Source organism: Paramormyrops kingsleyae, chromosome 4 (assembly GCF_048594095.1).
Source record: "Paramormyrops kingsleyae isolate MSU_618 chromosome 4, PKINGS_0.4, whole genome shotgun sequence".
NCBI classification, from domain to species: domain Eukaryota; kingdom Metazoa; phylum Chordata; class Actinopteri; order Osteoglossiformes; family Mormyridae; genus Paramormyrops; species Paramormyrops kingsleyae.
In genome coordinates, this window is record NC_132800.1 from 7,990,180 (window position 1) to 8,062,268 (window position 72,089).

At 44.5% G+C, this 72,089-nt stretch overlaps 3 long non-coding RNA genes across 5 annotated transcripts; 2 read left to right on the plus strand and 1 right to left on the minus strand.

Moving 5' to 3' along the window:
• The first annotated feature begins 17,050 nt into the window (after positions 1–17,050).
• On the plus strand, positions 17,051–19,187 carry LOC111840404 (uncharacterized). 2 transcript variants are annotated; one of them, XR_011990191.1, is made up of 4 exons: positions 17,051–17,097; positions 17,671–17,730; positions 18,006–18,092; positions 18,419–19,187. It is a non-coding gene; the product is annotated as an uncharacterized lncRNA (long non-coding RNA). The 2 variants fall into 2 exon arrangements; XR_011990192.1 differs by lacking the exon at positions 17,051–17,097 and adding an exon at positions 17,219–17,351.
• Positions 19,188–26,131: 6,944 nt separating this feature from the next.
• LOC140589015 (uncharacterized) lies at positions 26,132–27,158 on the minus strand. Its single transcript, XR_011990193.1, has 2 exons — positions 26,801–27,158; positions 26,132–26,312 (listed from the first exon to the last, which is right to left on the minus strand). It is a non-coding gene; the product is annotated as an uncharacterized lncRNA (long non-coding RNA).
• A 26,580-nt stretch (positions 27,159–53,738) lies between these two features.
• LOC140589016 (uncharacterized) lies at positions 53,739–56,230 on the plus strand. 2 transcript variants are annotated; one of them, XR_011990194.1, is made up of 3 exons: positions 53,739–54,041; positions 55,184–55,217; positions 55,791–56,230. It is a non-coding gene; the product is annotated as an uncharacterized lncRNA (long non-coding RNA). The 2 variants fall into 2 exon arrangements; XR_011990195.1 differs by lacking the exon at positions 53,739–54,041 and having other exon boundaries at positions 55,147–55,217.
• Positions 56,231–72,089: the final 15,859 nt, after the last annotated feature.

The following is a 72,089-nucleotide window of genomic DNA, read 5'->3' on the forward strand; positions in this document are numbered from 1 at the left end:
CAATTTGCAGTCTGGACGCGAAAAGGTGAACGTCTCCTGCTCTGACTGCAGCTGGGCGGGGCTGCTGCGTGAGGACTGGCCGCCTGTGAATGCTTTGGGACGTAAGGGGAGCCCACGGCAGCACCCGCTGCTCGGTGAGGAGATTAATGGTGCGTTCGATTATTTCTCTCCAAGTCGGAACTCGGATGAAAACGTCACGATACGTCACGAAAAACATCACTTCCCGTCGGAAACACGCCCCTTTTATGACGTTGAAGTTGGATAAGATTTTGTCGTAATTTCAACATGGCGACTTGGTTTGTTTGTAGTTTATTTACTGTTCGAAAAAAGAATATCGCTATGAATGTACTAAAATATTTTATAAAGCTTTTAATGTGGTTTGACTAGTTCGTGTTTCTTGTTTGTCTCTCGGAAAAATCTAAATTTCTCCATTTTCTTCATTTGGAAAACTCCAAATCTGCTAAAATATAAAGCAACAACACACAGCAACGTGTTCATGGAGGCAGCCATGTTTGTTCCGAGATGTGGGTAGCTCGAACGGGAGATTGTCGGACGTGATGTCACTCAACTCGGAATTTCCGAGTTCCGAGAGAAAAACGAACGCACCATAAGAACGGTACGTGCTTCCACGTCAGAGTCTCCAAAAGTCTCCAATAACACTAGAAAAAGTCGCTAGATTTGTCGCTAGTTGCTTTTTTGAAAACGAGTCGCCAGAGAGGTCTAAAAACTCGCTAAATATAGCGACCAAGTCGCTAAGTTGGCAACACTGGCCTCAACTGTTAGTTTTAATTTTGGGCTGTCAGTCAGGGGCGGTCACTGATGATGTAATTTGGCGCCGGTACCATTTTTTTACGCCAGTGGAAAACCGACATGAAAGAAGTACCAAACTTTCGGCACTTTATAGAAGTACCGAAAGTACGGTACCTGGTGCGGTGGAAAAACGCCCTAAATATTCACTGTAATAATGTGATTATAAGCAGGACAAAGACTGTTAGTGCAGATAAAATGCCCTTGTCTTTTTCATTTGATTTTCTGTGAGTCCTGCAATTGATCTTATTGGGGTCATTTCAGCAGCACAGGTGGTTATGTGAGCAGACAGCCGGGATGCCATCAGTCATTTCTGTGTGTACAGACAGAGGGGTCTAAACACCCAGCTTCATGTGCTACTGGGGCAGGTCTCTGTTTATCAGGGGTCAAGATTAGCCTCAAGCCCAGTTCATACTTCACTTTTCCTTTTAGGCTCAGCAGTTTGTGTTCATGCTATATTGGTGGATGCATGCAGCAGTGATATTCCACCAGACCCAGAAAGAGCAGATATGTTGCAACAAACACAAAAGCAGTATAGTGAAATGGGTAAACTTTTTACGAATAGTTTTAAAGTTTTTAGTAGAGACTTGGGCAGAATAGAATGCTTTTGAAAAGACCATATATAATGTCTGGACAGTATAAATTATCTGCACAGTGAAAATGTAAAAATAGATACGCGGATACCTCCTCACCTCTTACAACAATTCTTCTTCCTCTGCTATTTTTTGTTTGCCCTGTGAAAGTCAGTGCTGCCACTTACTGGAGAGACCTAGTCAGTTATCTTGCACAAGCGCAGTCGACGTGCACCAATGTGCATGATCTCCACCGAACAAAAAATCTGGGATAAACATGCATCATCCACAGCCATCTGGCGTAAACCCTTGATGACGAAATTTATGTCACCTCACCCTGTTTGTTACTGATAGTATGAATTGGCCTTCAGGGGTCGAGATTAGACCTGGTTGTCTTTCACTCTGCAGCAGGTTTGGAGAGCTAGTTAACCTCTAGCTGGTAGAGACCGGGGGCAGCGTGGGGGCCTCACACCTCCAGGCTTGTGGTTTTGCTATCTGGCCTAGCTCTCTGTGTAGAGTTTGCATGTTCTTCCTGTATCTTTACTGGTTTCCTTTGAACTCGGGTTTCACATCTAAAGATACATGGTCCAGTTGAATTGGTGCCTCTAAAAGTGCCCATAGTGACTGCGTGTAATCGCTATGCTAATATGTTTTGATGATCAATGTACCTTGTACCAGGTTATTCATAATACAGATTAAATATCTAAATATTCACTGTAATACTGTGATGTCTTTCTTTAGTAATCAAGCAGGACAAAGACTGTTAGTGCAGATAAAATATCCTTGTCTTTTTCATTTGATTTTCTGTGAGTCCTACCATTGATCTTACTGAGGTCATTTCAGCAGCACAGGTGGTTCTGTGAGCAGACAGCCGGGATGCCATCAGTCATTTCTGTGTGTACAGACAGAGGGGTCTAAACACCCAGCTTCATGTGCTACTGGGGCAGGTCTCTGTTTATCTGCGTCAAGATCAGCCTCAAGCCCAGTTCATACTTCACTTTTCCATGTGGACTTTCAGGGTCAGCAGTGTGTGTTCATGCTATATTGGTGGATGCATACAGCAGTGATATTCCACCAGACCAGGAGAGGGCAGATGTGATGCAACAAACACAAAAGCAGTGTAATGAAATGGGTAAACTTTTTACGAATAGTTTTAAAGTTTTTAGTAGAGGCTTGGGCAGAATAGTGTAAGTTTTGAAAATACCATATACCACATATGTCTGGACAGTTTGAATTATCTGGACGGTAAAAATGCAAAAAAAAAAGAATATATATGCGTATACATCCCCTACATCAATGCTTCTTCCTCTGTTCTGTCTTGGTTTACCTCATTTCTGTGAAGTTCAGTACTGCCACCTATTGGAAACACCTAGTCACGTACAGTATCTTGCACAAGTGCAGACGACGTGCACCTATGTGCAAGATCTCCGATAGACAAAAAAAAATCTGGGCTACACATGCATTTTCCGCAGCCATGTGACATACACCCCTGATGACAAAATTGATATTACCTCACCCTGTGCATAACCAGAAGTGCATGGAGAAAAGTGATGTTTCAATTGGCCTTCAGGGGTGGAGATTAGACCTGGTTGTCTTTCATTCTGCAGCAGGTTTGGAGAGCTACTGTAGTTAACCTCTAGCTGGTAGAGACTGGGGGCAGCGTGGGGGCCTCACACCTCCTGGCTTGTGGTTTTGGTATCTGGTGCAGCTCTCTGTGGGCAGTTTGCATGTTATTCCTGTATCTGCACTGGTTTCCTCTGAGTTCTCTGGTTTCCTCCCACAGTCCAAAGACATGTGGTTCAGGTGAATTAGTGACTCTATAAATGCCCATAATGACTGTGTGTGTTTGCCCTGTGACAGACTGGCATCCTGTCCTGGCTGTTCCCCTGCCTTGTGCCCTGTGACAGACTGGCATCCTGTCTTGGCTGTTCCCCTGCCTTGTGCCCTGTGACAGACTGGCATCCTGTCCTGGCTGTTCCCCTGCCTTGTGCCCTGTGACAGACTGGCATCCTGTCCTGGCTGTTCCCCTGCCTTGTGCCCTGTGACAGACTGGCATCCTGTCCTGGCTGTTCCCCTGCCTTGTGCCCTGTGACAGACTGGCATCCTGTCCTGGCTGTTCCCCTGCCTTGTGCCCTGTGCTGCCTCAGACCAGCTCCATGCTCCCTGTACTGTACTGACCCTATACTGAATAAACATGTGGAAGAAAGGACCTGGTTTCCTCTCTGACCCTAAAACAGTGCTGCCCAAATGGCAAACTCTAGACTGAAACGCAATTCAATCCAGCCCCCCCCCCCCATCCCTGGTCAGTAAATGATGTGGACCTTGGCTCTGTGCCCCTGATGGGAATGATAGCTGAGTGCCCCTCCCCTACAACACACCTGCTTTGTTTTCCTGTGTCTTTCCCTTGTTCTTATGGCAAAATGACAGTCTTGCTGTTTTACCTCCTCACTGTCCTCTTAAACCCATCTCTCTGTGCCATGACTCCTGGTACAAGTGTTACACAAACTGATAATATATAATATTAACCAGAGATACTGTGATGCTGAAAATGTGAATTCAGTTGGTTGTTTTCCCCACAGGTGCTGACAGTGTGTCCTCAGTGGGATCGGTGTCTGTACAGAGTGGAGGATCTGTCACCATCCCATGTTCCTATGAAGACAGTTATAAAACACATGTGAAATACTGGTGCAGAGAGGGTTCAGGTTCAGTATGCCCTAATTCCTCAAGGAGAAGTGATAAAGTGTCAATCAGAGATGATCCTGATCAGCGAGTCTTCACTGCGACCATGAACAATCTGACAACACGGGACTCTGGTTACTACCAATGTCGTGTGGAGACCAGCATTCCAGCTACAGGAACATGGGTTTACCTGTTAGTCACTGAGGGTAAGATGTCTGTACTGCAGACTGTAGCCAATGAGATGCACAGTATGTAACATGTCATTCAGTCAGAAAGGACATTAACACAAACACAGGAGAAAATATTTTAATATATAAGATGGACCAAATTTTACTTTTGATCAACAGCATAAATGAGACCTGGGAGAAATAACAGTGTCAGTTTAAATGGGCTTTCAGGGGGTTAAATATGATATGTTAAGAAATGTTCTTTAGTGTAAGAGAATTTTAATTAAATTCATAAATTTCATAGAAAACATAAATATATAAATTAGTGTACCATAAAAGAGCATCAGTTTGGCTGTCAGTTCCTGTTGTTTGGCATATATATGTACATTTAAATAACTGCAGGTTTTTGCAGGTTAATTTTATACTAAAGAATCAGTTAATTATTCATTCAACTGTTTTATTTTTGCAAATACAGTGATAGTAAATAAAACATCTAATGAAAACAAATTGTTGCACTGGGGGGCCCATCGGACAGCGAGGCAGCATGTTGGGCTGGTGCCAGCAGTGTAAATAGTGTAAATAGCTCTGTGTATTTACCATGTATTGTGTTGTGTGTCTGTTGTGAGTATGACTGGCATACTTCAGGAAACCCCATCTTTCTTCCCTTCCTGCGCTTATCTGTGACTCTGGTACCTGTGCCACACTGGTGTCAGACCTGAGGATAAAGGTGACAGAGCTCAGCAGGGAGCGGCATGACGTGGGGACACGGCCGACCGCGGTGAAGACCCCCCTATAGCTGCCCCAGTACAATGGGAAATGGCCCCTGGAACCCTCCCTCATACAGGTCCGGCTGGTGGTGCGGCTCAATCACTGGTCCCCAAGACGGGGGGGCACCTGGTGATGTTGCTGGAAGGGGGGGTACTGCCAGCTCTCTGAAGCAGAGCCCTAATCACCGCGCTGGAGCGGCGCTTCGGCCTGGAACAGTCTGAGGGGAAGATGAGGGAGCAGCTTGGGGACCGACAGCAGCACACTGCCGAAAATCTGGGGGATTCGCAGCCGACCTGGAAGACTGTGCACTGGGGCTACCCTCACTTCCCCAGGGTGGTGCAGGACGAGCTGGTCCTCCATGCTTTCCTGTAGGTGCTCTCCCCAGAGTGGCTGCACCAGTGTGTGCCTGCTGAAGCCAGCCGTACTGGGAACAGGCAGAGGAGGCTGAGGAAGTCCTGGGCATGGTGTCTTGTCCAACTCGGAGCTGGGCCTGTACCGTGGAGAGCGTCAATCGTGCCTCGCCAGCAATCTTGCCCCCAGTACCACACTGTCTCTCTGCTGCAGGAAGCCCGAGCAAATCGCCTGTAACTGCCCCACTCCAATGCCGCACCCTCACCCTGGACAACAACCAGGACACGCCGGATGTGTGGTGCCACTCGCAACATATGCCAGTCCAACCTCTATAGCTGCACCCTTTGGGTGCACAGCCATGGGGGAGAGGGGGGGCAGCTGGAAACCATGCTGACAGGACACATGGTGGTGCAATGGTCTGGATGGCCAACATTGCTCATCCCTGCACCATTGGATATTACTTACTGGTAGAGCTAGGGGCCGCCGTCGATCTGCTGGGGGCAGCCCTCTGCTTTGGGCATCCATGTGGTGGTCCTCCAGCATGAGAGCGGTGGTCAGTGGTGGCCAGGGGCAGCTAGCACCAGCAATGGGGGAAGAAAGGAGGAGAGACGTCCTCACGATGCGGGAAAAGAGCTGCCCACAGCTCCTGAGGGAAAGTCTCCACCAGCGATATGACGATAACTCCAGCTGGACTCCGCTGAACGGCAGCACTGCAGCAGGACCGTCTCCCTAGACAGTGCAGGCTGTCCAGCAACAGTGACTGTACAGCAATCTGCCCTGTCCATCCATCTGCATCTGCTCCAACTGCTTCTGGTGAAGCAACAAGTGGCAGAGCAGGAGATCCAAGAAGAGGCAGAGACAGGAGTCATCAAGCCTTCCCACAGTCTGTAGGCGGCACAGACAGACCTTGTCACCAAAAAGGATGAGTCATGTTGCTTTTGCTTCAACTAGCAACCATTGAATGCAGTGACAAGGAAGGACTCCTGTTTGCTTCCATGTATCACTTGGTCAACATGGTTCAGCTCCTTAGACCTCTGGAGTGGCTACTGGCAGGTCGAACTGTCCCCAGAGACCCACCCCAAGACCACCATCGGTCACAGGCTATGACACTTCTGGTCAATTTCATTCAGCCTGTGTAACAGCCTGGCCGCCTTCGAGAGGCTAAGGGAGCATGTCCCAGCTCACCTGGACCTAGTGCGGCATCAGTATGGATGATCTGCTGCTCTACACCGCTGATTATCCCGGGACATTGTGGAACTTAAAGACAGTGTTTGCAGGGATCCTCTGGGAGGGATGTGGCTGAACCCCTGGAAGTCCTCCCTCCTCCAATGCATGATGCACTTCCAGGGCCACGTCATCAGGGGGAGGGTGTGGCCACTGACCCGCAGAAGACGGCAGCTGTGTGAGACTGGCCCCCTGCACAGACTGTAGCAGAGCTGTACAGCTTCCTGGGGATAGTGTCATATTACCAACACTCTGTTAAGGACTTCACCAGCATGACAAACACAATGCACCATCTTACAGAGAAGGGAAGTGGTTTTGCGTGGATGGATGCCTGAGCCATGGCTTTTAACCAGCTCCGCGTGGCCCTCACCGATGTTCCCATGCTAGAGTACCTGGACCCTCATCTCCTTTTCATTCTGGACATGGACGCTAGCAATGAGGGGCTGGGTGCTGTTCTATCACAGGCAGGTCCTGAAGGGGAGCACGTAGTTTCATATTTCAGCTAAATGCTAAATAGGCAGGAGTACAAGTATCACGTAACCTGAAAAACCTCACATTCACTAAAATCATGTACTAAAATAGACATATCCAATGGGAAAAACAGGGTTATGGGAATGCGACTCCAAAGCTTGGTAACTTATGCTAAACAAAATTAATTAAATAATAAAAGCAGTGATACCAGTGGCCAATAATGTAATTATATGCATTTAAAAAAAGAAATAATAACAATATATTAATAAATTTTATATCTGAAACATTTCCTATTGGTCTTATGAGTATCATGAGAATTGCCTAGTAACTGCTTCACCTGAACGTGCTGAACTCGCTAACTTGTAGATTGCCGAAGGTCAGGAGTAGTGAGTCACAGCTCCCATGTGCACACAGCACTAATGATGGGCAGATGACAACTTTGTTTTAAATATAACCCAATCTGCCATCATTGCATTCACGTCGCTTTTGGCCTGTAGGAGAATCTGGCTGCCCTGGGAATCTCCCACTCCTCCATCTGCTGCTGCTTGGCTGGAAGACATAACTCACTTCCTAAAGCTAGAAAAGATTAAATGTAGGCTGAGGGGTCTGTGAAAAAGCTCTACTCCAGATGGGAACCTTTCTTGTCGTACTTTGAGATTCTTAGGGAACAACCCACTGGGTGAGGGTCTCTGACTGTAACTGGAGGACCCCCCCCCCCCCTTTTTTGGACATTAATATGATTACCTCACAGCAGTGAGTGTTTTCTGAACCATCTGACGTGTGTCTGTGCCTTGGAAGAGTGTTGGGTGTGACTGGGACAGTGTGTGTTTGTATTTGTGAAATGTTGCATTGTGACACATCAACTGCCAAGGTCCTTTCGGGTCGGGTGAGAGGAAGGGAAACCCTTCAATTAAAACAACAAATACATCTTCATTAATATACAACAATGGCAGAAATTGGGCACTCTAAAAAAGAATGTATTGGGTCTACTCAAAAAGGTGTGTTAACTATTTGCATTGATCTTTTTAAGTTGTCCCAACTTAACTGTCCCAATTCAGTATTATTAAGTAATTGTTACTAAACTATCATCATTACACCAACAGAAATCATTAAATACACTAAAAGCTATATTAAGTCGAATCTACTCGATATTCAGTGGGCACTATTTGAATTTTCATATTGGTTGTACTTAATGCATGTGTTAGTTACACCATTAAATCAAGTACAATAAACATGTTTTTCCTTCTATATCCAAAAGCTAAATTGAGTAATACCTACTTAATATTAATTCAATATTCATTGAAATATTAAGTTACCTCATCATTCAAATAAAGTTGCTCTACCTTATTTTTTTTTGTTGTTTTCTACTCAGAAATGTCCATGCAAATAGTTAACACACTTGCTTTAGTATTAGTACCTTGTTTTACTTAAGTAAGCGGAAATAAAAAACAAGAACCGCATTTCACAATTCAACATTTTAATAAATGTTAAATAATAATAATCACTTCATTAATCCCCATGGGGCCTGGAAGAACTAAGAATTGGATCGCTGAACAAATTTTAATAATTTGCAGAGTGAAGTAATGTAACCTACAGTAGACTGGTACTGTCTCTGTGTTAATATGTGTATAAATGTTGTAAGAGGGAATGAGAATTAATCAGCTTGGTGATTTTCATACTGTCCCTGCAGGTGTGTCCGCAGTGAGCAGGGTGACTGTACAGAGTGGAGGATCTGTCACCACGCCATGTTTCTATGAGAGAGTATATCAACAACATGTGAAATACTGGTGCAAAGGGAATGACTTGAGTTCATGTAATCTCATAGTACGTACTAATTCTAGAAAGATAAGCAGTGAAATGTCAATCAGTGATGATCCCACAAAGCAAGTCTTCACTGTGACCGTCAACAATCTGACAGCTGGGGACTCTGGTTACTACTGGTGTGGTGTGGAGATCAGTGGAGGTTCAGCTGTGGGAACACGGATTTACCTGTCAGTCACTGAGGGTAAGATGTCTGTACTGCAGACTGTAGCCAATGAGCTGCACAGTATGTAACATGTCATTCAGTCAGAAATGAAGGGCATCAATACAAACACAGGAGAAAAAAATTCACAAAATATACTGTTTTATTATTTTAAAACTTCATTGCGGACTTCTTGGTTGAGCATGGAGTGAGCAGGTATACAGGTAATTACTTTTTAATGCCGCCCTCAGTTTGATTTGTTTTAAAGTTTTGATTGTATGAGGAATGCTTTGGAAGTTTTTCGCTTTATAATGCCTGTGATCTACCTCATCTGGGGAAGAAGATCTATGTTTTGGGGGTTAAATGTTTTTTCTTGTTCTTATAAGGGGATGGTTATTACCATGACAGTGTCTCCTTTTCAGTGTTATGAAAGGAACAAACTTATTTTCATTGCATGTGCTCACATGCAGCTTGTACCCTCACATTGTATTGAGTCACATGCTATGAATGTCTTTTATTATTGCTAATGTAGGTGTTTCTGTAGGAGGCCATCATGTGAGGTTTATATCTTGAAATGTAAATCCATGGGCGTAATGCTTAATGGACTTGCTACAATAAATAACATTTTCTCTCATTTAAAATGATTAGAAGCAGACATACTATTTTTACAAGAAACACATTTATGATTGGAAGATCATGACAGACTCCGTAAAATATGGGTTAGTCAAATTTTTCATTCTAGATTTAATAGCAGATACAGGGGTGAGGAAATACTAATTGGCAAAAGAATTCAGCTTACACTGTCTGATGTAATCAGTGACCCGATTGGCTGTTTTACTATAGTTTCTGGATCTCATTTTCATTAGCTTGTGGTCTTGCCCCTAATGGGAGGAGGTACACTTGCCAAATAATGTTTTGTCATTTATAGCTAATGTGAATACACATCAGCTCATCTTTTCAGGAGATCTGAATTGTGTCATTGACCCTCTGCTTGATAGGTCTAGTTTTACTGGAGCCCTGCTCTGTTATGGCAAAGACCTTCTCAATGTTCATGCAGCAAAATGGTTATGTGGACCCACGGAGATTTTTGACCCCATCGACTGGGCAGTTCTCTTCTTTTTCTTTATTTTCTTTTCTTCTCCCTTATTACAATGGTTAGACAGAATTAATATACTGCTGTAGTTATATCAGATCACTCACCTGTGATACTAGACCTTTGTTTTCCATTAAACATTTTAGAATGACCTCTGAGGAGACTTAACCCCCTTCTGCTTTCTAATGAGAAATTCTGCAGTTTCGTATCAATTAACATAATGTAAACAAGGTTGGTATAGTGTCGTGTCCTTTGGGAGTTGAACTCACCCAGAAGATGAGGGTCGTTGGCTCATGAGAGGTGAATTGAAGAAACTGGACTCACTTATCCACTCTGGTGGTATTTTTAATAACGCTGTTTTCTGGAGGTTACAACCAGGCTACCAAAGGTACTCATATTGACTACGTTCTCAATCAAAAACCCTCTGAGTAACAACAATTAGCTCAGTTAAACAATTAACTTTTATTCCTCTCTTTACACCTCAGAATTTCCCTCAGATACAATGAATGTGGAACATTTTTAGATAATTTGGAAATGCCAACTCTTTAAGCTAATGATGCGGAAGAGTTAGATCAAGCTCTTGGTCCGGAAGAAATGAATAGTGCTACTACGGCAGTGCAGAGTGATACAAGCCCAGGTCCTCGTGGCCGTCCAGTAGAATTAGAAAATTTAAAGATAAGCTCACACCAGTTCTTCTAGAACAGGGGTGCCCAGACAGAGTAATTCTCAATCGATCTCGAAGTGCGTCGCAAGTGGCAATTTGGAGAGGCATTTCAAAACGATGCACAAAAGCTACGAGACCGAGTTCCCTGTTAAAACAGCCATACGCAGCCGAAAAGTGCAAGAACTGAAAAGCAGTTAGCAGCACAGCAGTCAATTTTTACCAAGCCGATCACCAAAAGTCAGGCTGCAACGACAGCTTCCCAGTGCCAGCGGTCCCAGTCAGGTAGAGATATACATTTTTTTACACTTTTTCAATTTGGAGAATTACCTGGATGTGCTGTGTGCATGTTAACTATGTAGAAAGGAAATAACTTGAGTAATAATAGAGTAATAGCTATGGCTCCCTAATTGAACTGATAAATCTTGGTACACTGGCCAATTGAAAAGTAGATCTTGAAAAGGTTGGACACCCCTGTTCTAGAAGTATTTTGGAAAATGGTTCCTTACCCCCAACCCTTTCATAAGCGTCTATTTCACTTCTTCTTAAAAAGGACAAGGACCCAACTCAATGTGGTTCATACTGCACCATTTGACTACTGAATATGGGTGTAACACTTCTGGCAAAAGTACTGGCATGCCATTTAGAGTGCCCCCTCCGCAAGATAATCTCAGAGGGCCAAACGGGTTTTATTAAAAAACATCATTCCTTTTCAGGTCAAGTCAAGTCAAGTAGGTTTATTTGTCATTTCAACTATATACACAGTATGCAGTGAAACTAAATATTGTTCCTCCAGGACCAAGGTGCACAAAAATGGACCATAACAAGACAGGACTACACAAGAGCAATATACAGGACAAGATAACATACAGTGCAGTCGACAGTAGTAACCATGCTGGTCTGAAATACATATTTGAATAAATAGTGTTATTGCAGATACAGAATTTATGACTTATACTGTATTTTAGCAGCAAGACGGCAATAAATAGGGAATAAAAGTGCAAACAGTAGTAGCAGCAGGACAGAGAGTGTCCAGTATATAACAAATAAAATTGCATATGAAATAGTTTGTAATTCAGTTTTGATTTGAGTCTGACAGCTTGAGGGAAGAAACTGTTTCCCATCCTGGCAGTGAAGGCCTGTATGCTATGGAACCTTTTGCCAGAGGGAAGGAAGGAGATGAGGGTCTGGGATGGGTGTTTGGGGTCATTCACAATGGTGATGGCTGGGGGAGGGGTGCACTCTCCTTAGTCTCTGCAGGATGTTGAGATGCGTTGATGGAGCTGGTGTTGAGGGTCCATGTGAGGTTCTCCTCAATGCCAAGGAACTTGGTGCTCTGGACGATCTCCTCTGAGGATCCATTGATATTCAGTGGAGGGTGGTCACGGCGTGCCCTTCTGAAGTGAACAACCATTTCCTTTGTCTTCTCCACATCCAAAGAGAGGTTGTTGGTTCCACACCAGTCCATTGGCCGTTACACCTCTTCCCTTTATGCGACCTCCTTGTTGTCACTGATCAAATCCACCAAGGTTGTGTCATCAGCGAAATTGATGATGTGGTTTGCGCTGTGCATTGCTGCACAGTCATGGCTAAGCAGAAGGCCCAGAGGGGGCCCCTGTGCTCAGCTTGGTGATACTGGAGATGTTCCTGCTGATCCAGACTGACTCAGGTCTCTCAGGAAGTACAGGATCCAGTTGCAGAGGGAGGTGTTCAGGCCCAGTAGTTTCAGCTTTCCTGTCAGCTGCTGAGGAATGATTGTGTTGAATGCTGAACAGCAAACTCACATAAGTGTCCTTTTTGTCCAGGTGGGTGAGGGCCAGGTGGAGGGGGGTGGTGATGACATCATCTGATGAGCGGTTGAGAAGATATACAAACTGCCAGGGTTCCAGTAAAGGGAGCATCTGTGATTTTATGTAGCTCATGACGAGCCTCTCGAAGCACCTCATGATGATGGGTGTAACGGAACGGTAGTTATTGAGGCAGGACACAAGACTTCTTTGGCACGGAGATGATGGTGGTGGGTTTGAAGCATGTTGGAACGACAGTGGGGCTCAGAGAGATATTGAAGATGTCTGTAAGGACATCTGCCAGCTGGTCTACACATCCCCTGATCACACAACCCTTTTTTTTCATAATTGCAGTTGAGTCTCTTTCATGCTATTCCAAGGCATTAGGAGAGGGGGAATGGAAAACCATAAATCTCTACATGCCGAAGACCTCCTGCATTGTTAGCAACCCTATAGCTAATTCTCCTTCACTTGTGTCATTGTTAGTTTGGAACTTTCTCTGGATATAATCTAAACTTCCAAAAAAGGTGAATGCTTCCCCATTACTAATCTGCCCCTATAGATACGTCAGGAATCATTGTTTCCAGATGGTTTTAGATACTTAGGGATACACATTACCTGCTCTTTCACATCTCTGTTTGAAGCTAAATATATGTCCTAAGTTAGCCAAATGAAGGCTGATTCTGAGAGATGGCAGAGTCTACCCCTTACATTAGCTGGGAGAATACAATAAGTGAAGATGACTGTGCTTCCCGGATTCCTTTATTTATTCCAGTGTTTGCCAGTTTTATTATGTTATTCATTTTTTAATTCAGGAAAACAATCAACCAACCTTCTCCATTTAGGAAAACAAGATCCTTTTCCCAGTCCATGTTATGAAATGTGCCATATACGACCCGCTGGACTGTTCATGCCATTCCAACTTGTTAATTTCTCCTATGAAATAAGGACAGAAAAGAAGGAAAAACCAAATCTTTGCAACATTCTCATTTTCAAAATGCATTTATTGAGTTTTCCTTTTCATCATTCACCATGTGCTGGTAATAAAACACATGCCTCAAACATGCCAACCCATCAAGAAACAGGCCAAGTGAACAGACCTGCAAAAAGGTGTACTACACACAGAACGTTTACTTGTGGTGGGTTGTAAGGTCTGGTGCACCACCTGCATTCCCTCTGTTTTTGTCTGAGGCTGGTGTTGAACACATGGAACATGATCATCACACTTGCCAGAAAAGTTTCAAAACATCCAAAACCTAGTTGTACATGTTCTATAACATCTGAACATTATAACTGATGATGCAAAATTTCTGCCACTAACCAATTCACAGCTTGACAGGTGAATCTTTGCAGCATGTACAGCAACAACCTCAAAACGCGTTGGGGGTCATATTTATTGTGGAAAAAAATCTGGTTAATTCAGTCAGTAATCACTAAATGTCACTGTTACTGGGTCGTATATGGTACAATGGGCTGTAAAGCAAAAAAAAAAATTCTTAACTTTGATGAGTGGGTTGAATGTAAGGCAGAAATAAGAGGAAGGGTCGTATATGACCCTGTGGGTTCCCCAGGGATAAATAAACATGCTGTAAAAGAGCATCAGTTTGGCTGTCAATTACTGATTTTTGACTTATGTAAATTTGAATGAGTGAAAACCAGCAAAGGAGATCTTTGCAGACTAATTTTATACTAATTAATAACTTCATTATCATTTTTTACACTTTTATTTTTGCAAATACAGTGGCAGCTGTGGCTGTTGACTTAAAGTAATAAGTACAAGCCAACAAAGGAGGTTTTTTGTAGACTAATTTTATTTGAATTGATCAGCTTTCATATTTTTGCAAATACGATGGTAGTAAATACAACATTTGTTCAAAACAAATTTTAATATTCTGTAAAGTGAAGTAATGTAACCTAGAGTAGATTGGCACTGACTCTGTATTAATATGTGTATAAATATTGTAAGAGGGCGTGAGAGTTAATCAGCTTGGTAACTTTCATACTGTCCCTGCAGGTGTGTCCACACTGAACACTGTGACTGTACAGATTGGAGGATCTGTCACCATCCCATGTTTCTATGATAACAGATATAAAACAGATGTGAAATACTGGTGCAATGGGAGTGACTGGAGTTCATGTACTGCCATAGTACGCACTGACTATCCACAGATAAGTGATGAAGTGTCAATCAGAGATGATCCTGTTAAGCAAATCTTCAATGTGACCATGATCAATCTGACAACTGGGGACTCTGGTTACTACTGGTGTGGTGTGGAGATCAGCAGAGGTTCAGCTGTGGGAACACGGGTTTACCTGTCAGTCACTTTAGGTAAGATGTCTGTACTGCAGACTGTAGCCAATGAGATGCACAGTATGTAACATGTCATTTAGTCAGAAAAGGAAGGACATTAACACAAACACAGGAGAAAATACATTCAATATCAACATTTTACAAATTTATTGCCAGTTACTGATGTTTGATGGCTATAATTTCGAGTGTCTGTATGAATATACAGAACAATTAACTTTCATATCAGCATTACCTCTAAGGGAGACATCCCATAATACAGGCCTGATGACCTCATCAGATACAGGTCCTGCTCTTTATAAAATACATGAGTGTCTGATCTGTATGTTACATCTGGGAGCTGTACAGAGGCCTCAGGATTCACATATTTCTAGTTTATGATACATTTGTATAATATGATAAATATTACAGATCTGACTATTTTCTCAGTCAAACACCCAGTCAGATGTCTTTCATAATACATCACAGGCATCAGCTTACTGGAAACAGACATACAGCCATAATTATCTTACAGCCATTTATTATGTGTACAAAGTAAAAAATAAAAAAGTAAAATGTAGATTTTTACTGTCATACATTAAAACTATTTTTTTTCTTCAGAGTTCAGACATTTGTAGGGATTAATTGCTACTACTGTAAATGTGTACAGACTGGGTGATTTTCTGCAGGTAGTTTCTAACTGCAGCAAAGGCCAGTCTTACAGTTGCACTCTGCAATAACTGATCCAGTTCCACCATAAATACATTATGATATATTAATAACATTATTTATCCCACCTGCCCAATATCAGTGCCCAATTTTTGGGTACAAACAGGGCAAGGGGCCGTAAAGTGGGGGAAAGTCAGGATGATTTAAAATTATTAACTTAATCAGATTGGTCTGGGCTGGGGGCCCAATCTGACATGCTTTCATGGGGCCCAAAATCTCTGTTCGCACCCCAGGAACAGGGTTGTTTATTTTTTATGTAACAATCCTTTCTCTTGTTTCCATTTTTGGCAGATGATGATGAAGGAGGGAATAATGAAAAACAGAGGTAAGCATTCAGCAGCACTTACAGCAGTGTGGTGTCCAGCTATGAGCATCTACCTGATCACACAGTGATGGGAAACTTCTGTTATTTTATGGGAACATTGTTTTTCTTTGTTTCATAATTATAATTTGCCTGTGATGGCATCACATCCAGGGTGAGCCCCTGCTTTGTGCCCTATGCTGCTGGGGAAAGGCTGCAGGCCAGTTTGGAAGATGGAGTGATGAATGGATGGATTGTACAAAATAATATAGCATGTTTTTAATAACCATAGTAAAACTGGCAGTTAAAATTCTCTGGCTGTTTTCATGCTCTATGTTAATGTCTCCTGTTCCTCACATGTATCCTGTGTAATAGTACAGATGAGGATGTAGTATGTTGCTATAAAGCATGTGAGACTTTACTGTTCAAATCCACCCACTTATTCAGCACCTTGGTCCAGCTGGCTCTGTATGTAGGACTGGGCTTATTGGTGCTGCTGTTGATCATCCTCATCATCACATGGAAAGTGTGTGACAAACACAGTGAGTATCTGCTGATGCAGACGATGTATAAGTGACCTGACTCTCTGAGCAGTGATGCTTGTCCCTCTGCACTCCTGTAAGCAGCAGCTACAACTTCATGCTTTTATCCTTTTCCAAAGACGGCTGGACAGAGACACATACAGCAGCATTCAGACACACAGGTTATACAGTAACATTAAAACACAAAACATGGTCACAGTCCCTTTGGGAACACAGACTAAAAACAGTGCAGAGCTAAAAAGCACTGTGGGGCAAACAGGACATCAGAGCACAGCAGCCCTGAAGGATCCTTCCTCCATGATCCTGCAGACTTTCCTCTGACCCTCTGAGTCTGTGTCCACCCAGCTGAGCTTATAAAACCCTAAACAAGTTAGTTATTCCAACCAGGCCTGGCTGGGCATCATTAACTGGGTTACCTGTAAGTGTAGGTTGGTAATCAGATTTCACCTGAGATGCCAATGGCTCATATACATTTGTGTAGTTTTATACAGCTGTTAGACTGGGTAACATTTACACACATATGTACATAATAACCAAGAGGAAATGACCATGTGTTTGTTGTACAACAAATTAACAGTATCAGTTGAAAGTGAGTGATGTGATCAGAATAAATTCCTTTGGCTTTATTTCTCATTTCTTTCCTTGAAGAGAAAAAAATGGCAATGAACCAAAATCCAGGAAGCACAGAATTAACAGTGAGTTCGTGTTTAATATGGGGAGAAACTGTAGAAAATTCTGCAAGGTTTTGTCTTTTATAAAAGAATAAAAACAGAAACTAAAGTCTGTTAACAGCCAGTAACTCATTGAGAAGTTTATCTCTGTGAATCAAGCTGATGTGAGGAGTGATTGTGTTGAATGCTGAGTTGTAACTTTGTTCTAGCTTAACCCAGACCATGAATATGCCGTCATAAACAGAACTGGCATCATCAAGGGAGACCCGGCAGAGCAGGTAAAGCACAGAAATAACATACATATGATGGTATTTATGAGTGTAGCTCCTGTCTCTAAACATGTCATGTTATTAGTGTGTGAAGAAACTACATTTTGTGGGGCACATTTTCATAAGCCAGTTTAGATTATTTGCAGTTAAAATATTTTCTAAATGGCAATTAAAAAGAATTAATATTGGACAAAGCTTGTAAAAGTCCAAATTATTAACTGGTATGTCAGAATATCACCAAATTCACAATGACATTTGATGGCTGTCAGTTAAAGAATGGACAGGTGGTTCTGTAGAGATACATGGTCATAATGTGATCCTCTCTCAGGCCTCTGTGGAACCTGGTGCTGATGTCACCTACAGCTCCATTCTCCTGCCAGATCCACAGGTAAGATGGTTTTATGTAAATCAGTGTCCAGCATGAGTGTCACAATGAGAGTAAAACGTGTATCAATAATGTCCTCACTGGGCAGGTACATCTACACTCAGCTGATCTGTCAGATCCATGTGTATCAGAATTAGCTGTAATATACCAAGAAGTACCATGATACCCTGATATTTCACAGTGATTCACATGGGAGGTTTGGGAGTTTATGGATTTGTGGTTTCTGCACAAAGGTTGGTCTTGTACCTCCACTGTAAGCAGCTAAATGCTCTCAGCAGGTGTCCTCTAGATGTTCTTCACACCGACCTGCTGTAACCCCAGCCAGCGATGTGGTCTACAGCTCAGTCGCCCTGAAGCACAGAGAGGTGAGTTTGGACAATCTGCTCTAATATGAACTGTGATAAGTTTAGTCCGTGATGCTTCATATGTGTCGTATGTTTCCTTTGACACCATATACAGCCATTATTACAACATGATTCAAGATGATTATTTGGCTTTAATATTTAAGTGATGAAAATGAAATGAAAAGAGAACTAAAGAGGGTTTCCAAATTAATCTATCAGTCTGATTTCCTGTAGCAGTAACATTAACACACCACACTGCCTGCAATGCTAAGGAAAGTGTTGGTGCTTCAGAAGCTGAAATGATGAATCCAGTAGCAGATGTTAATGCTTATCTGTTCCTTTTCCAGTAGGGGGCAGCAACACAGAGATGCTCCTCTACATGTGGGGAGCTGCTGCTCAGGATGAGAGCTGTGAGGGACACACAGATACTGCAGTGATGGGGAGGGATAATCACAAGAGAGGAGCATCTTACAGTAATGTGAGCTGTATTTAAATGGCATGCAGCACTGTCACGTTCCAGTGTGACAGTAAGAATCAGCTGGTGTGAAACACACATTCATGGCTATTGTGTATTTGAACAGTGATCAATGTGCTGTTTACCTCACTTGTTTGTTGCTTTGAACCAAATGGAATAAATGTAAATGTGAGGTATTATCTTGGTTGTCTGTGAACTGTCACTTTTCATTCATAATTACGGAAAAATATCAGTAGTTATCCTAGTTGATTTGTATAATATAAAATGACTGTTACTGCAATATACATTATTTTGATGTATTTCCCAGTGTCTGTTTGTCTCTTGTGTATATACAGTATGTACCAGTGGGGGTTTACTGAGGTCTATGGACTCTGGCTTTAATTTTACTCTCTTCTTGCGCACTTCACTGCCCCCTGCTGGACAGCTTCACTGTTTCACTGCCTCCCTGCTCTCCTCTGACTGTGGGATTAAAAGCTGCCCTTTTATCATCATATCACATTTCAGGATAAAAGCTTTATTTTTAGCTTTCCACAGAATGTTAGGCTTTTGTTTATTGATAAATGGAGTATTATTGAAAATGCAGACCACAGACTGTGACTCATCATACATAATGTTAATAAAGATGCTTTTCATTAAGCCTGCAGGCTGCAGTGCTGTCTCATGGATGCCTCATGTAACATGGATGCCTCATACTTTCAGGGCTTTGGGTTTGAATTCTTCCCCTGGCTCTTCATCTGCCATTTGTAGGTTTTCTGGTTTCCTCTGTGCTGGAAAAACAGTCAAATACATGGTATGAAGGCAGCAAAGTTTTATTATTAGGTTATTTGATGGATCAAATAAGCCGGGACACTATGTCTGCATACAAGTGTCCACAATTCTTTTCTTACTTCAGTCTCATGTTTATCATTCGATGAGATAAGAACGAAGGTTCGCAGTTACTGTCTTCTCTGTGTCCAACCAAACAGAACCGGTCCGAACCAGCTCTGTAATTACCGGTGTGACCTTCCTCCTGGTCGGCTGCTAAGTGGCCCTCGCCTTTCACACAGACAGACGGTACTTTGTGATCATAGCAAATATTCTCTAAGTAAAAATTTCCAATATGTCTAAATGTATAATTTCCACTACACCTCCCACATACATACTAGCTGAAATATATGTCTGGTTATGATGTTAAACTGCATCCAGCCCTGCAAGCAGTCCTCCAACTTGCAGGGTAAAACACCTGGGGGTTGGTGGAAGTACTGACACTCCAGCCACTGTAAAAACTCCGACCAGACAGACAAGACACTGGGTTCAGGCCTGTTGGGGATCGGAACTGGTGTGGTGCTGAGTCATCACCCGCTGAACGGCGACACTCGGGTCCTAACCTGAGGCGGCCCAGCTGGGTAGGCGTGTGGAATGTCTTGTCTCTCTGGCAGGACGACCCTCTTCCTCTGGTTTCGGGGAGCTTCGTAAACCCCGCGTTTCAGTAGCGGCGCCCTCTGAGGTACACGGACCAGTAGGTTCACCTATTACTGGTCTGGTCGGTCTGATGGCTGCCATACTCAGGGAGCAGATGTTGCTTTGGTGGATTGACTCCTCTCAATGGTGCCTGATGTCACTCCTTTCAATGAGCGTATTATGAGACTCAGATTAAGGCTCTATCTGGGCGCCTTGTCTTAGTGCCGGTCAATTTGACCTCAAATTAATATCACGATTAATTGAAAAATGTATCTCAATTTCAATTAATGAATGATTATTCTGTTTTTGGTTTTTCCCTCATATTTCACTGGCAAAGTTTGTACTGTAAACATGCTCAACTATTAAAGGGCAAATCACTCGAGATGAAAATGTCTTATGAAGAAGGTTGCATTTTAGTTTTAATGTAAAAAGCAAGTTGCATGAAAAAGCATTTCTTGCAAACCAAATAAATTACACTGGAAAGCGGTTGTAGTGAAACTACCTCATGACTATAGTCTGGGCCCGGTGCCCATGGAGGGTAACGATGAGTAAGGCTCAGATGGTACGGAAAAGGGGAATTAGCCACGTGTCACACACTGTGCTGCTCTGTCTACATACATGCCTTGTTGCACAAAGGCCTCTCTGCAGTCATACAAGAACGCCCAAAAGTCTCTGCATCCACCAAGCAATGTAATTATGCTTCCCTGCTAATATTCACTGAAATCCTACATAATAAACACAAACTGGGAGGAAGATTATGGTTTTTTATAGACCTGTGACACAAATGGGCAGTAAGATGAACAGTCTGGCATAATAATTGATTGGTAATTAATATTACGTAAAAATGCTCATGTAAGATTTACTATTGCACTTGGAAAGAAGTTGCAAGTTTTATAGTTTTAGTCACTCAAGTCTGTATTGATTACATGGTAGGACTGAGCATGCATAGCAGGATGTAAAACACTGCTGACATTGTGGAATAGACCTTTGTTAATCTGGTTCACTTGCCCCTGGTTCCCCGTGTAGATGTTTCTTGATTTGTTCTGTTGTTTTTAAGCCCCAGTAACTCAAATCCCGACACCGTCCTGAGACCCATGCTTCTGTGTTCTGTTGTTTCCCAGACTCACATGTCCCTGCTTATTCTGGCCTTTCCTGCTGAAAGCATATTTATTTTTCACTTTTACTTTGTGTTGTTTTGTCTCTGTCCCTGCTTGATCCCCATTTCCCCAAAAAAGAAAAATCCATTCTCCCAGTACACCTGTAAGCAGCTGCCCAATTCCCACACCACAATATTTGCAGATATCCCGTCCACTGACGTTTTCACAACCAGCATGTCTCCACACAGATAAACAGAAGATTTTGACTCCCCTAAACATCCATCCTGTGCTGTTTTTCTTGTTCATGCTGCAGGTTAATTTTCTCTTGTCTATACATGTTACGTGGACAGAGGTGTCTTTTTAGGAATCTTTTTAGAGCACACGTAAAATGAGCATATTTGTTTCAACTGCAAAAAAAAACCCCTGACCGTAAATGGCAAGGCGACAGCTATTTTCCCCCGCAGTGAATATCTACCAAATTTAGATGCTGTAATGAAAGGTCCAGTGACGCCCATTTGTTGAATTATACACTTTAAAATGTTACTTTAGTAAGGTTTGAGTGGACAGCTCCTCAGAACCATGGACAGCAACTAAAGAAATTCAGGAACAAACACTAGGGGGTGCTAGATGGTCCAAGCGAAAATTTGGGTAAAACAAATATATAAACAAAAAATATATGACTTAGGAAATATAACCAAACACACCATCCATCCATCTTTGAACCACTTTTTTTTTTTTTTGGGCTGAAGCCTGTTACAGGCAGTATATTCCAACATTATTAAAGCACTAATACACTTTAGTTGTTACTTATTTTCTTCAACACAGAAAAGTTTAGCATTCAAGGAGAAATATGCAGACATAATAAAAGCCCGGGGTACAAAAAGAAATGCAAATTAGGAATAGGGAATTTTATTGTATGGATAAAAGTATCCCTCAAAGTATCCTGCACACTTCAAAACCACCTTTTGGGATTGTATCTAATCAGCTTTCATTTCCGTTTGTATTTCAAAAGAAAATGCACGTAAGCTCATTATATTTAACCGAAATGTTTAAAGAATTTAACTTTTAAACAAGTATAGACATGGCCCGAGCGAAAAAGAGCAAACACCGTATTTTAAGCACAAAACGACACAAGTCCCAAACTTTTAACTTTTAAACAAGTAGAGACATGCCTGAGCGAAACACCGTATTATAAGCACAAACGGCACAAGACCCGACGAGGCTGAAGTTGGCTACTTATTCGCAGCTACTTATGCGGATTTTTCCGGTCCACCTTAAATGCTTCTATTTTTTTCAGCTATTTTTACAGGCCCCTGCTCTTTCATTTCAAAACGTCCCAAAAATCTGCCATTGCCATCTTATAGTAGGTATAACAGAGTGTAAGTAGACTTATTTTGGTGAATTTTTACTATAGCATTTTTTAATAATCACCTCCTAAACTTGGCACCCCATGTACTCCATTCTCCATTAGGGTCTGATTTCAGCTTTCAGCTATTTCTACAGGCCCCTGCTCCTTCATTTCAAAACGTTCCAAAAATCTGCCATTGCCATCCTATAGTAGGTATAACAGAGCGTAAGTAGACTTATTTTGGTAAATTTTTACTGTAGCATTTTTCAATAATCACCTCCTAAATGTGGCACCTACACTCCATTCTATATGGATCTCAATGCACTTCTGAGCAATTACATCCCAGCTGTCTTTATATGCCTGAGGAAGTGCAGTCGTTGGTGTGCCTTTTTAGTGATGGCTACTGCATGCCCAGCTGACTTGCTCTGGTACTAAGGGTCACCCCATGGAACCTGAAGCTGCAGACTCTCTCCTCAGCATCTCTTCCAATGTGTGCAATGCATGGTTTGTCCATAACGAACACTGTTGTTTGAGCATAAGGGTGTCCATAAGTGGACATGGTACGAACATGCCTGGGGCTACAGGTCGATGATCGATTTCATAATCGTATCTGATCTGCAGCCTTCTGTCTTGGACACTCGGGTAAAGAGAGGGGCAGAGCTGTCAACTGATCACCACCTGGTGGTGAGTTGGCTCAGGTGGCAGGGGAGGAAGCCGGTCAGACCTGGTAGGCCTAAGCGCATAGGGAGGGTCTGCTGGGAACGTCTGGCAGAGGCTCCTGTTCACCTGAGCTTTAACTCGCACCTCCGGCAGAATACCAACTGTATATCGGGGGAGGTTGGGGATATTGAGTCTGAATGGACACTGTTCCAGACCTCCATTGTGGAAGCGGCCGTACGGAGCTGTGGCTGCAGGGTGGTCGGTGCCAGTCGTGGCGGTAACCCCCGTACCCGATGGTGGACACCAGAGGTGAGGGGGGCTGTCAAGCTGAAGAAGGAAGCCGACCAGGAATTATTAGCTTGGGGATCTCCGGAGACTGCTGACGGTTCCCGGCAGGAGCAGCAGGGATGAGGATTAGCGCCTCCAAGTCCAAGGTTCTCAGCCAGAAATGGGTGGATTACCCTCTTCAGGTCAGAGAAGAGGTACTGCCTCAAGTAGAGAAGTTCAAGTATCTCGGGGTCTTGTTCACGAGTGAGGGTAGGTGAGATCGGGAGGTGGACAGATGAATCGGAGCGACATCTACAGTTTTGCAGGCGCTTAACCGGTTCGTTGTGGCTAAGAAAGAACTGAGCCGGAAAGCAAAGCTCTCGAGCTATTGGTCCATCTTCATCCCTACCCTCACCTATGGTCATGAGCTATGGGTAATGACCAAAAGAATGAGATCGCGAATACAGACGGCCGAAATGAGGTTTCTCCACAGGGTGTCTGGGCTCTCCCTTAGGGATAGGGTGAGAAGTTTGGACATCTGGTGCGGATGCCTTCTGGGCGGCTATCCGTAGAGGTTTTCCGTGCATGTCCTACAGGGAAGAGGCCCTGGGGCAGACCCAGGACTCGTTGGAGGGATTATATCTCTTGGCTGGCCTGGGAACGCCTCGGCGTCCTCCCCAAAGAGCTGGTAGAGGTAGCTGGGGAGAGGGAGGTCTGGGTATCTCTCATGAAGCTGCTACCCCCACTAGGGTGTATCAAACCCCCATTGATTTTCAAAATGTTTTTGGCTGTATAATAAATATGTTCTACCAGATGAAAAAATAATTTGGGCAAAATTTAGTTAATTTTGATTAACATCTACCGGGTCCACATCTTGATTGAAAATATGAAAAATAATGATAAACGCAAGAAAAACGAAGGTACTTCAGAAGTTCACAAATATATTTTAAATGCACAAATTAAATTATTAAATTATTGTGATACATGTCTGTTGTCTGATATAGTTGGTACAGGTGTATAGGGCATAGGCCTACTGTTACAGAGCAATACTTCCAGCAGCAATATAATAGCAATATACTTCTGGGCAAGTATAATAGTATGTCTATCTTAAGAACTGATAGTGAACATCAAGAAGACTGATATATCGATGGCACCTGGGAAAAACCGCGTAAGTGCACTATAGTATGGCGCAATCCGCGTAAGTGAAAAATGGGCGGGAACGAAACTAAAGCAACTAAACAAAACCACATCCATTTCATATCATGCAATTTTCGCGTAAGGAACATCAGTCTGTGCTGTGATTTGGAAGTGAGTAGCTTGTGAACATGGACGAGGCTCAGATTTTAGCACCAGTATTTTCAGTATGTTCACAAGGGCTCTCAAATCTAGGTCACGTTTTACTTCCACCATTTAGAAAAAACGTTCCCCTGTAAAATTGACAAATTGTTGGATACGCGGTTTTTCCCCGGTGCCATCGATATCCACTATTAACCACTTTAAATACTAAAACATGAAATCATTAATGCTTGCAGTATAACTATTCCAAAGTATGAATTACTGCCGTTATTTCAGAATTTCATGGCTGTTGTGCACCCGGTAGAACTTATCCAAATTTCAAATTATTTTGCACAGTGTGTTTTTAGTACAGATAGAACATTTTTTTTATATAGCCATGAAAATATTTTTCACTTGGGGGGTTTGATGCACCCTAACCCCCACGACCCGAACCCCAGACAAGCGGTACTTAACCCCCTGGGGCCTGAGGCCTTTTTTCCACTTTCGAAGTAGTCTGACATGCCTTGACATTTTAAAATATTTCACCTATCTAAAAAACATTTATCCCAAAGTGATACATTTGCTTTTATTCAGCACAAACTCAGCACCAATAATCTGAGACCTCTTAGAATGTTATTATTCTATTTTTTGTTAAAATCAACTTTAAACATATACTTTTCAAAAACCTATTTTCAGACATGCTGAGAAATTGTAAAAAATCACATTATAGACATTTCTAGGTAAGACTTTTGAGCTCTGAAGCTTATAGACACAGGACCCAGCAAACATGCCCCTTTGGGGCCCGTGTGGGGCCACTGCGGGCAGCCCGCTGTGGGCCCCATTACCGGCGTGAAATGCGGGGCACGTGTGGGCCCCACACTGTGGGGCCCTTGTGGGGCCATTGTGGGCTGCCCACACTAAGCAAAGTGGGCCCCATTGGAGCCCATTGTGGGCCCACACTATGCCCACACTATGGGCCAGCCTACACATACATGCCCTGCATTTTTTGGCCTGCTGGATGCTCCCCTGTGGGCATACTGTGGGCACACTGTGGGGTGTACTGTAGGCACATTGGGCATACTGTGGCCGAACTGTGGGCACACTGGACACACGTGGGTAATTGTACTGCGGACACATTGGGCATACTGTGGGCAAACTGTGGGCACACTGGACACACGTGGGTTGTACTGCGGACACATTGGGCATACTGTGGGCAAACTGTGGGCACACTGTGGAGACATTGGGAGGGAGGAAAGCTGTGAAGCCACAGTGCTCCAGTGTCCCCGTGGGCATGCTCTGTGGGTCTTTAAGAAATAACTAAATTAGTTTGGTCCTATACTGGCAGTATACCAGAACATTATTAAAGTGTATGCAGAATATTTGCACTTATTGATAGTAGCAGTAATAAACTACAAGTAATATGTTTCAAACACATCTGTTCACAGACAGGTTAAAAGAAGAAAACATTGAAAATTGAATACAAAACTGAGTATGTGGATTGAGTACAAAATATTTTTTTATTAAACATAACAATGAGCACATAACATTACATACATACATTATCTATATTAAATTAATCCTCTCAGTGTCCTTTTGCTCCTTCCTCCATCCCGGTCTCTAGCATTCCGCAGCCATGTTTTAATGTTCTGATGTTTAGTTCAGTTGTTATATTGACTGCGCTGTCATTAAAAGAAACACATGAACACCATGAATCCTGTCAGTGTCCGTCTGCCCCCCCCCCCCCCCCCCCCACTGTATGTAGATGTTATACGTATGACTAACACTACACATAAAAAATAAAAAGATAATGTGAAAGAAATTCATAACTATTTACTGGTGAGACGAACTGCTTGTGCGGAGATGCATGATTACAGTTTTGTTTAATTTTAGAAAGTGTCTTTCTTAAAAAAATTTACCTGAACATATATACTTAAGGTAGCCTAAATCATTACCACTGCGCATCAATATAGATGTGTATATATAAAGGAACGTTTAATACTATACATTACCTTATATTTAAGTATAACATATATTTAGCCGATCAAGCGGATACGCGTTGAACTGACAAGAACGGAGCAATTTAACATTCATTGTGGTTTTCAACAACTCAAAATGCGGTTAAACTGAATGCGGCTAAACATGTATATTAATGTAACATTTTACTCACAGGGAGTACCTTTAAATCGTCCTATCAAGGGATGACCAATAATTGTTTTAATTAGCTTTCGCTGTCGCTGTCGTTTTTCTCCTAACGGTCTTTCCGATTCGAAACGCCTGTCTCGAGATCGCGAGCTTCCCGCTGCACTCAAACGCCCAGCGCGTGTCCCCAATCCATCCATCCATCTTCTGTACCCGCGTGTCTTACTCAGGATCGCTGGGGGTTCGGAGCCTATCGCAGAAGCTACGGCACAGGGAAGGGAATGTACGTGTCCCCAGTGACCACACAAAATAAATGGCAGGGCCAGAACACTCTCTATGACGGGATTGTTTTCTAACCCACAGCCAAAATGAGACACACAGCTTTAGATGACAACAATAATAATAATAATAATAATAATAATAACAAAAACTATTATTATTATTATTATTATTAATAATAATAATAATCATCATCATCAATTAATTAATAATGACCATCAACAACAATAATAATTATTGATGTTGCTGTTGACAATAATGAATTATTAATAATTAATTTCATTAATCACTAATAATAATTAAATGCTATGGTACGTGACTGTGTGCAGTTCTAATTAGAAAGGGGCTGTCAGACAAAACTGCTGCAGGCCCTCCATGGGCTTACTCACAGAGGGCCTGTGCGGGTTTTCTGTGGGCAAGCCCAACTGTGGGCTTGCCCACAGAAATCCCACATGGGGGCCCCAAAGGGCAAAACTGCTGGGCCCAGCATGGGCTTGCCCAAAGGGGGCCTGTGTGGGTTTACTGTGGGCCAGCCCAACTGTGGGCATGCCCACAGAAATCCCACATTGGGGCCCCAAAGGGCAAAACTGCTGCGGGCCCAGCGTGGGCTAACCCGCATAGGCCCCACGTGGGATTAGTGTGGGTTTGCCCTGCCCACACTTGCCCACAGTAAACCCACACCTGCCCATACGGGGCCCAAATGGGCATGTTTGCTGGGGAGTTGGCTACACATTGGTGAAAGTGACATTCAGAAATTTTATATGGTTTGATTACTAAAGTGTTAGAACTTTGGAGTGACACTCTTTTTCTCAAAGTCAGTGGTCTTCACAATGAATATTGATGAGATAGGTGTCCTCACACCTGTAGTAGTTTGCATACTGTCAATGGCCCATCAGTCTGGAATGTCACTGCACCCCACACCCATCACTTTGGAAAGGCAGTTTGAAACGCAAGAAAAGTAGCAACAATAAAATCCCTTTCACAGTTTATTGATAGATGGAATGAAAAATGAAAAACTGTGACTATATAAATATAGAAAGCGATAAATATGATGCAGTGACTATAATTGACGCTCTGGGGACGAGGGCATCATCGACCGCGTATCTTTCTCGTGTATTTCAGTTTATATCTCGCTGAAATCATTATGTAGAATCATGAAAAAAACACTGACTAAATCCGTTATCTGTCTTCTTTTCAAAACTTCCATTGTCAGAAGTATTAAGGTTTTTAAAATTAGGTTAAATAGGCAAAAAAGCAAATCGTGTCACCTTTCTTTGTTTTACTTGCGTCGGGAGCGTGTAGGACCGCTCTCAGCGTAAGATCGCTATTCACGTTCTAAATATGCTGCGTTTGAATCGGCGACCACGTGATTGCAGGCACACAGGCTTAGCCCACTGAGCTATGAACACAGGTATGAGCTTCGCTGCTGAAAGTGGCAACACTGGCGCAAAGCTTCAGCGGCAGAGACGTATCCGTGTGCTATATTGTAGCCGATCAGTGTAAACACTACCCAGACATGTGCTCTTGTTTATTTCGGTCACAATGGGCGTATTCACATATTTCTTCACCCAATACTAACTGTCGGATTATCATGTTATTATCATGCGAATAGCGCGATTTGCAAGTGGGTGGGTGATCAGAGCCGCTTCGAGACGCAGACGCTTAAGTCAGTCACTCTTGTTCTTTCTATTCGTATCACGAAGCTGTAAAAATATATTTAGTTTCTACCTATATATATTTGAAAAGTAGACCGTCCAAAGTTTCTGAGGGTATTTTTAAAATGTGTATATGACAAAAACTCGCGGAGTTATTTAAACGGTCTCGCGAGAATTCTGTCAGATCCCGCCGGCGGGATCGCCGGTCCCAGGGGGTTAATGGATGGATGGATGGAGAATAAGTGCCTGTCTTAAAATAATTTCTGCATCATGCTAATGATTTAGTTGCTTTCTGTTCATGCATGAGTGAAAAACAAGGAAATCAGACAGTTAAGAAATAAATCTGACATATTTTCTTCAGTTGCATGTATTTTATTCTCTGAGCTGTAATGACCAACTGTCAAATCTGTTACTTTGAAGGTATTTTTGTAAAATGATAATCCTGGGATATGGACCCTCCTGGGTCTTTTCACCGGCCTGTATGTTCCGCAAGACCTGAGGGCCTCAGAAAGTCAGTGAGGCCAGAGGGTGCAGAGAGATCCACAGGCCGGACCAGGAGGGGGCCGTGGGTCTTCTACTCTCAGCCGCAGCAGGAGTGTCTTCAGGCCATACAACATCGAGCAGACAAGAGTCTGGGGGCCTGCCTCTGACAGTGTGTCCCCCATCTCCCTCTCTTGGAGACGGAGACTCAGCCAGCCCCTCTGGGCCCCAGCCGATACCGCTGACTGCTCCAGGACTAGGATAGAGTCAGTGTGAATGTTAGGCTCCCACCTCAACTCCTCCGGCTGCGCATTATCAGGGTCGACCCAACCTGGCCTGGCGGTGACTGAGGAGTCAATGGGCTGACCAGCTTCATGTGGCAGAGAGGCGGCGGACTGAGCGGCTTCAGGCAGCAGGAAAGTGGCAAATCAGCCCACCTTGGAGACGTGGAGCTCTGCAGGGTCAATGCAGGCATGTCCTCTTTGTACTGGAGCTGAGCCCAGTATGATCTCCACATGGATGGGTTGACCCACACTCCGAGAGACTCCTCAGGGACCTTGAGGTCGCTCTCGCTCAGTGGGTCGATGAGGGGATTGTCCACGAACCATCGTTGCAAGTGAGGCTCAGGCACCAGAAGGAAGTCAGACGCAGGGGAAAGTGTGCAGGTGGAGATGGGAAGCAAAAGAGGCTCCCAGAGATACCTGTTTCTTGCTCATTTGATTTCCTCTACCCTTTTCATTCTGGTTCCTCAAAAGGTTTGGTCATTGGGGGCTTTGGGCAGGGATAATGCAAAGCACCTTGAAACACTGTAATGCGAAGATGTGATATGCAAATAGAATAGAATAGAATAGTCCAGTCCAGTGCAGACATTCTGTCACAACATACGGGACAAATTGACTTGAGGGCAGGCATTTGGTGGGACACCAAGGGGGTTGTACTAAACTAAACAAACATGGACTGGAGGGATCATAATGAGAAGGCTTGGACAAAGAGGGACACAGGCTGACAGGAGAAGTGATGTTAATCACCAGACTAGCAATGACGAGACAAACAAGTACTTGTATAAATAGACTAACGAGCATCAGCTGTGGTCCATCATGGCCACGTGAGGGAGGAGACAGGAGGGTCAGGCAGACATGGCAGGCAGGAGGTGACATCACTGTTTTCTACCTCGCAGTTCATTTCAGTTTACTTGTGAAACCACAGAAAATAGCTGTGAGTCACATGTTTAACACAGGAAAGTAGGCAAGCTGAAGATTTTTATTCTTAGGCTGCAATTGCAACTAAGAGCAACTGGACTGCAGCAGTGAACTGGTGGATTTTGAGGCCTTACTGTCAGGAGCCCATGTCCTCTGTTGGTCTTGCTGTGGTTCCTCAAAGACCCTCTGTGACTTTAGTTTATCATGATATTAGATATCTGACTGATACACCTGCTATCTCAGCACTCCTGACTGTTGGCTTTGAATGTGACCATGACTGTGTCTGTGTGCAGTTTGCAGGCTTCCTCTGATCACATGGCATTTCTCCAGGTTCCAGTGCCCTGCAATGGACTGACGTGCAGTTGATGGTTTACCTCACTTTACTCTGTGTGCTTCCAGCATTAGGACCTAGATAATTATATTACTGATAAATAACTATGATAAAACAGAGATAAATCTTTGAGGCAACAGGGAGATCCAACTATATTTTATGTCTTATTAGAACATTCTATATATATATACAGTAACTCTAATTCATGAAGTCTTCTTTATACATGCAGATTTTTTATTTTGTGAATGGAGTCTATGCATTGATAGTTTATTTTATTCTCTACAGACTAATAATAATGGTCTGACTTTCTGAAGTGCTAAACATTCAGCCTTGTGGTTTTGTCACGTCCTGTTTAAAGTTTCCACTCCCCCTTCAATCTACCTGCTGTGTGTAAGAATAGAAACGACAGAGACAGTGAAGGTACAGAGGATAAGGAAGTGATTGTCACTCTCCACAGATCTGGGCTCAGTGACACACAGACGTATGGATCCTCTGATGCTCCTGTTTCTTCTCATTGCTGGGCTCACAGGTGAGTGTCTCTCATTACAGTGGAACTGAGTAGAGATCTCTCTCCTGCTTCTCCACACACTGTCAGGTACAGTTTGGAGATCAGGATGGAGATCTGATCAGAAGAAATCGCAAAATGTCAGTTGTGAAAAGATTCAGCTGCTTTGTGTAAAGTTGTGTTGATGATTGTGAATATTTTTTGGATTCTTATGAGAGTTTGCATGGGCGTCGTTAGGCCAGATCAGTTGGGGCTGTAGCCCCAAGTATTTTACCCCTGATGCCAATCTTCCTTCAAAAAAGAAAAAAGTCAAGTCCCTGGTAACTTGAATTAGTCCCTGATCTTTTCGATTTCTATAAACTCCCCTGGGTGTAATTGCTATGATAATATTTTAAACAATGTTGCATGTAACAGGTTATTGATAATATAGATTTAATATCTAAATACTCAGTGTAATACTGCCATGTCTTTCTTTAGTAATCGAACAGTACAAAGAGTGTTACTGCAGATAAAATGCCCTTGTCTTTTGCATCCTTTGATGTTCAGTGAGGTGTAGGATTATCTTCCTGGGGTCATTTCAGCTGCACAGGTGGTTATGTGAGCAGACAGCCGGGATGCCATCAGTCATTTCTGTGTGTACAGACAGAGGGGTCTAAACACCCAGCTTCATGTGCTACTGCGGCAGGTCTCTGTTTATCAGGGGTCAAGATCAGCCTTAAGCCCAGTTCATTCTTCCCTTTTCCATTTTCACTTTCAGCCTGCAGACGGTCATGCGCACAGCAGCTTGTGTTCAAGCTGCATTTATTGCTGGATGCAGATTGTCATGGTCAGTGCCTGCATGCAGCAGTGATATCCCACCAGACCCAGGGAGAGCAGATATGTTGCAACAAACACAAAAGCAGTGCAGTGAAATGGGCAAACTTTTTACGAATAGTTTTAAAGTTTTTAGTAGAGACTTGGGCAGAATAGAATGCGTTTGAAAAGACCATATATAGCTGTATAATGTCTGGACAGTATAAATTATCTGCACAGAAAAAATGTAAAAATACATTTGCGGATACCTCCTCACCTCTTACAACAATTCTTCTTCCTCTGCTATTTTTTGTTTGCCCTGTGAAAGTCAGTGCTGCCACCTACTGGAGAGACCTAGTCAGTTATCTTGCACAAGCGCAGTCGACGTCCACCAATGTGCATGATCTCCACCGAACAAAAAATCCGGGCTAAACATGCATCATCCACAGCCATCTGGCGTAAACCTTTGATGACAAAATTTATGTCACCTCACCCTGCTTGTTACTGAAAGTATGAATTGGCCTTCAGGGGTCGAGATTAGACCTGGTTGTCTTTCACTCTGCAGCAGGTTTGGAGAGCTAGTTAACCTCTAGCTGGTAGAGACTGGGGGCAGCGTGGGAGCCTCACACCTCCAGGCTTGTGGTTTCAGTATCTGGCCCAGCTCTCTGTGTAGAGTTTGCATGTTCTTCCTGTATCTATACTGGTTTCCTATGAGCTCTCTGGTTTCACATCTAGTGAAACATGTTCCAGGTGAATTGCTGCCTCTAAAAGTGCCCATAGTGACTGTGTGTGAGTGTTTGCCCTGTGACAGACTGGCATCCTGTCCTGGTTGTTCCCCTGCCTTGTGCCCTGTGCTGCCTCAGATCAGCTCCATGCTCCCTGTACTGTACCAGCCGTGTACTTGATAAGCATATAGAAAATGAATGAACTGAATATGTTTAATCCTTTATTAATTGCCATTTGCACAGTATGAGTTCAGGTACATTGGAATCTTCTTCTTGCCTCCCCCCATCTTGCTCTCCATAGCTCAGGGCTGATGGCACAGGGGCAGCCGATGTGTGGCCCCCTGGAGCTGGGGGTTATGGGCCTTTCTCAAGGACCCACAGACATGTGACTATTCTGCTGAGGCTGGGGCTCGACCTGGCAACCTTCCGAACATGTTTGCAGTTTATGTGTCTTGCTGCTGCATGAAAAATTCCCCCCCAGGATCAATTAAGTTCATCTGATCATATATTATTATATGATTCCCCAGATGATGTAGATTTACAGCAAAAGGGTCACAGGATTTGAAACTATCATGTGGTATCAGGTGCATCATGTGGGTCTGTGCAATATGGACTGTGTCAGATTTAGACAGAAATAACTTTTATAATATAACTTTCATTAATCCACAGATTTGATTTTTGCATATTTTCTGCATAATCTGCTTAAAATTGAGGGATCTAGCATCACCCCTAACAACTTCCATCCATTGCATGGATATACATTGACCACTGCTGCAGCAAAGTGCATCACAGGACCCAAACCACAGCGACCACAAGCTGGTCTCAACCCTGGAGTCTCATAGGATATTTCACAGCATCACAGTTTTGGCTTTAGATACAAGAACAGTTTCTTCCCCCAAACCATCCTCATCATCAATAGCTAAATCCAGTTATAATACTATTTGCACCTGTGCAGTTTGTGAATTGTAATGTCAGAAGTTTCACAAAGGTATTTCTCTGTAGTGCTGCATGTCTATCAATTGTCTGTTAATATTTATTTGGGTACTGTTAGTCATTCTTTGTACTATGTCTGAACAAGCAAGCTGTCCAATGCAGTTGTAGAATATGGCAAATAAAGCATCCTGTTTTATTATTTTCTATATAAATTTTATTGTTCCAGTATCAGCAAAATAATGAATATATTATCAATTCTATAGCTCTTGGCATCAATGCATGTTATCACTATCAATGCATAAAAAGCCATCCTGAATGCGAAACTGACTTTATATACATTTTTTTGGTCCGTCAGCTGATTTTCATGTATCACTTACAGTTTATCAGGGAAATCTTTTGGATTTATCTAAGTTAATATTTGATATTTCATGGCTAATGAAAATATTGTCCGTCTAATGGACAAATAGCTTTTACTACCTTGAGTACTTTTATGAAAAACACAGGCTGAAATTACAGTTCACAGCCACATGAGGGTAGCAAAGCTATGGACACTGTATGTAAACGTAGTAAATGAAAATGTGAGCCCTCTGGCGGTGAAACAGTGTAAATACTTTTGCAGTTCAGTCTATGAAAATGTAAAGTACTGTAGATCATTGTATGTGGGCGCTGGGTAAAATAGTGACTAGAGACTAGTACCCGCTCTTGATCACAATGACATATTTAAGGTGAACAGACAGAATATACAGATAATTAAAATTTTATATAAATAATATTCTTCATACATTTATATGTTTAAATTCTAATTGCTCCTTGATGACTGGTGTCCTGAGCAGGATAAGCAGCTGGAGGATGGATGGATGGATGAATGAATGAATGAATGACCTCTGCTGTAAAATCAAATACTCTCAATATTCCGTAATCACTAATAAGCCGAACAGGTAAATGTTTTTTGAATGATTTTTTTTTCATTACATGCAGAAAAACAGATGATCTATTATGGTTTAATCACTTCCTGTTTGTAGTGCAGAGGTTAAATGTGGACTGATAAAATGATTTTACAGTTGACTGCAGTCTTCTTTATGTCCACTATGTGGCAGCAGTATTCAGGAATGGTCATATTCTGTCTCAGTGGCTGGTGTGTGTATAAATTCATATAGGCTGATAGCATGGAATTCTGCCTCCAGCTTTGTGTCTCGGATCTGGGCAGGAGTGAATTACATACTAACAACAGTATGACAAAATTACATTATACACAATGTTTTCACCAGTCTGAAAATTATTCAGATTTGCAGGTATGCATAGTTAAAGTAACAGGAAATCCAACAGGAATGGGATCCTAAGAGAACTTTGCCAAAAGCTGCATCAAGACTGTAAGAATGACACTGATCCACCACCAGCACTGACCCCCCACGTTCTCAGGACAGGAAGTCAGCTCAGACCGGGTCAGCCAATAGGCCGCCTAGTAGCTGACGGTTGGTCCAGCTATACTGCATTCTGGGTGTTGGGGGTGGGGTTGGGGGGGGGCAGCATGGTCAGAACAGAGGGGGAAGTACCCCCCCAGGAAGTAGAAGTGGAGGGTGAGGACAGCTCACTTAATTATCAGTCACTGTATCTCAGTGCTGCTATACTTTGTCTCTCTTGCAATACAAGTTTCTTGTCTTGCAGACAGTTTCCTGTTGATGTAGAGCCCCGGTCACACATGCCACAGTCAGCCATTACTGTAAGTGATGATGTTGGTCAGGTGGGCTGTGCAAAGGCAGCATGACGATAAAGTTTGTGGTCAGTTGGTGAGAAGGGGCCGACACCCCATGCAAACCGAACAGGAGACTGCAGAACCTGTATAAACCAAGCGGAGGGGAGAAAGTGGGTTTTTCATTGGACTCCAGGAGTCCTGGGTCACAGACAGAGACAGAGAAACAGCGACTACATGGAGAATCAGGAAGTGAGTGTCAGTCTCCACAGACCTGAGGTCAGTGAGACACAAATAAGTTTATTTTATCTGTAAGAATCTCTGTAATGAAACGACAGGTTGTGAACTTGGGCGTCTGTGTCTGAGTGTGTCTATCGGGGGCTGAGAGAAACACAAACAGCACTCAGTCTGATAGGACTGCTGATAAGGCCCAGGTGAAGTGAATCAATGTTCTCATCACCTGACTTTGCCCCCCCTGGGACGCCCCCACCCCTGTCTTACAGAGACACCTTCCTAATAGGCCTCTTGCTTCCAACTGATACACAGAGATTAAAAGGACCTACTGCAGTGGCACTATAGAAAACTGTATAACACATAATAAAGGCTGAACCAAAGGCCTGAGGACAGACCCTCTGTATGCAGCACACAGTGTTTCTGCAGAGTCTCACCCTCATATACTGCATGACGTCATTTCTGCTTTTCAGAATAAGTGCCTGTCTGAGAATATTTTCTGCATCATGATAATGATTTAGGTGCTTTACGCTCGTGCTGAAGAGAATAATGCAGAAGCTATGAACTGTTAGTGCAAAAATGCCCTTGTCTTTTGCATCCTTTGATGTTCAGTGAGGTGTAGGATTATCTTACTGGGGTCATTTCAGCAGCACAGGTGGTTATGTGAGCAGACAGCCGGGATGCCATCAGTCATTTCTGTGTGTACAGACAGAGGGGTCTAAACACCCAGCTTCATGTGCTACTGGGGCAGGTCTCTGTTTATCAGGGGTCAAGATCAGCCTCAAACCCAGTTCATTCTTCACTTTTCCATGTGCGGTTTTGGGCTGTGGTTGGTTGAAACATAATCCTGGTCTGGATTTGTACTCTCTGGCCCTGAAATTTCCACCTCTGTAAAACAAATTGCCATCCCTGCAACAGCAATTCATTGCACTAATGTTGAAATCATCCAGACCTACAAATGCTTGCATACTGTGTTTGATAACTGACTGAGATTTTACGTAAATACAGAGGTAATTGTGAAAAAGTCCCTGCGGCAACTATATTGCTTACGTGAATTAAACTCCTTTGTAGTAGATCAAAGACTACAGACAATGTTTTATTCTTTCATTGAAAGTACTTTAAACTTTTCATTTATTTTCTGGTTTAAATCGCTTTGTCAAAAGGACAAGAATCGACTGCAAAGTGCTGTTAACCTCAGCTTGGAAATTATTTGACAATCACAAAGATCTCTAGTGCAGTTTAATTCTGAACAAGTCCTTAAAATGCATATAAAGTTATCAATGACCCACAAATGCCCTCTGTGATGACTGTCAGATGTTGCCATCAGGAATGTGATTCAGACGCCATGTATGTAAAGCAAATATTGTAGGAGGAAGTTTGGGTTTGTTCCAGAAGCCAGCAGATTGGTGAATAGTAACAGTAAGAGATGGTCAGTGAACCTTGACGAAGGCACTTGCACTTTAAGTTGCACTTTAACTAACCTTAATGTCACATGCCTGTCTACATAACTATCTATGTATTTTTATTTTAGTGAGGCTGCTTTTGAATTGAATTTTGCAAACAATTTTAAAGTTCTTAGTTGAGGCTTGTGCAGAGTAGTGTTGTATTTGAAAATACTATATACCGTGGTATAATGTTTCGACAGTATAAATGATCTAGACATTAAAAATGTAAAAACTAAATATGCAGATATCTCCAAACCTCCTGCAACAATTATTCTTCCTCTGCTCTTTCTTGGTTGATCTCTTCTCTGTGAAAGTCAGTGCTGCCACCTACTGGAAACACCTAGTCAATCTGGGCTACATGCGCCTGATGATGAAATTTATGTCACCTCACCCTTCAGGGGTGGAGATTAGACCTGGTTGTCTTTCACTCTGCAGCAGGTTTGGAGAGCTAGTTAACCTCTAGCTGGTAGAGACTGGGGGCAGCGTGGGGGCCTCACACCTCCAGGCTTGTGGTTTTGGTATCTGGCTCAGTTCTCTGCGGGCAGTTTGCATGTTCTTCCTGTATCTATACTGGTTTCATATGAACTCTCTGGTTTCACATCTAAAGATACATGTTCCAGGTGAATTGGGACCTATAAAAGTTCCCATAGTGACTGTGTGTGAGTGTTTGCTCTGTGACAGACTGGCATCTTGTCCTGGTTGTTCCCCTGCCTTGTGCCCTGTGACAGACTGGCATCCTGTCCTGGTTGTTCCCCTTCCTTGTGCCCTGTGACAGACTGGCATCCTGTCCTGGTTGTTCCCCTGCCTTGTGCCCTGTGACAGACTGGCATCCTGTCCTGGTTGTTCCCCTGCCTTGTGCCCTGTGACAGACTGGCATCCTGTCCTGGTTGTTCCCCTGCCTTGAGCCCTGTGACAGACTGGCATGCTGTCCTGGTTGTTCCCCTGCCTTGTGCCCTGTGACAGACTGGCATCCTGTCCTGGTTGTTCCCCTGCCTTGTGCCCTGTGACAGACTGGCATCCTGTCCTGGTTGTTCCCCTGCCTTGTGCCCTGTGACAGACTGGCATCCTGTCCTGGTTGTTCCCCTACCTTGTGCCCTGTGACAGACTAGCATCCTGTCCTGGCTGTTCCCCTACCTTGTGCCCTGTGACAGACTGGCATCCTTTCCTGGCTGTTGCCCTGCCTTGTGCCCTGTGACAGACTGGCATCCTGTCCTGGCTGTTCCCCTGCCTTGTGCCCTGTGACAGACTGGCATCCTGTCCTGGTTGTTCCCCTGCCTTGTGCCCTGTGACAGACTGGCATCCTGTCCTGGTTATTCCCCTGACTTGTGCCCTGTGACAGACTGGCATCCTGTCCTGGGTGGTCCCTTGCCTTGTGCCCTGTGACAGACTGGCATCCTGTCCTGGTTGTTCCCCTTCCTTGTGCCCTGTGACAGACTGGCATCCTGTCCTGGTTGTTCCCCTGCCTTGTGCCCTGTGACAGACTGGCATCCTGTCCTGGTTGTTCCCCTGCCTTGTGCCCTGTGACAGACTGGCATCCTGTCCTGGTTGTTCCCCTGCCTTGTGCCCTGTGACAGACTGGCATCCTGTCCTGGTTGTTCCCCTGCCTTGAGCCCTGTGACAGACTGGCATGCTGTCCTGGTTGTTCCCCTGCCTTGTGCCCTGTGACAGACTGGCATCCTGTCCTGGTTGTTCCCCTGCCTTGTGCCCTGTGACAGACTGGCATCCTGTCCTGGTTGTTCCCCTGCCTTGTGCCCTGTGACAGACTGGCATCCTGTCCTGGTTGTTCCCCTACCTTGTGCCCTGTGACAGACTGGCATCCTGTCCTGGCTGTTCCCCTACCTTGTGCCCTGTGACAGACTGGCATCCTTTCCTGGCTGTTGCCCTGCCTTGTGCCCTGTGACAGACTGGCATCCTGTCCTGGCTGTTCCCCTGCCTTGTGCCCTGTGACAGACTGGCATCCTGTCCTGGTTGTTCCCCTGCCTTGTGCCCTGTGACAGACTGGCATCCTGTCCTGGTTGTTCCCCTGCCTTGAGCCCTGTGACAGACTGGCATGCTGTCCTGGTTGTTCCCCTGCCTTGTGCCCTGTGACAGACTGGCATCCTGTCCTGGTTGTTCCCCTGCCTTGTGCCCTGTGACAGACTGGCATCCTGTCCTGGTTGTTCCCCTGCCTTGTGCCCTGTGACAGACTGGCATCCTGTCCTGGTTGTTCCCCTACCTTGTGCCCTGTGACAGACTGGCATCCTGTCCTGGCTGTTCCCCTACCTTGTGCCCTGTGACAGACTGGCATCCTTTCCTGGCTGTTGCCCTGCCTTGTGCCCTGTGACAGACTGGCATCCTGTCCTGGCTGTTCCCCTGCCTTGTGCCCTGTGACAGACTGGCATCCTGTCCTGGTTGTTCCCCTGCCTTGTGCCCTGTGACAGACTGGCATCCTGTCCTGGTTATTCCCCTGACTTGTGCCCTGTGACAGACTGGCATCCTGTCCTGGGTGTTCCCTTGCCTTGTGCCCTGTGACAGACTGGCATCCTGTCCTGGTTGTTCCCCTGCCTTGTGCCCTGTGACAGACTGGCATCCTGTCCTGGTTGTTCCCCTGCCTTGTGCCCTGTGACAGACTGGCATCCTGTCCTGGTTGTTCCCCTGCCTTGAGCCCTGTGACAGACTGGCATCCTGTCCTGGTTGTTCCCCTGCCTTGTGCCCTGTGACAGACTGGCATCCTGTTTGGGTTGTCCCCCTGCCTTGTGCCCTGTGACAGACTGGCATCCTGTCCTGGTTGTTCCCCTGCCTTGAGCCCTGTGACAGACTGGCATCCTGTCCTGGTTGTTCCCCTGCCTTGTGCCCTGTGACAGACTGGCATCCTGTTTGGGTTGTTCCCCTGCCTTGTGCCCTGTGACAGACTGGCATCCTGTCCTGGTTGTTCCCCTGCCATTAGCCCTGTGACAGACTGGCATGCTGTCCTGGTTGTTCCCCTGCCTTGTGCCCTGTGACAGACTGGCATCCTGTCCTGGTTGTTCCCCTGCTTGAGCCCTGTGACAGACTGGCATCCTGTCCTGGTTGTTCCCCTGCCTTGTGCCCTGTGACAGACTGGCATCCTGTCCTGGTTGTTCCCCTGCCTTGTGCCCTGTGACAGACTGGCATCCTGTCCTGGTTGTTCCCCTGCCTTGAGCCCTGTGACACACTGGCATCCTGTCCTGGTTGTTCCCCTGCCTTGAGCCCTGTGACAGACTGGCATCCTGTCCTGGCTGTTCCCCTGCCTTGTGCCCTGTGACAGACTGGCATCCTGTCCTGGTTGTTCCCCTGCCTTGTGCCCTGTGACAGACTGGCATCCTGTCCTGGCTGTTCCCCTGCCTTGAGCCCTGTGACACACTGGCATCCTGTCCTGGCTGTTCCCCTGCCTTGTGCCCTGTGACAGACTGGCATCCTGTCCTGGTTGTTCCCCTGCCTTGTGCACTGTGACAGACTGGCATCCTGTCCTAGCTGTTCCCCTGCCTTGAGCCCTGTGACACACTGGCATCCTGTCCTGGTTGTTCCCCTGCCTTGAGCCCTGTGACAGACTGGCATCCTGTCCTGGTTGTTCCCCTGCCTTGTGCCCTGTGACAGACTGGCATCCTGTCCTGGTTATTCCACTGCCTTGTGCCCTGTGACAGACTGGCATCCTGTCCTGGTTATTCCCCTGCCTTGTGCCCTGTGACAGACTGGCATCCTGTCCTGGTTATTCCCCTGCCTTGTGCCCTGTGACAGACTGGCATCCTGTCCTGGTTGTTCCCCTGCCTTGTGCCCTCTGACAGACTGGCATCCTGTCCTGGTTGTTCCCCTGCCTTGAGCCCTGTGACAGACTGGCATCCTGACCTGGTTGTTCCCCTGCCTTGTGCCCTGTGACAGACTGGCATCCTGTTCTGGTTGTTCCCCTGCCTTGTGCCCTGTGACAGACTGGCATCCTGTCCTGGTTGTTCGACTGCCTTGCGCTCTGTGACAGACTGGCATCCTGTCCTGGTTGTTCCCCTGCCTTGTGCCCTGTGACAGACTGGCATCCTGTCCTGGTTGTTCCCCTGCCTTGAGCCCTGTGACAGACTGGCATCCTGTCCTGCTTGTTCCCCTGCCTTGTGCCCTGTGACACACTGGTATCCTGTCCTGGTTGTTCCCCTGCCTTGTGCCCTGTGACAGACTAGCATCCTGTCCTGGTTGTTCCCCTGCCTTGTGCCCTGTGACAGACTGGCATCCTGTCCTGGTTGTTCCCCTGCCTTGTGCCCTGTGACAGACTGGCATCCTGTCCTGGCTGTTCCCCTGCCTTGTGCCCTGTGACAGACTGGAATCCTGTCCTGGTTGTTCCCCTGCCTTGTGCCCTGTGCTGCCCCAGACCAGCTCCATACTTCCTGTACTGTACTGACTCTGTACTAGTTTAGCGGAAGACAAGACCTGGTTTCCTCTCTGACCCTAAAACAGTGCTGCCCAAATGGCAAATTCTGGACTGTAACCCAATTCAATCCAGTCACCCCCCATCCCTGGTCAGTAAATGATGTGGACCTTGGCTCTGTGCCCCTGATGGGGATGATAGCTGAGTGCCCCTCCCCTACAACACACCTGCTTTGTTTTCCTGTGTCTTTCCCTTGTTCTTATGGTAAAATGACAGTCTTGCTGTTTTTCCTCCTCACTGTCCTCTTCAACCCATCTCTCTGTGCCATGACTCCTGGTACAAGTGTTACACAAACTAATAATATATAATATTAACCAGAGATACTGTGATGCTGTAAAAGTAAATTCAGTTGGTTGTTTTCCCCACAGGTGCTGACAGTGTGTCCTCAGTGGGACGGGTGTCTGTACAGAGAGGAGGATCTGTCACCATCCCATGTTCCTATGAAGACAGTTATAAAACACATGTGAAATACTGGTGCAGAGAAAATTATTCTTCGGGTCCATGTTCTCCCATAGTACGCAGTGACTCTGCACAGACGAACAATGAAGTGTCAATCAGAGATGATCCTGACCAGTCAGTCTTCACTGTGACCATCAACAATCTGGCAGATGGGGACTCTGGTTACTACTGGTGTGGTGTGGAGATCAGTGGAGGTTCAGCTGTTGGAACATTGATTCAGCTGTCAGTCACTGAGGGTAAGATGTCTGTACTGCAGACTGTAGCCAATGAGATGCTCAGTATGTAACATGTCATTCAGGCAGAAAGGAAGGACATTAACACAAACACAGGAGAAAATGTCTTAATGAATAACAGGGACCAAGTCTTCGTTTTGATCAACACCATAAATGAGACCAGGGAGAAGTAACAGTAAATGTGCTACTTCAGGGGGTTAAATATGACAAGAAATATGTTAAAAATGTCAGCTGGTTTGAATTTTAAGTAGAAATCATATAGAAAAGGATATTTATAAATAAACATTCTGTCACAGTCAGTTTTGCTGTCAGTTACTGATATTTGACCTATATATGTACATTTAAATAACTATAATATATACAAATGAATGTTGCATTTATTTGGCACTTTTCAAGACACCCAAAGCATTTTATGTAAGCAATGTGGAGCCACTTCAAACACCACCACTGTGTAGCCCCCACCTGGGTGATGTAATGGCAGCCATTCTGCTCACCGCACAGCAGCTAAGGTGGTGAAGGAGCAGGAGAGGATTCACTAATTAGATATAGGAGGTGATTAGGAGGCCAGATTTTAAAGGGCCACAGTGGGCAATTTAGCCAGAGCATCGGGTACCACCCCAACTCTCTCAAAAGATGCCCAGGAATCGCTTATGAGATCTGAGTCACAGGACCTGGGTGTTACATCACATCTGAAAGACGGCACCATCCAGCAGTTACCTAGTTTTTATGCTTGGTCTCCCATCCAAGTACTAGCCAGGGCTTAACCTGCTCTGCTCCAGCTGGATTAGCTGGTCTGACCTGCAGGTGCTTTGGCTGCTGACATGAAGAAGCAACTATTTTTGCAAATATGATGCTAGTAAAAACAACATGTATTAAAAACAAATTTTAATATTCTGCAGAGTAAAGTACTGCAGCCTACAGTAGACTGGTACTGACTTTATGAATATGTGCATAAATGGTGTAAGAGGGAGTGAGAGTTAATCAGCTGGGCAATTTTCATACTGTCCCTGCAGGTGTGTCCACAGTGAGCAGGGTGACTGTACAGAGTGGAGGATCTGTCACCATCTTGTGTTCCTATGACAACATGTATCAAGAGCAGGTGAAATACTGGTGCAAAGGGTGGGACTGGAGTTCATGTACTCCTATAGTACGCACTAATTCTCCAAAGATAAGCGATGAAATGTCAATCAACAATGATCCCACAAAGCCAGTCTTCACTGTGACCATCAACAATCTGAGAAGTCGAGACTCTGGTTACTACTGGTGTGGTGTGGAGATCAGCAGAGGTTCAGCTGTGGGAACATGGGTCTACCTGTCAGTCACTCAGGGTAAGATGTCTGTACTGCAGACTGTAGCCAATGAGATGCACAGTATGTAACATGTAATTCAGGCAGAAAGGAAGGAGAAAGGAGAAAATATTTTAGAAAATATTCCATTTCAATATTTTAAAACTTCATTGGGAACTTCCAGGTTGAGCATGAAGTGAGCTGGCATAGTTTTTAATGGTTTGCTTGACCTTTGTTATCTTTGGCCTGGAAATACCCTAAAGGTGGAACAGATGAACACAGAAATATCAAGGAAGGGAGTCGTCCTCGATTTGATTGGTATTCATTGATGTGTTACTTGTATGAAGAATCATATAAGTTATTCATTATGTAATAATTACAATTTACGTCAGTTGGGGAAGAAGATACAGCTTTTGGGGTTAAATGTTTTTTCTTGTTCTTATAAGGAGATGGGGGAATGTTCTGGGTATTACCATGACAGTGTCTCCTTTTCAGTGTTTTGAATGGACCAAACTTATTTTTCATTGCATGTGCTGACATGCAGCTTGTACCCTCACAGTGTTTCGGGTCACAGGCTGTGAATGTATTTTATTATGGCTAACATGGATGTTGCTATAGGAGGCCATCCTGTGAGGTTTATATCTTGGAAAGCAGAGGGGCTTAATGGACCTGGTACTAGGGATGGGAATTCAGAAGCGGTTCCAAATTTTCCAAAGCATCGGATTCGTATGTCTCTGAGCTTATCAATTCCTTTATCATTGCCAGTGTTACACCATATTTTGTGACTGTCATGATGAGTGACTCCAGGGGGCGCTGTTTCACATATTACTGGGAATGAACGTAAAGTTCCTGTTCATGTGCACGAGCCCTTTGTGCAAAATAAATTAACACGTCAAATAAAAAATCAGAAATAAGACAAGAAAATTGAAAATAATAACTATCGTCGTTTAAACACATTAATTTATTTGAAATATGCATTTACATACATGAATATATTATAGCGCAGTAGGTACCATGGGGCAGAGCCAACCTTGTACATAGTTCTCAGTGATTACCAGGCATCGTCTTGTGCTGTACTGTAGTGTCATGTGTAATATTAAATGTTAACTGTGGTACATAGCGTGTGTGTGTGTGTGTGTGTGTGTGTGTGTGTGTGTGTGTGTGTGTGTGTGTGTGTGCGCCCACCGTTTGGGTTAGGAGTAAGCGGGTGATTGGCATGGTGGGCATTGTGGGTGCGTTGTTAGAGTGACTGGCACAAGTGAAATAAATGCCACCTAGCAGTTGAATCCCATTGCTTCCAGTTGCTTATTACGGTTTCCACACCTTGGCTATACGATACGCTACATTGGTGTCAGAGCTGGGGGTGATAATTGAGGAGCTTGAGAGGGAGCAAGAGGAGATCCAAGAAGCTGACACCATAAGGGGAGCAGCCAGCTTGAGCAGACCTCCAGGAACCAAGTGCTTTGCCTTCCTGGACCAACCTGATGGCCCCAGAGCCCCCCACCTGCCCAGGCGACAGTGGTGCAGCACGGGGATACAGCCGGTCGCAATCAAGACCCTCCTCAAGCTGCCCCGCTATGACAGAAAAGGCCCCTTGGAGCCCTACATGACCCAGGTCCGGCTGGCGGCGCGGCTCAGTGGCCAGTGACCCAGCAAAACTGCGAGTCATCTGGCAATGTCACTGGATGGGGAGGCGCTGAAGGACTGTGGGACACTAATTAACACACTGGAGCGGCGGTTTTTCCATCCATATTTCTGCTACCGTCACCAGTTCTCTCTTGTAAAACAGATTTTAATCTCAATGGGACTTTGTGGTAAAATTAAGGTTAATAAAATTTACATTATCCCTGGCCAAAGCCCTCAGTGAGCAAGACAGAGACGGGTTAATTTTCTCCACTGGGATCAAAAAAGTGTTAATTCAATTAAGACATAATGAGACATGAAGAGAATTTCTCCACAGGGATCAATTATTATTAAATAATAAATTTACAGAACACTAGAGATATTCGGGAATCATACAGGGTGCACATAAAACATGGGGACAATAGAGAATGCAGCTAAACCATAACAAACTCAAAACAAGGGCTATTTACACACGGGGCATACTGGGACAAGCAAAAACATCTAAAGAAGCCAGCCCAGATCCGGAACAGCATTCTGCGGACAGATGAAACTAAGATCAACCTGTACCAGAATTATGTGAAGAAGAAAGTATGGAGAAGACTTGGAATGGCTCATGATCCAAAGCACAGCACATCTTCTGTAAAACATGGTGGAGGCAGTGTGACGGCTTGGGCATGCATGGCTTCCAGTGGCACTGGGTCACTAGTGTTTATTGATGATGTGACAGAAGACAGAAGCAGCTGGATGAATTCTGCAGTGTATAGGGATCTACTTTCTGCTCAGATTCAGCCAAATGCAGCAAAGTTCATTGGATGGCGCTTCACAGTAGAGATGAACAATGACCTAAAACATACCGCAAAAGCAAAATTTACATTTAAGGCAAAAAAGTGGAATATTCTGCAATGGCCGAGTCAATCACCAGATCTCGGCCTGACCGAGCATGAATTTCACTTGCTTAAGACAAAACTACAACCACAAACAAGCAACAACTGAACACAGCTGCAGTAAACGCCTGGCAAAGCATCAGGCAGTGTTTCCCCTACCATTATATAAGGGGGGCACCCCACCCCCCCAACGGCACCTCCCGCCCCCACTTGAAGGTCAAGTTAATTTCATTTAATTTTATTTTCTATATAGCGCCAGATTACAACAGAAGTCATTTAAGGTTACCTTTCCTATACGTTGTCCTTTTCTTAAACAAACTAAATATCCTTATGTTATTTATCTTAGTTACTCAACAGCTTTTCATTTTTGTCTCTACACGGTCACACCAGAGGTAACAGTAACAGTAGCAAGGAAAAACTCCCTAGAAGGAAGAAGCTTTGGGAGGAACCAGACTCAAAGGGGGAGCCCATCCTCCAGGGGGCAGCAGAGGAAGTCAAACGAGCAGGATGGCAAAGTCCCAATTCACACTGTCCATATTATAAGATATGAGTAGGTGCTGGTGCTGCTTCTGATGGCAGGAGGGACAGCAGCATGGCATGCAGGAGAGACACCACAGGTAGTAGAGGCTTCTCAGGCAACAGGGTAGGCAGAATATCTTGATATTATGGGGTGTCCAGGCAGCACACTCCAGGAAGGGTAGAGGAAATAAAAAGTGCAATTGGCCAAAGTAGGGGAGATTAGAGGCAGTGCAGACAGTTAAGTCAGTGCAATATTTTACCTCTGGTCTATATGGCTATGGCAGCATAAGGGGGAGGGAGAGGCAGGTGGGAACACAGGCATGGGGAGTCACTGAAATGTCAGCACTCCAATTCCACAAGGGGGTGTGAAGCTAGAGTGACAGCACTGGCATCCAAAGCCAATGGCACTGATCCCCACCCAGCTCTACATCCCACACTATAGGTCTAACTGGGAGTGAGCAGTTAGCTAGAGCTAGAACTAGAGTCCCTATAAATTAGATTAAACAAGGGTGTTTTTAATCTAGACTTGAATATTGAGAGTGAGCCTGAATCCTGCACATCTGCTGGAAGACCTTTCCACAGCTGCGGATCTCTATAAGAGAATGTTCTGCTGCCTGCCGTAGTTCTTCCTACCCTAGATACTAACAGACGTCCTGCTCATCAAAACTGAAGCAAGCAGGGAGGGCTGTAGGAGGCTAGTAGATCTCGAAGGTATTCTGGTGCGAGACCATTCAGTGCTTTAAAAGTTAATAGCAGTGTTTTGTAGTCAATACAAGACTTAATTGGAAACCAGTGAAGGGAACACAGGACAGAGCTAATATGGTCACATTTTTTGTTTTTTGTGAGAACTGTAGTTGCTGTATTGTGTACTTGCTGAAGTTTGGGTGAGGATCCTGATGGGCAACCACAATGCATCTTCTGGTTAAACAGATATATAAAACTGTGTATCATCAGCATGACAATGGAACCTAACACTATGATTTCTAGTTATGTTACCAAGAGGTAGCATATATAAAGGGAACAGTAGTGGGCCCAGCACTGATCCCTGTGCGACACCATATTTGACTTTAGTGGGTTTGGAAGATTCATTGTTCATTGATCAGTTAAATGAGAGTGAAACCAGGAGAGAGCTGTCCCCTTAATGCCAACCACAGATTCTAGTCGGTCCAAGAGAATATTATGGTCCACAGTATCGAACGCTGCAGTTATAAATGGTTGAAAGCCATAAGCAAATCATTTATTACATTATTAAAGCTGTTTCTGGTCTTATAACAGCTATTTTCAAAGGTTTTGTAACACATCCAAGCCTAAAAGATGAATTTAACAAGTTTATTATTATTATTATTATTATTATTATTATTATATAGTTAGTCCTAAATACTGCAAAAACTTTAAGTATCACTATGTGAATTTTGTCCAGTATCATTCAGCCCTAATCAAAACTCAAAATATGTTCACAAAAAATAACTAATATTGTGATGACTGGCGGACTGAGGCATCGTGGCAACAATGACGAGGAGGCTTCATGCAGGGAAAAGACAACTTTATAGCCCTTATATGGATTATAACAGGCACCCAACGAACCCCAAAACAAACATGCTAGGGAAACACAGGAAGGCCAGACACCCAACTGTAAGGCAGACAAACGGTGGGAGATTTATAGAAAGCTAAGGACATTTGAGGGTCGGACAGGGTTCACATAAGACACGGGCAAACATACATGCTACGACAGCAGAGTACAACAAGTATTAATAGTAACAATACTTCTCGAGCTATGTACAGTTGCCCACGAGTATGCATAGAGGGGTTAGCCCATGAGCTTAGAACAGAGGCTTAGAACTTATTATCTATCAACAGAGTCTCAAATAAGTTGGTGGTGTGGCAGTGAGTTATGCCAACAGACACAGTGTTGACAGTCACTTGCTTTTGCTCAATATCATCTCTATGGAATATAAAATATTTCCATAGTGTGGAACATTTCATGGCCAGTTCTTGCTCGCTTTTCTCCTTGTCACTCATTTTTAATTTCTCTCAAACGCACCACAGGGACTATGAGTGAGTCAAACAGCAAGGACGAGAATGTTTGTGATTGTCATGCAGAGCTCGTGCAGTGGCAGTAAAGTTTAGACTGATTTTTCTTAAACAAATTCTAAAATGTAGAAAAGGAACCATCATTAAAATTGCAAAGCTTGCAAAATTTTGTTTCCTGTGATGGAGTAAAAATCGTTTGAACTCAGCAGACTATCGTGGTCCTTGTGATGTGACAATTGCATGTGCATGAAATGCCACAATGATACCAGCATCGCACACTGTGCAATCCGAGGGCGGCTCACTGGCGCAGTGGGTAGTGCTGTCACTGGCAGCACACTGCCGCTCTGTGTGTGCAGTTTGCTTGTTCACCCTGCGTCTGTGTGGCTTTTCACCTCTGGTTTCCTTCCAGTGTATAAAAACATGCAACATAAGTAAACTGGAATGCCTAAATTGACCTTATGTCTGACTGAGTATAAACCAATAGCAATGAAAATCAAATAGTTTGTGTGTCGGTGCTTTTTTGCTTAAAGCTCAAGGACTTCGAATAAAGTCCGACATGTTTTTGTTTATTTTTTTGAAAAATATAATATATTCAATTTTATTTCAGTTCACAAATTATTTTTTTTTATTTAGTGTCTCTTTATGTTTCAGTTTTAGTTTACGATAATAACAATCATCAAGCCCAATGCGCTCAAACACACACAGACACCGTCAATCCACATAGATTAAGCCAAAATTTTAGCCTAAACATTTTTTCAAACACTTATTCAATGGAGATTCTAAGGTAACAAGCAGACAACTATAATAAGAAATTAATAATGACTGTATTTAGCAGCTAGAAGGACAGAAGATATTAAAAAGCTCTCTGTATTAATGGTAATATATGATCAACATGAACAGACAACACTTACGGTGGTTTTGCTTGTTCTGCTCTTGTCTTTACACACCAAACACCATTTCCGAGTATCCGGCCTTATTGGAGGCCTTGGAGGGGGTGCTGGAAGGTGTCCCTTATGGGGACTCCATTGTTCTGCTGGGTGACATTAACGTTCATGTGCGTAATGACAGTGAAACATGGAAGGGTGTGATTGAGAGGAATGGCCAGCCTGATCTGAACCTGAGCACTGCTCTGTTATTGGACCTCTGTGCTAATCACTGTTTGTCCGTAACCAACCCCATGTTCAAACATAAGGATATTCAAAAGTGCATCTGGCACCAGAACACCCCCTGCCGTACTTCGATATTCACTCTGATCCACATTACAACCCTCACCTATGGTCACGAGGTTTGGATGGTGACCAAAAGAATGAGATGACAAATACGAGCAGCAGAAATGAGCTTCTTTCACAAGGAGTCTGGGCTCAGCATTAGACGTTGGGTGAGGAGCTCAGACATTCGGGAGGAGCTCAAAGTAGAGCTGCTGCTCCTCCGCATCGAAGCCAGTTGAGGTGCTTTGGGCATCTATCTAGGGTGCCTCCCTGAAGAGGTGTTTCGGGCGTGTCCAACTGGGAGGAGACCCCAAAGCAGACCTAGAGTTTGTATCTACAGAAATCTGGGATTATATCTTATGGAGAGATTACAGTATATACATATATATAACTGATAGTGACAGGCCTACAATTTATGTCAAATCTTGTTGTTTTTCCACCCTCAATACGTTGTCATCAGCTTCAGTTCTGGGTCCCACTTATAGAAACCGTTTTTCTATTTCAAGTTCGAGAAGTTTATTGTGATATACATGGTAAAAAGAGAACGTTCAGACCATGCAATGTAATTCTTACTTTGCCATCTGCTTTTAAACAATGACAATAAGGAAGGTAAAAGTAAAGTGTTCTGTGCATTGCTACAAATACGGTAACGGTCAATGAAAGTTATGGGTAAGTGAAGCAGTGTTGGATGCAGGGTACATGAGTCTGATGGCCTATTTGTGAGTCTGGTTGTCCTTGATTTCACACTCCTGTATCGTCTTCCTGACGGCAGAAGTGTGAGGAGCCCATGTTGTGGGTGTGTGCTGTCCTTAATAATGCTGTGGGGCTTCCTGATGACCCTGGTGGTGTAAATGTCCTGGAGTGATGGGAAGGCTCCTCCAGAGATGAACTGTGCAGACGAGTTGTTGGTACATGGGGAGGACATTCCTGAGGTTGCAGTGGTTAAAATCACCTGCCACAATGAACACAGCATCTGGATGTGCAGTCTCCCCTATGCTAATGACGTTATGTAATATCCCGAGTGTGGTCATGTGATCCACCTGTGGCAGAATGTAAGCAGCCATCAGAAACAGCGGTAAACTCCCTTGGTAGGTAAATGTGTCTGCAGTTTACCATTAACAGTTCAGTGTCTGCTGAACAGCTTTTCCACACCCTGCATATCCCCACACCATCTGCTTACATACACACAGACACCGTGTCCCCTGATGTTCTCCGCGGTGGATGGAGTGAGTATGGAGCAGGAGAGCTGAGTCTGCCACACTCTCCATAAGCCAGGTCTCCAATCTGTATTCACCTCAACCTTTAGACAATGAGGTTTGAATGGCCTTATGTGTATTAAGGATTTATACACCGACTACATCTTTTGATAGTATTGATAGCCTGTGTAGAAAATATGGCCTCCCACATAATCATTTCTTTAAATACCTACAGATTTGTCACAAAATTTCTCTCTTTTTCTGATCTCCCACCTGCTATGGTGCTGGAAAAACACTCTTTACTTTGAGGATGTAGGACTGATCTCTGCATTATACTCTCAACTGATGTTAAAACCTAGGTAATATTAAAACTAGGTGGGAGGATGAACTCGTTATGGATCTGACTGCGGAATACTGCTCTAAAACACTGTAGCATGCTGAGATTGGGGCTCATACAGTTTAAAGTTTTGCACAGGGTTCAGTTTAGCAAAGCCAGGCTTACTGACATATATCCTGGGAGGGATGCTGGCTGTGACAGGGGCTCCCTTTCTCCAGCTGGTCTAGCACATGCTTTCTGCTCCTGCTTTCTGGTTGGTTGGAGCCGCTATGTGGATCGTCTCTCATTCACCATGCTCTGCCATAACAGGGTAGCAGATGACAACTTTGATTTAAATATAAACCAATCTGCCATCATTGCATTCACGTCGCTTTTGGCCTGTAGGAGAATCTGGCTGCCCTGGGAATCTCTCACTCCTCCATCTGCTGCTGCTTGGCTGGAAGACATAACTCACTTCCTAAAGCTAGAAAAGATTAAATGTAGGCTGAGGGGTCTGTGAAAAAGCTCTACTCCAGATGGGAACCTTTCCTGTCGTACTTTGAGATTCTTAGGGAACAACCCACTGGGTGAGGGTCTCTGAATGTAACTGGAGGACCCCCCCATCCCCCCATTTTTGGACATTAATTTAATTACCTCACCGGATGGTCAGTACATTGTGAGTGAGTGTATTCTGGACCATCTGACATGTTGGGTATATGTGTATCTGAGCCTTGGAAGCGTGTTGGGGTTTGGCTGTGAAAATGTACATTTGTATTTTTTAACACATCAGTGTTAAACACCAGTGGTGGTTCTAGACCATTTTAACAGCGGGCAGTTGTTCTGATAGGGGGGACAGATGCATTGGACCTTCATGTCCACCAAGTATCACGTACATTAGATTCTCAGCATTAAGGAGCATAAGACACTTTTGAAAGCCGATCAGCTATTTACAGTATGTGATGCTTTGCAGTTACATTTTACACTTTTTACCAGTAATAGTACATTTATTTCATACCCAAGTAGCATGTGTATTTAGGGGGGGCACAGGGGTGGCCATGCATGCTGAACACCACCCCCCACCCCCTCCCAGAACCTCCCCTGCTGCCTAGATCCATTTGCGTAGGGTGAGGGGACTCTTCTTATAAATGCTGAAAGGGGAATGCAATGCATTATTTTACATGTATCGTATAACTTTATACTACGGGACCGTTGAATGCTTGAATCTGATTGGCTGACGAACGTTCTGAGGTGTGCAATTATTTTCAGGGAAACGCACGGCGAACGTAGTTCCAGGCAGCTCTCTTGACCGTATTACAGTTCCATATCACTTCGCATAGTTAACTTTAATAACGGAAATTAGCATACAGTACCTATACAGCACACAGGACTAACAAAAACAACAACATGACAGACGATTTTCCGAAAGTAAATTTTAATATTTACGGTGAATATGAAACTTTCAACAACTGGGCTGCAGCAGTATTAGACAGTCCAGATGAAAAACAACATAAACGGAAGCGGACATCAAAGGCAGCCAGCAACAACAAAAGACATAAAACGATCAGCGAAGAACAGCTAGACATACTCGAGGGAGAAAAACACGAAGAAAACACCAAAAAAACAACAGCTAATGACGTTTTGGAACTAGCAAAAGAGTCGTTGGATGAGATGCGGAAGAAATAATCCTACTCACAATAGCGATTTAAGTAGAAAAACCGGACGAATCCCTTGAAATATATCATCTGATCGATGTCTTGAGGTGTGGCAACCGTAGTATAAGCGGAATAATTGACTCCGGACCGTTGAATTATTAGAAAAATAATGCACACCCGAGGTGTAACGGCCACTCCGCTTCGCATCGTGGCCGCATCACCACCTCGGGTGTGCATTATTTTTCTAATAATTCAACGGCCCGTTGTCAATTATTCCTTACATAGTGTATGAGAATGAATGTTGCATTTATATAGCACTTTTCAAGACACCCAAAGCACTTTCCAGAAGCAATGGCGGGCCACTTCAACCACCACCACTGTGTAGCCCCCACCTGAATGATGCAACACCAGTACACTCACCACACAGTAGCTAAGGTGGTGAAGGGGCAGGAGAGAATTCACTAATTAGACATAGGGGATGATTATTAGGCCAGATTTGAAAGGGCCACAGCGGGCAATTTAGCCAGAGCATCAGGTACCACCCCTACTCTTTTGAAAGATGCCCAGGAATTGCTCTCAGTTACTGATTTTTGACCTAAAAATGTGAACTTAAATGTGTAAGTCGACAAATGAGGTTTTTGCAGGCTAATTTTATACTAAATGATTAGTTCAGTTAATAATTCATTACAATGTTTTGTTTTTTTACCAATACAGTGATAGTAAATGGAACAATTAAAACAAATTTTAATATTCTGCAAATTGAAGTAGTGTAACGGACAGTAAACTGGTACTGACTCTTTATGAATATGTATATAAATGGTGTAAGAGGGAGTGAGAGTTAATCAGCTGGATAATTTTCATACTGTCCCTGCAGGTGTGTCCACAGTGAACACGGTGTCTGTACAGAGAGGAGGATCTGTCACCATCCCATGTTTCTATGACAACATATATCAAAAACATGAGAAATACTGGTGCAGAGGGAGTGACTGGAGTTCATGTACTCCCATAGTACACACTGACTCTCCAAATATAACTGGTGATGTGTCAATCAGAGATGATCCTGACCAGCAAGTCTTCAATGTAACCATGAATAATTTGACATCTGGGGACTCTGGTTACTACTGGTGTGGTGTAGAGATCAGCAGAGGTTCAGCTGTGGGAACACGGGTTTACCTGTCAGTCCCTGGGGGTAAGATGTCTGTACTGCAGACTGTAGCAGAGATGCACACTATGTAACATGTCATTCAGTCAGAAAGGAAGGACATTAACACAAACACAGGAGAAAATACGTTTCAATATCAACATTTGAAAATGTAATTTACTGCAAGTTTCTGATGTTTGATGGCTATAATTTCAAGTGTATGTATGACGGACAGAACGATTAACTTATACATATCAGTATTACCTCTAAAGGAGACATCCCATAATACAGCCTGATGACCTCATCAGATACAGGTCCTGCTCTTTATCAAATACATGAGTGTCTGATCTGTATGTTACACCTGGGAGCTGTACTGAGGCCTCAGGATTCACATATTTCTAGTTTATGATACATTTGTATAATATGATAAATATTACAGATCTGACTATTTTCTCAACCAGACACCCAGTCAGATGTCTTTCATAAAACATCACAGGCATCAGCTTACTGGAAACAGACATACAGCCATATTCATCTTACAGCCATTTATTATGTGTACAAATCCAGTTTGGAAAAAGTAAAATGTAGGTTTTTACCGTCATACATCAAAAACTTCTTCTTCTTTAGATTTCAGTTTCAGACAGTTATAGGGATTAATTGTTACTAAAGGTGTACAGGCTGGGTGATTGTCTGCAGGTAGTTTCTAACTGCAGCAAAGGCCAGTGTTACAGTTGCACTCTGTAATAACTGATCCAGTTCTGGCTTAAATACATTATGATATATTAATAACATTATTTATCTCACCTGCCCACTATCAGTGCCCTGGGATGTGGACACTTTGGTCACAACCCTAATGTAATATTCTGCATGCAAACAGCTATTTTATTGAATATTCTTGGATATTCTTATTTAGTTTTAGAAATGACCTTTCACAGTCTGTACTGACTGACAGAACAGGGCAGGGGTGCCGTAAAAAGGGAGGGGGGGGGGGGGCATAAGGATGATTCCATGGACCCCTAAGTGACAGGGCCCTAAGAAATTAGGAACTTAATCGGATTGGTCTGGGCTGGGGGCCCAATATGATTTGCTTTCATGGGGCCCAAAATCTCTAGTGGCCCCCGGGAACAGGGTTGTTTATTTTTTATGTAACAATCCTTTCTCTTGTTTCCACTGCTGTCCATTTTTGGCAGATGATGAAGAAGGAGGGAATAATGAAAAACAGAGGTAAGCATTCAGCAGCACTTACAGCAGTGTGGTGTCCAGCTATGAGCGTCTACCTGATCACACAGTGATGGGAAACTTCTGTTATTTTATGGGAACATTGTTTTTTTTTTCCATTAATTATAATTTGCCTGTGATGACATCACATCCACGGTGAACCCCTGCTTTGTGCCCTATGCTGCTGGGGAAAGGCTGCAGGCCAGTTTGGAAGATGGATGGATGGATTGATTTTACAAAATAATATAATGTTTTTAAATAACCATAGTAAAACTGGCAGTTAAACTTCTCCAGCTATTTTTATATTCTTTGTTAATGTCTCCTGTTCCTCACATGCAGTCTGTGTAATAGTACAGATGTGGCTGAACCATGTTACTATAAAGCATGTAAGACTTTACTGTTCAAATCCACCCTCTTATTCAGCTCCTTGGTCCAGCTGGCTCTGTATGTAGGACTGGGCTTATTGGTGCTGCTGTTGATGGTTATAATTCTGTCAGAGTTGATTCACTGCATTGTTCTTCAGGTTTAAATGTGATACGTGTGACTGACAGACACACTGATGTATTATATGTCTGACAGGTGGGAGCAGGTTCTGGATGCTGCACTGAAAGCTGGGACTGGTGTGTTGTATCTGATTTGTACCATCATCGCCATTCAGCTGCACTGGAGCTCCTGTAGAAAGAGGGGATCCAATCAGAGTGAAGGAGGTGATGAGGGAGGGGCGAAAACGGGTCTTAAGAAATTCTGATTAAATATACAAGCTTGTAAATACAAGCTTATCAGAAGAGCAGGAAAATAAATGGTTATGCTAACTGCAGTGAGGTCTCTCTCACGCGGCTCTGCTCAGTCTGTCCAGTCATACCATGAGAGTCAGTTAAACACAGAGAGGTTGGTCTGCAGTTGTATTATCTGATGGGAACCAGTAGAACCAATGCTTTGTATGTTTGATGGACTCTGCTTCACAAGTGCTTTGCTGCCACCTGCTGGTATAAATGTTGTATAAGTGGTTCATAATAATTTACTCATTAGTGAAAGTTAAATTATTTGTTCTGATTTAATAAATGATTGATATAGATTTGGTTTAGTGTGAATTTTGTATTTTCTGGGGTTATTAAAATGATTTAAAAGAAAAAGAATTTTTCAAACTTAAAGTGAATGTTTTTGTGGTTTTCGGGTAACATTTCCATGCCAGAGCCACCAATCAGTAACCCTGTCAGAGAGTGATGTCACACTAAACTGTCAAAATCTGTCCCTGTTTCCCTCTTTGTCCAGCTGGTGTCACTGGCCGTTCCACTTTATGTTGCCCTAGTCTTTCATGCTTCACAGGTCCTAGTGTGTTCCACTGCTACCTGGGCTGCTGTGTGGCTGAATGGGTTGAATGTTTGGCAGAAAACCAAGCATTTTCCCTATCATGGGTTTGAGGCTCTCCAGAGGCCAGCTTCAACTTTGTTGGACATTTTGAGTTTTTGTTTTTTCCCCATTGTTATCTTGCCGCGAATCCAGAGCCCTGAACAGGGGAAGTTGCAGCTGCCGCTGCTGTGATTCCAGAACCTGACCCCAAAGGGGCCGCCACTCACTCAGTATCCGGAGGTCTTGCTCCTGCTCCATTCGACCCTCCTAAGTCCAGCCCACAGGCACCCACTCACCCTGACTTTGCCCCTGTAGCTCCACCCAAGGTTGCCCTGGGCCGTATAGCCCCGCTTGAGGTCACTCTGGCCCCTGCAGCTTGGCCTAGTGGGGATGGACCTGGAGGACATCTCTCCAGAGGACTTGAAATGGGACCCCCTGTACTCTCAGGCTCCAGCCTCCACCTGAGGCTTGGGCCGGTTAGGCCCCAAGCTCTTCTGCCGTCTATGGTGTAGGCAAAGGAGCAGTACAGGTTCAGGCTGGAGACAGACCACTCATGCCAGCCATCCAGAACCAGTTCCCTACTCTCCCGCCTATTCCTGTCCTGCAGTCCCCCTGTCACTCTTCAGTCCTGCAGTTCCCTCGTCGTCCTCCAGCTCCCATCCCATAGTCTCCTCATCGCTCTCCAGTTCCTGTCCTATACTTCCCTCATCATACTCCAGTTCCCATCCTGCGCTTTCCATCCACACACTTAAATGTAATTTAAGTTGTACACATTGATTATTACATGGGTGACATGAGGGCTTGAGAAGAGGGTTGTTCTGTGTAACATTTTATTGCTAAAGTGAACTTTGAGAGCAGGAGATAGCTAGCAACATTGTTTTGTAGCCGATATTATCTCAAATGATTTCTCTTATGTCAGGCTTGGTCTTACAGTGACGATTGAATCTCCGAATGTGCTCTGTGTTCATTTCACAGGTATGTATTCTCATTACCATGACTGGAAAAATAATATGTAGATCGAAAGTTCATTATGTTGGATGAAGTTACGATGTGATAAAGGAAGAAAACTTTTGGCACTGGGAAATGAAAATGCGTTTTAGTTAGTGCACCTTAATGCCAGTGTGTGGATTTCTGACCATTAAGATGTACTTTGTTAATGTCGGGCATTTGGAAAGCGGATAATTTAGAAATGATATGTAACATGGTGAATATAAAATCCTAATGCGAGTTTTATTTCACGGTGTAATTTCATTGTATTTTATTTTATGATTTGTGAATTAACGTGAAGTAGGCCAGTCTGCGTTCTACCTGACTGGGAGAGGCTTGGTCTTATGGTGATGATTGAATCTCCGAATGTGCTCTCTTCATTTCACAAAGGTTGTGAATAAAAGGCCCAAAGAGAAAGTCGTCATCAGTGTCCACTTTCTGACACTTTATGAAGAGTCTTGTACCCGAACACAACGCAGTGTGGCCGGGACTGCGGAGCGGTCTGGCTACCACTCACACAAGCGAAAAAGAACACTCCCATAAGATGGTCGTGAAAGAGGGATTCACATCAAACAAAATAATAAACACCAATAGACTTAACGTAGGTTTAAACATTCCATGTCCCTAGAGCTAGCTTCTGCAGCCGAGGATTGGACCACCAAGGTCCCTGCCTTCGGCCACTGCCCAGCTCACACTTGCCCCGACTCCTTTGGCCCCTCCTACAGGTGGTGAGCCCATTGGAGGGGGGACCCACGTGCCTCCTTCGGGCTGTGCCCGACCAAGGGACTCTCTTGTTCTGCTGGGGGACTTCAATGCTCACGTGGGCAATGACAGTGAGACCTAGATGGGCATGATTGGGAAGAAGGGCCCCCGTGTTCTGAACCCGAGTGGTGTTTTGTTATTGGACTTCTGTGCTCGTCACAGATTGTCCATGTTCAAGCATTAGGGTGTCCATATGTGCAACTGGCACCAGGACACCTTAGGCCACAGTTCAATGACCGATTTTGAGGTCGTGTATTCGACACTCGGGTGAGGATAGGGGCGGAGCTGTGGGACTCTGGAGGCAGCTGATGAGTACCGGCGGGCCAAGCAGAACATGGCTTTGGTGGTTGCTGAGGCAAAAACTTGGGTATGGGAGGAGTTTGCGAGGCTATGGAGAACGACTTCCAGACGGCTTCGAGGAGATTCTGGTCCACCATCTGGCAGCTCAGGGCAAGAAAGTGGTGCAGCATCAACACTGTTTATGGTGGAGATGGGGCGCTGCTGACCTCAGTTTGGTACGTTGTGGGTCGGTGGAAGGAATAATTCAAAGACCTCCTCAATCCCACCGACACGCCTTGCAATGAGGAAGCAGAGTCTGGGGACTTGGGGGTGGACTCCCCTATCTCTGGGGCGGACATCGCTGAGTTGGTTAAAAAGCTCCTCAGTGGCACGGGCCCCTGAGGTGGATGAGATCCGCCCGGAGTTCCTCAAGGCTCTGGATGTTGCAGGGCTGTCTTGGTTGACACGCACCAGTGGCATCGCGTGGACATCGGGGGTGGTGCCTCTGGATTGGCAGACCAGGGTGGTGGTCCCCCTTTTCAAGAAGAGGGACCGGAGGGTGTGTTCTAACTCTAGGGGGATTACACTCCTCAGCCTCCCTGGTAAGATCTATTCAGGGGTGCTGGAGAGGAGGGTCCATCGGATAGTCAAACCTCGGATTCAGGAGCAGCAGTGTGGTTTTCGTCCTGGCTGTGGAACAGTGGACCAGCTCTATACACTCGGCAGGGTCCTGGAGGGTGTGTGGGAGTTTGCCTAACCAGTCTACATGTGCTTTGTGGATTTGGAGAAGGCATTCGACTGCGTCCCTTGGGAAGTCCTGTGGGGAGTGCTCCGGGAGTATGGGGTGCCGGGCTACCTTATAAGGGCTGTTCGGTCCCTGTACAACCGGTGTGAGAGCTTGGTCCGCATTGCCGGCAATAAGTCGGACTCGTTCCCGGTGAGGGTTGGACACCGCCAGGGCTGCCCTTTGTCACCGATTCTGTTCATAACCTTTATGGACAGAATTTATAGGAGCAGCCAGGGTGTTGAGGGTGTCCGGTTTGGTGACCTCAGGATTGGGCCTCTGCTTTTTGCAGATGATGTGGTTCTGTTGGCCTCATCAGACCGTGACCTTCGGCTCTCACTGGAGCAGTTCGCAGCCGAGTGTGAAGCGGCTGGGATGAAAATCAGCACCTCCAAATCCGAGACCATGGTCCTCAGCCGGAAAAGGGTGGAATGCTCTCTCCAGGTCGGGGAGAGGGTCCTTCTCCAAGTGGAGGAGTTTAAGTATCTCGGGGTCTTGTTCACGAGTGAGGGAAGGATGGAGCGGGAGATTGACAGGCGGATCGGTGCGGCGTCAGCAGTGATGCGGGCGCTGCATCGGTCTGTCATGGTAAAGAAGGAGCTGAGCCAAAAGGCAACGCTCTCGATTTACCAGTCGATCTACGTTCCTACCCTCACCTATGGTCACGAGCTGTGGGTAGTGACCGAAAGAAGTGCAAGCAGCCGAAATGAGTTTTCTCCACAGAGTGGCTGGGCTCTCCCTTAGAGATAGAGTGAGGAGCTCGGTCATTCGGGAGGGACAGAGTTGAGCCGTTGCTCCTCCTTATTGAGAGGAGCCAGATGAGGTGGCTCGGGCATCTGCTTAGGATGCCTCCTGGACACCTGCCTGGTGAGGTATTCCGGGCATGTCCCACTGGGAGGAGGCCCCGGGGAAGACTCCTAGGCCTCAATGCTGTGAGAGAGCAGAAGGCAGCTCCGATTTCCCCCAGCCCTGCAACTCAGCCTGACAAGCTATGCCACACACACTCAATCAAGCTTAGCCACTTCCCTTTGAGCTGACTTGGGGGCGCCGAACATTCCAACCATCTCTTCCTCTCCAGTGTCGTCCTTCCAGCCAGCCACCACCTGAGCCTCTTTCACCACTGTCCAAACTGATAAATAAGCCCAGAGCATCCGGATCTAGTCCTCCTTGTCCGCGCTGCGTTTCCTCCTGGCAACCGTGTCCCTTGCTCCTCTGCGAGGCAGTGGCATCCCAACACACACGTGCAAACAAGCACCAAATGGCCGCCGCTCTGGAGTGACAATATCCGCTCTTTGCAACTTGGAAACCTGGCGCCAGGTCCACTCACCTTTCAGTCCAGCATACTCACCATCCAGAGCAAAACAGCCAACCAAAAGTGCATAAAACCAGCGTCTCTGTCACCAGTTTTCCCGTCGACACCTCCCTACTAAACACTGGCGGCCATCTTAAATACTCCAAGGCCCTCCCCTTCTCCTGTCCATCACCATATGCCCCAACCAATCATGACCAGGGGCATGCTGCAAGGTCCTGCATAGCTGTCCACAACACTGCCTGGGTAAAACAAAAACCTCCGAAATAACAAACTCCCCTCCTTCAAATGCCATGAGGACTTGACATATGTTCCTCATGTATTTTCAGTGATTCAGTGACAATACGTCAATGTGTTAATCATTAATCAATGGAACACCCAATCAGTTTCTCCACCACCTCAGCCAATATGGTGTTTCTGTACAGGACGGGTCTGGGTGTGAAGGTCTGTCTGCACTGGGGGCAGCTGTAAACTCCAAGATGATCCTCCTGATCCCAGCTCTGTTGACTCTGTTGGTCCAGACCGAGAGCTTCTTTTTGAAGGCCATGATTTTATCGTTGGCCTGAAAAATGTCACACGCTCTGCCCTGGATTGACAGGTTCATCGTGTTGGAAATGGTCCAGGATGTCAGAGAGATAGGCTACCTTAATAATCCATGACAGATCTTGCAGGTGATCGGCAAGACTGGATTGTTTATTTGTCAAAAAGACCTCAATCTCATGTCTTAACTCGTATACTATGCCCAGTGATACACCCATCCAGCACACGAAATATTTCTCCAGGGGTTGTGGTCCCTGGCAGCTCCTTACAGAACAAGAAATCCTCATGAAACCGGCCCTCATGAACATATCTGATGTACACCAGAAGCATGGCTAGGTTTGAAATGTCAGTGCTCTCGTCTAACTGAATGGCAAACCAGTCAGATGCTTTTGCCCTCTCTATGATTTGCATTTCAATGTCTGCTGCCATGTCATGAATTTGGCGACAGGCGGTGTCGTTTGACAGCGGGATCTCCTTTACCTTTGCTGCAGCAGCCGGACCCAACACCTCCGAGCAAGAACTGACAATGGAGAGCAAAACTAGCTTCTCCTCAATCGTGAATGGCTCCTGACATTTGGCTATGTGATGGAACAGAATGTATGATGCCTTTGTAAGTTTTTCATTGTCTGTTAAATTACTTTTCAGCACTTTGGTTTGCGTGGCCAATTCATCGCGTTTTCTTTTGAAGAAGTCATCTGATTTATCTTTTAGAGGTGCATGTTTTGTTTCCAAATCCCGGCGTAATTTTGATGGTTTCATAGCCTCGTTACTTAGCATAGCTCGGCAGATGACACAGATTGGTTTCGGGGGGGAACTATCGCTAGAAATAAAACCGAATTTAATGTATGAAATGTCGTAATTTCGAGTAAATGGGCGATGCTTTTTTGCCTCTGGCTCATCCTGTAAGTCGGCATCATTTGATGGACGCTTCCGAAAGAAAGAATCCAGACTCGCTTGCTTTGAACACGCCATGATTTATTGACAGCTCTCATACCATGTGTGTGTCTGTGAAAAGTTTGGAGTGAATAAGACAAGGCGGGAACGCTGAACATTCTAGAATGCTGAAACAAGGGGCGGGCCGTGAAGTCGGGGGGCGGGGAGGGGCACGCAGTGACAGCAGTGCTGAGATCAGACCTGATCTGACTAAATATTGATTGGTGCAGAAGCGAGGCTCCGCGAACTGGTGCTGATCTGTGAGAGGGTTCCTGCAGGCCCATAGTTTGAGAAACAGTGGTGTAGATCATTGTATTTGTGCACTGGGGAACGTAAATCCTTACAAGAGACTTGTAGCCACTCTCGTTCACAATAGCATAGTTAAAATGAAGAGACAGACAGCAGAAACATTTCATTACATTATGTTGGTCCCCAGTTCTATCACTGATGTTCTGCATTCCTGTTGTCCATGCCTTAGGCTTCCTTTTTGTTCCTGTGTGATCCTGTTTTGTTTCCTGTTCGGTTTGTTTAAATAAACTTCCTTGATTTGCCCTGACTCCTGCTCCTGCATCCTCCGTTCCAACCATCTAACCATGAAAACTGGTGCCCTGACCAAAATAAGCAGCTGGAGGATGGATGTTTGTAAAAATCAATTACTCTCACTATTCTGTAATCACAAATAAGTTAAACATTTATTGAATGATTTTTTTCACTACATGCAAAACAATTATACTTATTGTGGTTTTGTCACTTCCTGTTTGTAGTGCACAGAGGTTAAATTGTAGACTGACAGTGATTTTACAGTTGACTGCAGTTTTCTTTATGTCCACTTAGGGGCAGCAGTGTACAGGCTGGCATTGGTATAAATCCATATACCCTGATAGTGTAGTACCCTCACCACCTGATGAGGGGAGATGTAAATAGTTAAGAAAACGCAAAACACGGAGCTGCTGCTTCACGATCAGAGTCTCTGTATTTCTGAGCAGCGCCCCCCCCTCCCCAAACAGGTGACCAGCTCCCAAGGGGAAACCAATCGAGTAATCAGTGTATCACCCCAGGCTGAGCAGGGAATATTAGTCGTCACAGATAAAACACTATACTTTGCTTTTTTTTTTAAAGAAAAACACATTTCACTTGTCCCAAGTTCAATGTTTCTCTGATATAATTTACTAACATTTTTTTAATTTATTTCCCACATTATTTGTTTATGGAACCACCACACTCTCCCCGTCAAAATAAATGTCGTCCCGACATTACTCTCCCTGGTCACAACCCCAAACAAGAGACGTAATGCCCCTTGACAGTATCCTATAGCATCAGTGCCTTACAGTTTGTCTGAAATGGCCCATTGCTTTGTACACACTGCATGTTACAGATAGAGTTAGGAATATGTTAGGAAGTACATGGTCTCCCTTCTTCAAACTTCATTTATTTTCCCCATGAACTCAATCTCTTCAATAGAGGTATGAGTAGGCTGGCTCATACCGTTGCACTAAGTAAGTCCATGGAGTTAAATTCTGCCTCTCATATGGCATGGATTGAAACGCTATTGTATTCGCATGCCCTACATTATAACATGCTGGAGTACCCAAACAATCATAAGTAAATGTCTTTGGGGGCCTCCTTTCTCTCCTAGGCCATCTATATTCTCGTCCTGTCTCCCTGTCACTCCCACTCGGTGTTACCGGCACATCGTCCATGTCGTCAAGTCTCCCCCCAGGTTGTTCCTCTTCCATCACCTCAACTACCTGTTGAGGTATCTCCTCATGTTCCATTTGAACTCTTTTTGTACAGTCCTTTTCTGCCTCTGGACTAATTTCTTCCCTCCCCTGTGTAGGTTCGTCAGACTCGACAACTGGTAAATCTTCACTTGCTAACCCCCTGTTTCCCTTCTCAGGTTTCTGAAACTGGACTTCAGGTACGTTTCCATCTCCGAATTCAATGCCTCCTTGGCCAGGCTGCTGAGGCTGGATCACAGGTTGGTAACAATAATAAGGATAATCTTCCTCTTCTTCATTCTCTTCTCCTGGGCCTAGTTCCCATCTTTTTACTTGCTTTGATCTTTTTACTGGCCCCTTTGTTTTTCCTTCCTTCCCCAGGTCAATCTCCAATGGCAGATAATCACAAGGCATCAAGAGGTTACGGTGGAGAACACGTGATCTTCCTTTACTCCACTCAGGTTTCACTTCATAAATTGGGCCCTCTCCTCCCATTTGACGGACTACTGTGTGTACAACATCTTCCCAGTGGTTTCGAAGCTTCCCAGTCCCACCTCTAGGCGTCAAGTTCTTTACTAAAACGCGATCCCCAGGACATAACATAGAGCCTCGCACTTTCCCATCATAGTTTCTCTTGTTCCTATCTGCCACCTTTTTTGCAGTCTGTCTAGTGATTTCCAATGCTTCCTGCATCTCTTGTCGCCATTTCCTTACATACTCCCTATAATCAATAGTCTCTGTTTCAGGTGTTAAACCGAACAGTAGATCAATGGGTAACCTCGGAGATCTTCCGAACAGTAAGTAGAATGGCGAAAACCCAGTGACTTCACATTTAGTGTTGTTATACGCAAAAATTAGTTTGTTTAGTGATTCCTTCCAATTTGCTTTCTGATTTTCAGTCAGCGTCTTCAACATCTGAAGTAACGTTCTGTTGAAACGCTCGACCTGCCCATTTCCTTGGGGATGATACGGCGTGGTCCTTGACCCAGCAACTCCACAACTCTTCTTCAATTGAGCAACCAGCTGGTTGTCAAACTCCCCCCCCTGGTCATGATGGATCCTTTGCGGGAACCCAAACTTCAGGGCATAGTAATTAAACAGCTTATCAACAACAGTTTTAGCTAATTTTGAGGTAGTTGCATACGCTTGCGCGAATCGTGTAAAGTGATCGACTATGATTAAGATATACTGATACCCTCCTTTACATTCATCCAAATGCAAGAAGTCAATGGAGACAAGCTCGAATGGGTGAGTGGTAACGATGTTCTGAAGTGGTGCCCTGGTTTCCTTACTCGGTTTCTTCTGTTTCAGGCAAACACAACTCTTGGTGACGTAGTGATTAACATCATTGTGCATTTGTGGCCAGTAGAACCTTTCTCCTATTAAGGACATGGTTCGATCAAGACCTTGATGGCCCATGTTATCATGTAATTCTCTCAAAACATGTTGCTTGTACTTCGCAGGTAGAACTAGCTGTGTCCGAGTGTTCGTCTTTCTGCGGAGGATGCCATCGTCTCCTAGGTGAAGTTTTTCCCAACTACGCAGTAAGCATTTACTTTTGGCACTCAAGGTCTTAAACAGATATCCTGTTGGCTTTTTATCTGAAAGCTTAATCTGTAGAACAGGTCCAATGTGGTCATCATTTTTCTGTGCTTGTATGATCTCCTCTACAGGTAATGGTTCACCTGCTTGCTCGGATGCTACGGTGTCGTCAAGAGAAATAACTGCAGTCCAGGAGAAATTGGGATGTGGTATCTCTACCGACTGGACGGTCGCTCCAACACAGTCAGCTGGTACTTCCTCTGTGCATTCTTCCATCAGAGTCTCAATATCTAAGGGCATTCTTGATAGGCTGTCTGCGTCCACATTTTCTTTGCCAGGCCGATATTTGATATTAAAATGAAAATCTGCCAGTTCGGCCACCCATCTACATCCTGTCGCATTCAACTTTGCACTGGTTAAGACGTATGTAAGTGGGTTATTGTCGCTGTATATGGTAAAGGTAGGTGCATAGTATAAATAATCCCTAAATTTTTCTGTGACAGCCCACTTCAGAGCAAGAAATTCCAATTTCCCTGAGTGGAGGTGATACTTCTTTTCTGCAACCGTCAATGTCCGGGACCCATAAGCAATAACCCTAAGTTTTCCACCCTGTGGCTGATATAGGACTGCCCCGAGTCCCTGATTTGAGGCGTCAGTATGAAGTACAAACGGCTGTGAGAAGTCCGGGAACGCAAGTACTGGTGGCTCAATCAAACAGTCTATCAGCCCCTCCAATATCTCCTGATGCTTGTCTGTCCACACAATCGGTCTATGTGAAGGTACTCCCTTTTTCTTTCCTTTATCCTGTTGAACCTTTGTCCCGTTACATTTGGCCTTCCCTGTCTCGGTGTCCTTCAACAGATCATACAATGGACTCGCGATTTTGGAGAAATCTCGTATATACTGTCGATAATAGCTCAACAGACCCATTATGGCCCTCAACTGTCCCACTGTGTTTGGCCTTATATCTTTCAGATTTCTCACGGCAGCTGTATCGGCCGGATCCATTTTACTACCTTCCTCAGAGACAATCCTCCCAAGGTATCGCACCTCACGTCTGAACAATTCACACTTGCTGGGCTTCAGTTTTATCCCATATTGTCTCAACCTTTGCAGGACTCTCCTTACATCCTTCACATGGTCTTCAAAGGTTCGACTGAAAACTAACGTATCATCCAGGTAAGGAACGCAGATGGTATCTCTTAGTTCGCCCAGACATTCCTCCATGCATCGCTGGAAAGCTGAGGGTGCGTTCATTAGGCCAAACGGTATCCTAATCCATTCATATAAACCCCAAGGGGTCACAAAAGCTGTTAAGGGTCGGCTCTCCTTAGCCATAAAGCCCTGATGATACGCTTTTCCTTGGTCAAGAAGTGAAAACCAAGAATTCCCGCCCAAGTTGTCCATTATGTCTTGCACGCGGGGAATAGGCTGCCTGTCAGGATGCGTTTTCCGGTTCAATTCCCTATAATCAATGCACAGGCGTAAACTTCCATCTTTTTTTCGCACGCATACTACTGGCGATGCATATGGCGAATTTGATTTTCGCACCCATCTTTGTGCGATAAGATCGTGCAAATAATCTTTCATCTCTTGGTATAGAGGTTTAGGGACTGACTGGTAAGTTCGTGCAACTGGAATAGTGTCCTTCAATGAAATAGCCAGTTGTAGATTCTCCACACAACCAATGTCATTCTCAGATTTTGAAAATGAAGCTGCTTCTTCCTTTAACATCTGTTGCACGATTTGTTTTTCAAGCTCACTGAGATGGCTTAATCCAACTGGCGGAATCCAATTAGTGTCAGAAGCGTGGCTGGTATCGGTTTCTTCCTTATTAGTTCCTTCAGGAGTTGAACCATGTCCTTCCAGAACTGCAGCTGGATATGCAGCCTGTACTTTTTGAACTGTGCCAATGACGGTCCTTCCGGTTAATGTCAAGTCATGGTCCGTTGGATTCTGTACACTGACAATTATATGTGGGGAAGTATATGGTCGCATAGTAACTATAGTCTCGCAGAACTCCAATCCTTCTGCCCACTGTGAGTTGATGTCAGGCTCAAAGATGAGCAAAGTCTCTTCCTTTGGTCTATATGACTGCACTCTACATTCCACTTGCACCGATGTATGTTTGGGCACATGAACATTCTCCTTTGTTGTTTTAACTGTATATTCATATTGTGTCTCAGCACTAATTTGTTTGATGAAAGCTTGCACTGTTTCTGTTGTCGCACTAGGATGAGTTGTTCCCTGGAATCCACTTGTGACGGGCTGTGTTATTCCCTTGTCACTCACCATTTGCTCGATCACATTATATCCGATGATCGGATGATGAAGCTGACTACCCCTCATCACCAACACCGGTATGACCAGTCTATCCATTTCCACTTCATTCGATGCTAAGCCAAAAGTCACTTCCACCCATCCTATATAAGGTATGTCTTGTCCATTCGCTGCCACTAAACGGAGTCCTTCAGGTGCATCAATTACATCAGCCACCTTTCTCAGTCTGATATTTGGTAAATGTTCCCTCTTCCACATTTCATCCACTATACAAACCTGAGATCCTGTATCCCATAATGCATTGACAAGGAGACCATGAATGTAACACGGCACTAGACACTGTTTTCCTATAAAGGCAGCACGTGTAGAATTATTGGCTTCCCCTTTATTTCTTTGCTTGGCTGAATGTGTGTTTACTCTTACTGTCTCATCACATTGTATTTTATGACATGCCCAATGATTTGCCTGACATGCTTTTGAACAATATAATGTTTGTTTACAGGCGGCGCATTGTCGTAGTCTAAGGCTAGAGCCAGTGATACCACACTGCGTGCAGCTAGATGGGGACATCATTGCATAACTGGTCACTCCTCGTCCCGCAGTCGTGACCCCGTCTCGTTTAACGACTGCTCTCTATACATCACTGGTCCTCGTGCTCTACAGCCGACCAAAAAATGATCACTACTGCCACACCTATAACAGTGAGTACAGTACACATCCAGCCCACTTTGTTGACATGCCAAACATTTTCTCACACGCGTTGATGGTGGGTGGTAGCGTTGTGCTGGGAACCATTGTTGTCGTTGGAAGGCTTCCCCCCTTCCGCCATAAGACTGCACATAACCTTGAGATGGGTATGCAGATTGAGGTGGCGACGTGGCGGCCTGAGCTCTCACACGAGTAGAGGACTGGGTAGGCAAGGCCTGCGGTTGTCTGATGGACTCTTTAATCTGAGAAACCTCTACACTGAGATCCTTCAGCAACGCCATTTCTGTTCGGATTTCCTTTAATTCACTCAAGATGTCAGGCTCACGTTTCTCTGTGCTTTTATGACATGATGTCTTTTCTTTCCTTTCAGCAGAGACTGCAGTGGTCTGTACTGAATGCAATTTGGGATGTTGTTGAGCTAAAAACTTCTTCTTGCTTTGCCGCTCTGTTTCGTTAGCACAAGCGATATTAATTTTATCAAAAAGAAGTTCATCACTTGCATCAATTTTAGTCAAGTATGGTTGCAGATCGCTTCTGATATTGTCGCTTTGCAAGCCAGTGAGGACAGTGTGGAGAAACATGCTCTGGACTAAAACTGGGTCGTACTTCAAGCTGGATTCTGCTTCCTGAGATGCAAACAGGATCTTTTGCCGCAAGTCAAGACACCGAACGAGGAAACTTTGTGGGGTCTCTTTACTACTTTGTGCCTCAGAGGTCAACTGTTTGTACAGTTCGGTCGCACCTCTTTCTTGGTAGTGTGCTCTCAATATACGTCTCAGCACAGGCAGAGTTAGATTTGGTTTTCCCTCCAGGTAGCTGCGCAGTTGCATGCCTGGTGCGATTGCTCTTATCACTGCGTCCCCTATTTCGAGCTCTGAAATTCCCCTGCTCAATCCATGTTCGATCTGATGGGCCAAACTTGAAAAGGTGAGCTTATCTTTTTGTCCAGGTTCACCTACCTGTCCTGATATTTTAAATTCTCTGTTCCATGGGGACATAACTGGCCGGTGCATCACTAACGGCACATGGGAGCTTGTGTCTGACTGTACATTTTGACTTTGCAACATGGAAGAACTTTGTATAGCGTTTAGGTTCTGTTGTGTACCCGTGCGTTGTGGTGTGTGGTTAACTGCTCTCTGTTTTTGCTCTATTAAATCCTGCAAAGCCAACTGTAAAGCCTCAATTTCTTTCTGCAGTTTATGCTGCTCTGTAACTTCTGCTACTGGGTTTACATTCACTCCCTTCGTGGTCTGTGCTATGTGTTGTTCTAAATCATTACCCCTCTGAATGTCACATATTTTGTCTTTTAGACACAAGAGCTCAGACATGCCGGCATCTTCCAATTCCTCTAATGCCTCTCGCTCGACATATCTCACAATTACAGAAACAAGAGATGACCGACTTTTGCTACTGGCATCTTCATACTCAATCCCTAAGAATGCACATAATTCAGTCAAATTTTCTTGTGAGAGAGCATATACTGCTCCTATCACCTCAAGCTTCAAATCCTCTATGTGATCCATTAGTTACTCAGTCTCTCGATGGGTGTATAGCGATAGAAGAAATGTCCTTAGCTGGCTGGAAACCTGCAGAGCTCCTGGTATCGAAGATCAACCTCAGATTGCTTGCACTTTCCCTCCTGGCTCGATCCGGACACCTAAACGTCTTCACTCCACTAGTCACCTGGGCTGAGTGGTGGGCTGAATGGCACTGGAAGCAGGCTATCGTCACTGGAAGCCAACTCACACTGCATTCAGATCCCAGCGGTGCCTCCAAAAATGTAGTACCCTCACCACCTGATGAGGGGAGATGTAAATAGTTAAGAAAACGCAAAACACGGAGCTGCTGCTTCACGATCAGAGTCTCTGTATTTCTGAGCAGCGCCCCCCCCTCCCCAAACAGGTGACCAGCTCCCAAGGGGAAACCAATCGAGTAATCAGTGTATCACCCCAGGCTGAGCAGGGAATATTAGTCGTCACAGATAAAACACTATACTTTGCATTTTTTTTAAAGAAAAACACATTTCACTTGTCCCAAGTTCAATGTTTCTCTGATATAATTTACTAACATTTTTTTAATTTATTTCCCACATTATTTGTTTATGGAACCACCACAATAGCATGAAATTCTGCTTCCAAATTGTGTCAGGGATTTAGGCAGGAGTGCATTTCATACATAAAACAACAATGACAGCATTATAAACAATGTTTTGACCAGGAAATTAATCAAAAGATATTCAGATTTCCTTGTTTTACATGGCAACTGTGAAAGTGCTTAACAGTAATTTTCTATCACGTGCAGCAGACGAGCCCACCTCTGCTGTACGTTCTGTTGTTCCTATTTCCACTCCCACTTCCACATCCCATTCTATCCCACTCAAAATGTTGTTCACACCCACAATGTAACCTGATCACCTTAAAGTATAAATAAACCCTCTCGTGGTGCCACACCCTTGTAGCTACACTGCGGTGTGCACCCTTGCAAGTAAAACAGCGCGTGTCTCATACTCTGTGGGCCAGCAGCCGGGGGGGGCTGATCACTCTCTCCGACATAAAACTTGGTCCTTCGAGCCGGATCCATAAACCAGTGATCCGTGAGGATCGGGAATCCTGAGGACATCACCGGGGCGCCGAGAGGAGCGACACCGAAGTCTGTCGACAGCCGCTCGTCTAAGACGGGTCGAGAAAGTCCTGGAACGTGAGAATTCGTGACCAGGCCGGTGGTTAGAACTGCGCTCGACGCCTGGTGATGCCTGACGGACCCCGATCGTCGTAACTGACCCCAGAGGTGAGATGTTTGGATATATTTCGCCGAATGGAAATAGTCTAAATTTGGTTATATTTCGCCGAAAGGAAATAGTCTAAATTGGTTATATTTCGCCGTAAGGAAATAGTCTAAATTGGTTATATTTCGCCGAAAGGAAATAGTTGAATTAGAATTTAATTAACCTGTTAATTGACAAAGGCTAGAGTTGGCCGTAATCAACCGGGTATGAATGTTTGTGTGAATGTGGAGGACTAAGTGATTTATAGAATCCTAGGCTGATTCTACTAGTCCTTTGTTTCTTTGCCTGGGAAGAAAGACGTACTGGTGATTGGGAGATCAAGGACGGGTTTCATCACTGAAAACTGACACCGCTGAACAGATAGTGTGCAGTAGAAGGCCGTGTTAGTGTCCTCTCCCTAATCTCGTGCCAGAGAATTTCTGCTCAGGACCCTTGTAGTAATAACAATCGACAAGTAAAAGGATGGGGAAGGGGCAAAGTAAACAGCCATCCTTAGAGGGAGATGAAAAGTTTATGGAAGGATATGTGGAAGGAGCAGGGACTATAAGTAACAAAAGGTGGAAAAGAAAACATGGGTTTGGAGGAAGCCTCCATACGCCAGACATTCTTAAGCTACAGAGTAGGGTGACCACCTAATCCATGTCAGGAGGGACACGATGAGCTACAACAGGATTTGTAAACCACCATTTCATACATTTCAATTAAAAGGAGCAGGATTTAACTTAAGCACTGGGTTCTTACTTGCTGATTGGTCAGTCTCCTATAATCATGCATATGTGTCAGTAATGTTAATGCGAAACAGCTGGATGAGTCTTTCAATCTAGGAACTAACCAAACATTTTAGCAGAGCACAGAACCCTTTTAGCTTTAAAGTAGTTTGTAAAAGCTGAAGTAGCTCATA